At 44.7% G+C, this 62,316-nt stretch overlaps 2 protein-coding genes across 6 annotated transcripts; one reads left to right on the top strand and one right to left on the bottom strand.

Moving 5' to 3' along the window:
- Positions 1-11,127: 11,127 nt before the first annotated feature.
- LOC104027585 (beta-1,4-galactosyltransferase 3) lies at positions 11,128-24,776 on the top strand. Of its 3 annotated transcripts, none has more exons than XR_012830908.1 (6): positions 11,128-11,662; positions 18,524-18,759; positions 19,509-19,699; positions 20,287-20,409; positions 20,516-20,787; positions 23,270-23,303. XR_012830908.1 is itself a non-coding variant. In XM_075706862.1 (6 exons), exons 1-6 carry the CDS (start codon positions 11,425-11,427, stop codon positions 24,507-24,509), a joined length of 972 nt encoding a protein of 323 aa, XP_075562977.1. In that variant the 5' UTR covers positions 11,128-11,424; the 3' UTR covers positions 24,510-24,776. The 3 variants fall into 3 exon arrangements, 2 of the variants coding, with proteins under 2 accessions (XP_075562977.1, XP_009476649.2); XM_075706862.1 differs by lacking the exon at positions 20,516-20,787 and adding an exon at positions 24,368-24,776 and having other exon boundaries at positions 19,509-19,636; positions 23,270-23,374; XM_009478374.2 differs by lacking the exon at positions 20,516-20,787 and adding an exon at positions 24,368-24,776 and having other exon boundaries at positions 23,270-23,374.
- A 1,226-nt stretch (positions 24,777-26,002) lies between these two features.
- B4GALT4 (beta-1,4-galactosyltransferase 4) lies at positions 26,003-61,709 on the bottom strand. Of its 3 annotated transcripts, XM_075706343.1 has the most exons (9): positions 61,687-61,708; positions 45,545-45,770; positions 45,291-45,463; positions 39,051-39,283; positions 35,388-35,575; positions 35,228-35,275; positions 29,679-29,801; positions 27,224-27,328; positions 26,003-26,771 (listed from the first exon to the last, which is right to left on the bottom strand). In XM_075706343.1, exons 2-9 carry the CDS (start codon positions 45,556-45,558, stop codon positions 26,630-26,632), a joined length of 1,026 nt encoding a protein of 341 aa, XP_075562458.1. In that variant the 5' UTR covers positions 45,559-45,770; positions 61,687-61,708; the 3' UTR covers positions 26,003-26,629. The 3 variants fall into 3 exon arrangements, with proteins under 3 accessions (XP_075562458.1, XP_075562441.1, XP_075562450.1); XM_075706326.1 differs by having other exon boundaries at positions 45,291-45,770; positions 61,687-61,709; XM_075706335.1 differs by lacking the exon at positions 35,228-35,275 and having other exon boundaries at positions 45,291-45,770.
- Between the last annotated feature and the right edge of the window lie 607 nt (positions 61,710-62,316).

Raw genomic sequence — 62,316 nt, 5'->3', positions numbered from 1 at the left:
TTCCTAGCCCAAAAGTCCCAAAAGAATAAAGGTATCCAATTTGGGAGTACCCAGCTCTTTCTGGAATGACTCACATCTGTGGCAAGATACAGGATGCTGAATGACATACTCCTACTTCGGAAGATATTTCAGGGCTGCTTTCAGTTCTGACCCCAATATACACCTCAGCTCAGCTCTACCAGTGGAAATAAAACTGACAGCTTTTATGCAGGCAGTCATGAGTATGTCAACTTTTGCACTGATCTGCTGTGTGCATTACTAGTAGCTGCATACAGCATTTCCACATCATCTCATCATCTCTGAGTGACAGCTGTACAAAGTGCAAAGCAATCCCAGCAGCTGCACACCCAGCAGTAGATGGGAGGGACAGGAGTCAGTTGCCTAGACACCTGGTGCCGCCATAGGGACCCTGGGGTAGCCTACCTGGCCCTCCTGTAGGGCACAAACTCTGTACCATATCTCCCAGCTTTTCATTAATATGTCAGATATCCTAGCAATCTGTAAATGATGCTAGACACCTATGCTTAGGCAGCATTCCCTCTTTTAACCTGTGCTTCTGTGGAATCCACTAGCAGTAACAAGCTCATTTTACATACCCACCCATGCTGGGTCTGCGGTAGGCTAAAGCTACAATTGCCCAAACTCAGCTCATAAGGACTCAGAATCCAGTTAACTGGTGTGGAGGTACCACTTACTTTGTAAAGGATGAGCAGGCTTATAAAAACTCAAGACAGATTAGACCTGCCTTGCCTACTTGTCAGAGGAGGGGCTGACTGCTCCACTACAGATGCAGAGTGTTGATGCGACGTTTTCATAAATGTGCCATTTATGTATCTGCTCTTTTGTCCTCGCCCTCTCTCCCCGGCCAAACACTCAGCCATCCTCCATGAGAAATGCCACACACCTGCTGTGGGTTCTTATGGGAACGGCTCCCTGTAAGTCATTTATTGTGGGAAAGGGAAGCAACCAATCTGAGACATCAAGACACTGCCACCCATTCACCAGGAGGACTTGTCCACTCTTATCCAGAGCCATCCTCTCAGGGTGCTTTCAAGCCACAGTCTCAGCTGGGCCAGCTCTGTAGATTTTGAAGGAACTTTCCCACTTGCATTAGCAGAGAATTTGACCACTGTCTCTTCTGCACCAACGTCTGCCATGTGGGGCAGCTGCTCTGACCTGCCAAGTAGGCAGGTGGCATACACTCCAGGAGACACCTGCAAGGTAAATTGCTTGACTGGGTAGTCAAGCAAAATCATTAGATTCTCCCCCTTAAAGTTTTAAATTGAGACCTCTGGTGACGGCTATAGCATTTTGGAGGTCCTCGCTATCAATGCTGCTGAGCTTTAGAACCTTGACAGACATGATCTAGATAAGCCAGCGCTGAGAAAAAAAAAGAGGTAAAATTGCTCCCCTGAGGATGTTCTGTTCTTAGACACAATAGGGAGAATATTTCTGTCTTTCCTGTCTGGCAATTAGTTCTCATTGAGGATCAGATTGAGCCAGTCAAGTCCCAGACCTCCCAGAGGCCTCTTTCCCCTTTAACGCCTGCAGATGTGAGCCAGGCAGACACTGCTTGGTGTGGGATTTGGTGCTCTGCTAATCTCTAGTTGGACCACTGGCGTGGCTGCTTGGCGCATGTGCCTACTTGGTGGGTTGCTACAGATGCAGTGTAAAGGGACCTGCTGATCATGCGAACTGTGAAGATTGGGCTTCAATGGGTGCTGCATAAAAAAAAGCAGTTATTTTGTCCCAGCTGAAGTCCACTGTCTTCCTTGCCCACATTCCCACCACCCTTAGCTGTGTCCAGCTGAACCATGGCAGGTTTTTTGAGTCTGGGGGAGAAAACTCCGTGTGTCAAATCAGAGCAGATCTGCAAAGGGAGAGCAATAAGACACATCAGGGTTTTGCTTTTCACAAGAGACAACAAAAAGAAAAAGAAGAGCTCGACATTTAAAAAAAGGAAAGTGCTTTTCTTTTCTGCACTAGAAATTCTGCTTTTTTTGCTGCCTTGAGAACCATTAGGCAGGATGTGCTGGGATTGAGGATCAGGGGTGAGATCCTTAGCTACTTCCCCAGTTCCGTTGTGCAAAGTGGAGGAGCAGGAGGGACAAAAAGACGATCTCTGAGCCCATCTTCAGCTGGACAAAGGCTTTCACTGTGGAGGTATTGTGGAAAAAGGCCGTAAGCCTGGTCTCTGAGAGGCGATATGCAGGGTAGGAAGGGGAATGTGGAGGATGGGGGAAATCCTTGGGACTGTCTGTATTGCAACAGGGGCCACAGAGCAACCAAAAGCTATCACAGCATACGTCCCTGCTGACTGTATTGAAACCCCCTCGAAACACGGACTTTGGCTTCTGAGAGCAGCAGATGGAAATTAATTTTGCTTCATTTTTTTCTTTGTTAAGGCCCTGAAAACTATCACTCAAGACTGGTGTTATTATCTTATCCCAAGTAGCTAGCGATAGGACAAGAGGAAATGGGCTTAAGCTGCGCCAGGGGAGGTTTAGACTGGAAATTAGGAAAAATTTCTTTACGGAAAGGGTGGTCAGGCATTGGAACAGGCTGCCCAGAGAGGTGGTGGAGTCACCATCCCTGGAGGCGTTTAAAAAACGGGTAGATGTGGCACTTCGGGATATGGTTTAGTCTGGTCTACCCTTGATTAGTCTAGAGTGGGCTTGGTAGTGTAGGTTAATGGTTGGACTGGATGATCTTAAAGGTCTTTTCCAACCTAGATGATTCTATGATTCTATGATTCTATTAAAACTATCTATTCTTATTGCTAACATCTATTTACAGGCACCTGAGAGAGAAGAGTTTGCTTAGGTTAGCAGAGAACTCCTGCTGCCTTGTGATATTTGGAAACAGGGAAAGAAGTTTACTTGCATTTCAGAGCTTCCAGACAGACTGAACAGGGATCCTCAGATCTCATCCTCCTACTTTTTCTTTAAAAAAGTATCAGAGAGGTTAAAATAATGATTTTATGGGGAGAAAAAAAAAATCCTTCAAAAACTTTTTCTGACTCATAAATAAAGTATCCCAGCTAGGACTCTGTAGTGCGGATAGAACAGGCAGCTCTTCAGCCATATCCCCTGAAGCTGCATGTAGTGTGGTTGAGGAACCTGGTTACTGTTACCTACCTCGCATCTACCTGAACTAGGGGACAACCTTTGTTGGAAATGTGTGTCGTGCCCTGTTGTACTGGTTGCCCTGGTGTACTGTCAACAGCTCTGTCTCCTTCTTACCTCATCTTGTGTTTGTTTTGACAGAGGCAGTGACTGTTCCTGAAATTTGTCAGCAACTGCAGCAGCTGCGCGCACTGCCTGTTCTTCCCAGCCCTCTGCTCCAGCGCTGGAGGATGATCAACACCCCCAAACGTAGCCACGCTGATCAGCTCCCACTGCCTGAAAGGTGGTAACAAGCAGGGGCAGAGCTGATGGGGTGCCCTGCGATCCTACGGTTCTTCACCTTTGAATTCGTGCCCTGGCTCCCATTCCCCACCTGGGAGAGGAGTGCTTCCCTTCCCCTGTGGGCTCTGTGTTTTTAACCATTCGTTAAAATTATTAGATGCGATCTCCATTCTCGGCTGTGCCAGCACAGAGGCTGAAATCCAGGATGGGTGCGCGTGCCTCTGAAGATCCCTCCTAGCATATCGTCAAACCTGAGCTTCAGTACAGCAGCTGTGAGCTGCAGCGGTTCAAGGACAGGAGCTGTCACAAAAGCACAAACATGGATCTGTCAGCCTGAGATTGGTATGCTCTCAAAACAGCTTTAAAACAAAGCTAGCCTGAGAGAGGATCTCCCTCTGAAGGATGCACTCAGATACCTACACAGATGAGTCTTCAGTGCGGGGGAAGGAGCTGTGCTGAAGCGCCTCATTTTGGGTTTGGAAGTTCAGAAGGGATCTGGTGCTTATGCCTCAGCTGAGATCTTGAACTGACCTCGCTTAAGGTTGTTTTGGAAAATGTTGTCCCAGATCCCCAGGCCCAGAGCCCTCTGGATAAAGTTCCTCTCCCGCTCAGGGAGACCCAGCAGGTACTGTACCTCAAGCCATGCCTCCACGTCTCACTGCAGAGACCAGAAAGCAGGGGCAAAGATGGGTGGACTTGAAAGTGTTGTTCCTAGACTGGAACCCTGCTGCAGCACTGTCAGGCACTTCAGCAGCCTCGGATCACGCATACGGACTTGCTTCCTAGACCTCCAGAGAGGAAGACACCTCTCTGGGGTGGAGGTGGGTGAGAAGCGCTCAGAGAAGAGAAACCCTCAGCCTGCACTCATCTCCTGTGAGAACGTTGAGGAATGTGGAGAGACATCATCAGGAAACTATCTTGAGCACGAAGATGACAACTGAAATAGCAAATGTGACAAGGTTTTCAGTTGAACTTTGAAAGGCATGTGTGGCCCCGTGAAGAGAGAGGAGACAGTGTCATGTGGAAGGGTTTCCCTTTTCCTCAATAAAACAGGAAGACAGCCAGGTGGAAGGCAGCCCACAAAGGAGGAGGTGGCAAATGAGGACTGAAGGAAAGATGCACTGGATTAAAAGCACAAGTGTTGGTACCATGTGTGTGCGTGGGGAGTGGTGTCGCTGTGACTTTTCCAGGAAGATTCCTTGAATGACCCAGAAACCCCTCTGAGCACATCCTGAAAACCATCTTCACTCAGGCCATGAGAAACAAGGCTTTAGGCATTCAAAACACATTGAGGATTTCACAGCTGGGGGAAAGTTATGAGCAATTGAATCATCCCCCACCCAAGAAATTCTGGGCTGGCAGGAGACTTATTTATTTGTTGATTTATTTATACTAGAATTCTTCTCTGCCTATTCCTTGTTTAGGGGTTTTTTTAGCTTAGATCACCTGACATGTTCATGAAAACATTTTTCCCGCCTCGCTGCAGACTCTCACAGAACAGTAGAGCTTGGTGTTCACCGATGAATGTCATATGTTCTGCGCTCCCCGGGGTTTCTTTACAATGGTGTCTTAGACTGGCAAAATAATCAGAAACACAGCAAGGGGGGAGTACAGCGAAGGGAATTACAGTTCCTTTATGCAAGAGACGTGGGTGGCACTAAGTTTCTGGCTCCCGAGCAATCGTAGCGAGGTAAAAACATGTGCAAAGGAGTGCCTCACTCAGCAGATAGTCCCCATGGGATCTCAGGAAGCCTCCATGAAGGGGGCTCTTCAAAGGGTATCTGAGAGAGGGAGTCGGTCCATGTTCCCTCACATGGGGAACGAGCAGCCATGCAGCCTGCTATGGGAGGGTGGCTGAAGTACAGGGCGGGGCAAAGGGGGTGAGATGCCTCCTGTCAGAGAGGAAGGCGGGAGAAATCAAAGAACAAGCAGCAAACAGAGAAATGGAGGCTGCGTCTAGTGAGGCCTAGGCCAGGGTCTTTCTGGATGAACACACCCAGCACTACAAGGCCACCCTGCCAGCCATCTCAGCACGAAGGAATACTGAATGGGCCCTGAAAGCGGTGTCTTCTCTGGGTCCTAGAAAGGTCCTTACAGAGCAAGGGTCTGGCACTGGATAGCATGAAGGAAGCGTGGCGTCTACAAAGCACTTTTCATTCTCCGTTTGTCAGAGCTTTGTGTCCTGTCCGCTGCAGGAGGTAACAGGCTTTGCACTCCAGTGGGCTTTGCCGACCCATCCCTGCCACCAGGCAGGGGGGCTCAGTGCTTCCACCCAGCACTAAACCAAGATTAAGTCCACTTCTTTGTGGTTTCAATGAATGAGCAAGAGTGAGGGAATAAAGGATTTATGAGCCCCCATTTTCCCCTCTGAGATGGGCAAGGTTTCTGCCCGTATGAACAGGAGGGGATATGGTGATTAATTCCCTGGCTTTTAATCTCATGCAGGTCTTACATGGGGTTTTGGCACTGCTGGTGTGTGTTTGTAGCAAGGGTCTATTCCCGTTGCAAAGGATGCCCTCCACACACATGTGTTTTTAGAGAGTTTTTCTCTCTGCATCCCTATAAGAAAGCAAAATTATGATTCCTGTTTTTCCCACTGGCGACCTGGATTCCAGAGATGTGAGCTGCACTGTCAGTTCAGTGCTGGTCGGAGCCTGCTGTCACAACCAGCCCTATTGCACCATCTCCATTCTTGCCCCAGCCTGGCCCTGTGGAAGAGAGTTTCTGTGAATCAAGAAATTCTGTCAGTCAATAAATTGTGCAGGACCAAGACCTTGTATTGACACCATGGATGTACACAGCTGATATTCCAGGCTAGTAGACATGTGGACCTGTTCAGCACAAATACTGCTTTTCTCTGTAGAGCAGCCTAAGGACAGAAAGGCCTACTGCCGGCCAAGGCGTATCAGCTAAGGGTAGGTGTGTAAGAGACACCACAAGTTAAGATGGAAGTTTCTTAGCAGAGCTGCGTGGGAGACCCCAGGAGTGGAGCAGCGGTCAGAGTTACAGACTTCAGGGAAAGTGAATGCAATAAGGAGGGAAGCTGCAGATCAAGCCTGAAGCATTTAAAGAAGAGAAGGCATCCCAGCGCCTGTTTTTTACTAGCATATTAGTATCTGATATTCATGTTCTCTGAGATTCATCCAATTAACCAACCAATGAATATTACTAACATTTCCTGTTGCAGAAAATACTGTTGACAAAGGAAGGAGAATGTCAAGAAAGTAATTTTTAATGGTTATTTATTTATATTGAATGGTACTAGAGCGTTATTAAATATGATGTGAATAGTACGATATTGCACCATTGTCCTGTCTTGCAGCATAAGTGCTTACCTCTTTTCCAGGAAAACACAGCAGACTCTGTAATCAAGCATGTATGAGTTTTAGTTGTTGCCATTTCAAGGGTACTCCCTTCAGTCTTCATCTGCCCCAAATGCCCGAAGAGAAATTCCAGCAAAAACATTTCAGGTCCCTGAGACTGGTGCCTGCATTATGGAGATGAAGGAAAGAGACAGGAGACAGGAAAATGTAGCCTGAACTCCATAGTCTTGTGGCATCTCTAGCAGCAAGCTGTCATTTTGGTGACGAGGTGACAGTCCCTACTGAGATTGCCCTCTAAAGGTGCTGACCACAACTCTCAAGTGGGTGGTGGTCAAAACAGAGCAGGCAAGTCAGTACTCCATCACAGGGGAGAGGGGAAAGGTGCCACAAACGGTCTCAGTGCAAATGCAAGTTGTGCTGCACAGTCATGCCTAAACAAGGCTGCTGCTGGCAGTGAGCAAGCTGCCCGGGTTCTTTGGAGGTCTACTGGGCGACATTATGAGGTCTGCTCTACAGGGTGCATCGCATCCACTCCAGCTCTGTTGGGCCAGCCAGCTCCTGCACACTGTCCTCTCCCCTGGGAAGAGCCAGGACAAGCTCTCCTGGCAGCAGTATGGTGAAACACAAGGGATCTCCTGCAGGAATGCGGTGACACATCACGTCTCAGGTGTCAGCAAAAATTAATCCAAGGTCATATATCCATTTGGCCTGTCTGCTCTGTGAAAAGTCTCTCCCAAGTAGCTGTGGAGGCCATGAAACCTCTCAAGAGATGTTTCTCAACTTCCTTCTTCCTGGAGGAGGACCAGCTGCTCAGGTCAGGAAGCGATGGGAAGCAGGCGAGGGCAGTAGCATGTGGCCCTCTGCAATACAGCCCACTGCATCTCCTGGGGCAAGGGGGAGACAGCCAGGCGCGGCACCAGCAGAGTAAGGAAGCACAGGCTAAGGCATTACAAGGCTTGGTCCTCCTACCAACTGCACACTGTTTCAGTCCCTGGTTCTGCCAGTCTCTGTAAGCTACAACCCACTGGGGAAAATGTATGAACTCTCATTAGAGCACTAGATGTCGGTCCAGTGAGATCAGGTAGGGAAATGACTCTAGTCTCCTGGTTCCTCCTTCTCTCCAAACTGGAGGAGAATGGATGGGCCTATTTGACAGGAGCCCACTGTTAGCTAATCCACAAGCCTGGAAGAAGCTAATAGACCCGGGTCCTGTTTTTAATGTTCTCACTGATTTACTCTGTCATTTGGCCAAGGTACGTCACATCAGCTATCTGTAACTTTGGGTTTTTTTAACAACAAGGGACCCACCTCCCAGAAACATGGAAGCACTTTTAAGACTCTTTTGAGGAAGCATTGCTAAAAATTTACCATACTAGAGTACAAGTTCCTCCCCTCCTTGGGCCCTGTGTTACAAGGCCAAGCTTTCCAGCCACTCTGCTGCATTTTCAACAGGGATCTGGTGCAGGCCCCAGTAGACAAAGCAGGGGGGAGAAGGGGAAAGAGAAAGAGCAAGCAAGAATGAATCTTATTAAATGGAGCAAGGTACTTCTCTCAGTCTCTCATCACGTTCAGGGCTGATTGGAGGTGAAATTACACTTGGAGGAGGGGAAGCCCCCTCCCCTGGGACAATCCAGAGGCTCTTGCACAAACTTAATTTCAAGCTCTGTTGAAGATGGTGTTTGTCTTTTTTTTTTTTTTTGTATGCATTCAATTTAATTTCTCAGGCAGATGTGTGAAAATGAGAAAGGCAGACCTTTGACTGTGAAGAGAGCCCGGTGCCTGCTTCTTATAGATCCAGTCTCACATAGTTTTCCTCCATCACTGCCCTCAATAAATCTGTGTGCAGGGCTTGCTAAAATGCCCACCACCTCCCTTCCACGCTTCAGTGGAGACGGTGAAATTATTTTTTTTGCATTTAAGCGATCTGATTAATTTTTAATTCAAAACACCCCCCAGCTTTTGACAGCTCTGTTTAAAACAGGAGCACTGTGACCTTGAAGAGGCTCAGACCTGCTGGCACCATGAAGTTCTGATCTGTACTCTGCTCTCCAGTCTGTACTTGCTTGCTTTCTTGTGAGGACAAGGCTCGTGGTGATTTCTGATCCACCCATTTCGGTGATGATGGCTGAAGGGGAAGGAGAGGAGCTGCATTTGGTTTTGGAAGGCTCCTGTGGGAGACGTTCCTGGAGATTTAGCTCTCCCAGCCTGCACAGAAATGCGTGCTTCTCAGCTCCTCAGCAGACAGTTGGTCTGGCTAGTTGTTAGCTTTCCAGTCTTGAGAGCATATATATACACAGGTAAAAATACAGCTTAGGGAAGGTTGTTGCCTTCCCAGCTGACCTGCTTGTTGTGCCCAGGGACAGGCACAAGATGACGATTTTTACAGCTAAGCCCTGACTGCCAGGAAGTGATCAGAGCTGCTGGCGCAGGACAGTTCCAGCAGGTCCCACTTCTCCCTGCCTCCTAGACAGAAGGAGGCAGACAGGCCTTGCCCAATTTGTTCCTACATTGTGATTTCCTACTGTGACCCAAGGGAGGATCGCAAGAAAAGCATAAAGCATAAAGCAGTACCAGGCTCTGAAACAATTGCTGTCTGCAGCCCCAGGCAGATGGACTGACAGCACAATCTTGTATGCCCCATCTCATTAAGAAATCAGCCGCTAAAGAGACGGGTGTAAAAGCCAAAATTTGTATGGGCAATGAGGCCATAACAGGAGGTCCCTCGCTGTGGCGGCTACGCTGCTGTGGTCCCTCCAAGTGTAGGTGGAGAGTAGTGTATTCATAGAATCATAGAATCATAGAATCTCTCAAGCTGAAAGGGACCCATAAGGATCATCGAGTCCAACTCCCCGCTCCTCGCAGGACTACCTAAAACTAAACCATATGACTAAGAACGTCATCCAGATGTTCCTTGAATTCTGATGGTCTTGGTGCCCTGACCACTTCCCTGGGGAGCCTGTTCCAGTGACTGCCCACCATCTCAGTGAAGAACCTTTGCCGAATGTCCAGTCTGAACTTCCCCTGATGCAGCTTCATTTCATTGCCTTGTGTCCTATGGGTGGTCACCAGAGAGAGGAGATCAGCGCCTCCCACTCAAATTAGCAAGCCTATCGTCAGCTTTAGCATAGTATATAACCTAGGACAAAAGGACTGTACAGTTGTTTTGTAAATGTAGCAGAGTCTTTTGCTGTGAATTAACTCCAGAGCTATGGCAATGCAGTGTGAAGGTGAAACAGACATTGTCTGTACTTAGCTAGCTGAAGACAAAGCTATAACCTGGCCTTTTCCTCAGGAACAGATATACAAAGAGAAGGAAAAAAATCACCACTGCTGCACAGCCATGCAAAGAAGTCCCATAGCTCAGGAACACTGATGAAACAGAGAAAATTGAAAAATAAGACAGAACTTTGTTTTGCTGCACTGGAAATACCACAGAATTGGGAGGAAAGGAAAGTAAGAAGCAGCATCCTTCCCACCACACGCACATTAACAAGAACAAAGACAGTAACAAAAAAGCAAAGGAAAAGGATCTATTTTACAAAGCTGTAAAATCTCAATTTTCAGACGCTTCCACTGCTTTACATTCATAGTTTCAAGTTAAAAAAAAACCAACCCAACCCAAACTGTTTCATGGTCAGAGGTGCTAACTATAGACTTGTGGAGATACATGCCTATGATGATAACTGTCCAAAGACATCCCATAAGGGGACAGGTTCAAGAAGAGGCAGTTCGGTATTCAGTTTCTCTCTCCCTGCTCAGTTCGGTAAGCAAGTCAGAGCCGGGACAGCGGCCGGGGCTTGAAAGAGGGGACGAGCCCCGGCGCAGCCCCGCAGCCGCCCCCACCCCTCTCCCCTCCGCTCCACAGCGCCGCGACCCGGCCGTTACCCGGCGGCCACCCCGGCTGAGGGCCGCGGCAGCGCCGGGCACTGAGGGAGCCCGGGGACTACATCTCCCAGCATGCCGCGCGGCGCCGCAGCCCGGCCGGGCCCCGCCCCGCCCCGCTTTGCACGCCGGGAGCTGTAGTCTCGCCGGAAAGCGGGAGGGGTGCGCACGGGCTCCTCCGCATGCAAACGACGGGCGCGGGGCGTGGCCGCGGTGGCGGTTGCGTGACGGTTGGGCGGAAACGGCCGCGCCGCCGCCCGCGCTGTGGCGGGGTGAGGGCTCTGGCTTCCTCAGCCCGGGCTGGGGCGGAGCGGGGGAAGGTCGGGCTGCCGGGAGCCTCCGGGGGGCTTACAGGCGAGCCTACCCCCGCCGGCCGGGTGCCGCTCTGCCCCCGGGCGTGCGGTCCTCTCCCGGAGCCGTGCTTCCCGCGGTTGCCCCTGCCTCAGAGAGCCTGTCCGGCGGGGATAGGCGTAAGGGAGCGGGAGGGCGGCCGCTGTGCCTGTGCTGCCGCCTGCCCGGCTCCGGTGCCGCTGCCCCCGTGGCTCTTCTGCTCTGCGTGGGCTTGAACGGCTTTTTCTCGCCTTCAGTCCGGCTTGCAGAGCTTGTAGCGGGAAGGGCTGGTTTGGCTCGCAGTGTCCTGACGAAGCCGTGCTAGAAGAGCAGGCTCCCGCCTCAGAAAGTTTGAAGCGGAGGAGGAGGAGGAGGAGGAGGTCTTCCGTGTGCAGCGATGTAGCCCTGCGCATGAAACAGCAGCTCGTGGAAGGCAGTTAGAACTCCTCACCGGTCTGATTCCAGAGCATGGGCTAAAAGCTATGTCCCTCTCTCGTGTCGAAAACCCTTGTTTTCTGCTGTTTCTGTTTGTCTTCCAAGCAATATTTATCCTGATACTCTACCGGGGTGGACCTTCAAATGTGTTTCGTGGGTTTTTAGACTCGCATCAGATTGTGGATTACTCGAAAACTCATGATGTGTATACAAACCTCAGCTTGTTTACCCAAGCTCCTAATGAAGAAGCAATGCCGTATTGCTCAGTGCAGTCGCCAATATTTGGTAGGTATAAACTGGTAGCATTTGAAATAGCTGCTTTGGTACGTGATAACACTGAACACTTTGTAAATCTAAGTTGTGTATTTCTCAAACTTTTCCACTTTAAAAGTGGTATACTGATGTAGTACTTACCCTGGCAAAATTTTCTTGTGTTAACTCATTTTGTTAGTTATATGACAAAAAGTATTTTACTGATCCAAAAACTTCCAGTATTAAGGATTTGGCTACATGGAGTTTGTATAACAAGAGTGAAAACAGTGCATGGTGTTAACACCAAGTTAGTTTTTTCTTGGTGGGCCTGTATAAAATGTGCCAACGATTGGTAACTGCATAATTTTGATCTCTGACTCACTGTAACTCCTGGGTTCTTTGTCTCAGCCTTATATCAAGCCTGTAGTTCAATATACATTGATTAAGTTGGCTTTAAATATCGTTTGTATGAGAATGTAGCTTGGCACCTTGCTCTTCATGGTGATCTTTTTGGCCTATTATTGTTATGCGTCCTTTAGACGTAGAAACTTCTCCGTTAGACTTAGAAGTTTGGTCACAGGTTAATTTGTATTTACACTAGGTCCAAATTAGAGCTGAGCCTAAAGGCAGCATTAATCCAACAACTGCAGTGCTAAAACAGTTGAGAAACTTTAAGTAAATACAAAGTCAAAGCCATAAAACAAGTTTGTTGGTAGTGAAGTGGTACGTCTCTGGTAACAGTGAATTGGTTCCGCTCAGCTAGCTGAGAATGGATGAGTTCTGTAAGCATGCACTTACAGCTGGTTTGGGGATGCCTACTTCTTAGAGTACTGCGTAGTAAGTTATGCTCATCTGGTTTTCCGTACTGCACGGGTTTCTGCACATCTAAGTCTTGCATATAACTACTCTGGGAGTACTACTTAGTAGTTGCCCTGCTGTTCTAGGAAAGCTGATCACCGCACGTGGAGCACAGTAAGAGCAACTGGCTGACCTTGGTTCACAGGTGGAAGTATTGTTGAAAGCTAGTGCTGTGGTTACTCTTGTGTCAAGTTGCTTACTGAGGTTGGAGAACTCTGCAGGGACACTTTGGATGAGCCTTTTTAGACTGCAGTCTTCATAATGATGCTTGCTCTTTTGGGAAGTTTTCTTCCTTCCTCTGTTGCTGAAGTTAAATTAAATATATGCAGTATGTATGTTGAAATTGTATGTAACTTTTGGGTACATGCTTTGGCATTTCCCTTGGAAACAGCTCTACTAAGTAAATACTGAAATACTAATAGTACAGAGCCTTTTTGCACAGGTGCCAGTTGTAGTAGTCTTAGTGCAGTCTCTGTTCATCGCTAGCTACAGCATATCAGTTCTTTTGGGAAGCTACAATTCTATGTTTCCAACTTAATTGTTTTATTTGAAAAAGCACAGCAGAAACATGCCTGCACCCTGCTTGTCTCCACTACTGATGAGAATCTGCTGTCCTGAAAAGAGTTAAATGAGAAAACTTTGGTCTCAAAAGAAAATCAAACCAACCTAGGTGTGGTTCTGTGCAGCTTGCCTGCAAACCATCAGATAAGCAAGAGTGGTGATGTATATGGAGGCGGCAGACACAGAGTGAAATTATACTAATCAGTGCTCTTAGAGCTGTGAAATCTTTTTAACACCTTCTTCTGCCCAGTCCTGAGAGTGCTGAGAACAGAGGGGATTGGCCTGCATGTGGTACTTCAGAGCTAAAAAGAAAAACATGTTAATTACAGACAGAAACAAACAGTAAAGTTGACTGGAAGAAAAAAAAACACGAGGCAAAGTAATCATGGAAGTTTTGCTGCATAAAAGCTTGGAGTTGAGCATATGAAGCATTGTTGCTGTGAAACAAATCATTCGGAGCATTGATACAGATTCAGCTTAAGAAAAAGGAGTGCTCTGCTACAACTTAACTTGGTGATATTTCCCTTTAAATATTTAAAGTAGTAAATTATTTGTTCTGGTGTTCCTATATGCCAGCCTCTTCTGGGTGTTCTTGGTTTTGGTTTGTTTTTTTTTTTTTCCCCTTGAGAAATGCATGCTACTCTGCAAGGTACTTGCCCTTTGTTTTGCATGTAATGGGCACATATGAATAGATATATAAATACTTTATAAATGTCTTGATTGGTTGTTATCATCTTCTCTTATGGGACTGATCTCTCTTGGAAGTGTTATATCAGAGAGAATGATGCCTTTTAATATTAATTTCATAAACTCCATTAAATGAGATTTGAAATCAATTCTTGAGGACTCCAGTCTGCAATTCAGAGCTGGTAATAAGTCACTGTGTCCACTCCAAAGTGTGTTAAAGTAACTGGAAGAATGCCAAATGGCTTGAATGGTTTCTGCATCAGGGCTTTTATGAAGTGCAGCACTTTTTCCACTTATGTATATAGTAGATAATTTCAGTAACTGTTTAGAATGTAAGATCAGCTTGCAGCTTATCTTTTTCCTACCTCCTGGATCTACAGCATCTTGGTTCTTCCAGGGCTGTGGAGTAAGAATATAATTCCTAAACATCTCTGCCTTGGCGGAATTAGGCTCTTGCTGGCTAAAGTTACCTTTTTAGCGCTTAGAGCATCCATTGAACTTTTTGTGACTGACAACTTGAAAAATAGTGTACTAGATACTCAGTGTCTTCATTAATATTGTGAATAAATTACTCAAGTTCCCTTAAAGGTTAAAGTTTTTATGTAAATAACCAGTTGTCTGTTTCCTCCTTATTTGTTTTTGGAACAAGCAAAGTGTTTATATGCTAGACTTGTGCTTATTCAAACTTAATGAAGTAGCATTTAAATTCAAAATCTGACTTTCTCCCATTGCATGCAAAATGTGTTGTTTGTTTCAGTTCATCTTTTCCTCCTACAAGGAGGAAGCTGCTAGAAGACTCAGGTTTTTATTTTTGTTTAAAGAGGTACTTTACTTCATGCATGGTTTGTGCTGAATGAGTTGGTTTGGCCCTTGAGGACTTTAATAGTTGAAAGTTCTGTCTGTAACTGTGCTGTTTTAAATATGGTCATGCTATGGAAGATTTTTTTTTTTCCCCAAGCCTTTCTTATAGTTGTTACTCCCTTTCACTCCTGTCTGTCATAACCTTTTCATGAGTGTGACCATCTGTTGTGGTAATGAGTAGCTCCTGCTGCATTTTCTAATGGATGCTCTCCTACTAGAGTTTCTTCTCTTGGATTTAAAGAGAAGTTAAAAGATGGTAATGCTGAGATTTATTTTGAGCTGCAGTTGAGGCAGTTTTGTATTCTGTCATGAGAAACTGGTGCTTAAATTAAGGCTGTTGGTCTGTGGGATGTTTTTTTTTTTTTTCTCCTTTCATTCAAACAGTGGTAGAATTATACAAATATGACTCTATTAACGTAGTGTGTGGTGCTGCACTTTCTCAGTCAGGTATTCATCCATGCTACTGTTCCTGTTTGTTTAGCTTCTGTAAGTTCTGCTTATTCTGCTTGAACTCGGTAATTATAGCTGCTAACTCTAAATGCGTAGCAAGGAGCTTAGAGGTCATGTAGTTTCTTTCTTAAGATGGGATAGATCTGGTCAAAATCAATAGATCCCCTTGATAGTTGCCTAGAAAGTAAAGCAAGCAGGGAGTACGCTGTCACTGGTACCATCTAATACAGACAGGGAATTGTGAGTTTCAACTCTACATGGTAAAGTTTCATATTAATTAAACACACTCCATGTGATGGTACAGGCATGGAAAGAAATGAGGAACTGGGCTACAAAGAAATTGCTTGGACACTTCAAGGTGTTGATTCTGTACTTTGTCTGAATTGGGATCCTGTCCTTTTTAGCGTGTCTAAGATGGGCTTTTCCTCCTTTCCCAAAGCTGCGCTTTAGCAGTTTTATTTTTCCCTATTTGGTCCAGCCTGCAGCTGCTCTGTTCACATCTAGGATTTAATTGGATTACAGTGCATTACCCTTTTGTCAGTTGGGCAGGAAGGAGACCTGAGAGACAGAATTTAGCTTGTAGCCAAGGAGTGTTGGGCAGCCAGAGGTTTTGGGGATATAAGTCACAGACTAACTTATTTTTCTGTGTTCCCTTGGCATATACTAGATTGAGTTTCTGAGCTGAGTTGTTTGAGGTATGGAGCCAGGCAGCTCGGGAGAACATGACATCTTGAAAAACCTGAAAAATGCAGATATTACCCTCATGAATCATATGCTTGGGTATGGAAGGAGATAACAGGAGTGAAACTATTGCACATTATCTTACTCATACCCTTATGTTCAAATTTAGATTTGATTTTTTTTGAATTTGAGGATTATTGCTACAGAATCTTACTCTGCAATACAAAAAGCCACGATTATATTATAGAAAACAAAACCCTGCCTTTGTAGGAGAACAAAAGGGATTAATTCCCTTCCTTACATTTTCCATGGAGCAATGATCTGGAGTTGAAATCCAATCTGAATATAATATTTCTCTCGCAAGCTCCAGTTGTCATCAAATCGGTGGTTAATGGTGCTTTAGTTAAAAGATCTGATAATCAGGGAGTTCATAAATCTAAAAAGCGGTACAAATTTCAGGTTAAAAACAATGTGGGACTGAAATGTGGTGGTTTTAAAGGCAGAACAGGGAACTGTCTGCATAGAAGTAGGTAAAAACATCATAAAATCTTAACAATAAACGTGACCTAGATTCATGGGCCCACAGCGTGATTCTCGGAAGAACTACTCTTCTGTTTCAGGCACAAAGGTATGGCAATGTACTCCATACTGGGGGTAACACAGTCAAAATCAAATTCCCCCTGTGTTTTAGATACTTAGGGAAAGATTGAAAAGTGACTTGAGTCAGCTATTGCAAGATCTTGCTGACAAGCAAAATTCATGTTTTCCTTTTAAAAACAAAAAAAACAACTGGCACACAAAAACAAACCATGAAGTGGGATTCCCAGTGGCTAGACTTTTTTGATGGTGTGAGGAATGGGATCAATGGCTGTTCAGACCGACCTTCAGGAAAGCCATTATGCATGTTCCTCGAGGAGGAAAAGGAGACACTTACCGAGTATATAGGTTTGCCCATCAGAAATGTGCTGTATACCAATTTCCACATACTAGCAAAATGTTTCCCAGTTCTGAATGGACAGCTTGAATCTTATGCCAAATTTAGTCCCTAAGCCTTGTTAGTGCTCAAAAAAATGCAAACAAAACAGTGGAGGGCTGTTGCTCCCTTCTGTGTCAGTTAAACAGGATGTGGGGTAAACGCAGGCTCAATTTTTTTGTTTAGAATTGTAGCAGAGACTTGAATGTAGGATGGGCTATTAGAAGTATCTTCTGGACTCACCTGCTTAAATATTTAATTAGACTTAAGACACACCCATACCTTTCCCTGCTCAAATGAAAGCTACTGAACACCAGGCCTAAATATTTGCTCTTTCTCTCTCAGGCTTCACTATCAGAAATTTTTTGAGAGAATAATTTATTTTGGTGGTTTAAGAGGGAGTTTTACTTACAAGATACTGAAAATTTGCTTTAAGATAGCAATAGATTAACTGTGAGCTTGGAAGGAAAAGAAAAACTTATCTATAGCTATTTAAAAACCCAAACCAAACCAAAACCCAACAACTTGCCTCGCAGGCTTCTGGTGCAAAAAAATATTTTGTCTTTGGATAGCATGACCTGCAGAGAATTGTTGGTCCTGCTTAAATCCATCATTTGAAATTGTCAGCTTTTAATAGTGATTTAGGTAAAGGTTTCTTCCTTTTAAGTAATAGATTTTAATCTTGTTCTTATTTGTGCTTTATTTCCTTAGAGGTTGATAATGGTCGGAAACCATTTAGACACACTGATTTGTGTATAAATACAACTCTTCTGCTAGTTCTGGAGCCTTTTCTCACTACCCAGAAGGATAGGCATTTAAAGAATTGTAGAATTTGTTTGTTCATATTGTTACAATACGAGACTTGTGTTAAAATAGTGTTTGATGCTTTATACTGATTCTTTCTTACTTGTGACTTGTCAAGCTTTTTCCATCAGAAGAATGTAAGAACTCAGATAAAAATGCAGAATTTTTTTTTAATTAGGTAAAAACTGTTAAACATACTGGATATGTTTTGCATTTAAAATCAAGGTGCTGAGTAGAGGAACTATCATATGGTTTCTTTTGCTACCCCACACCTGTTCCTGAAAATATGTAACATCTCTCTTCTTCCTTCTCAGTTCTGTCATCTGCTTCTTCCAAAATTTTGAAGTACTGCCTGTTTATCACAGTGTATCATGTGCCCTGGTGCCATATGATTATAACATCAAATTGAACTTGAAACTTTTTTACGATAAAGCTAACATTTCCTACAGTGTTTGTATTCATCCATGCTATAAACTATTTCTCCCCCAACCTGCTGAATATCCTTTTGGACATCTTTGTTCTTGAATCTCCTCTAAAAGAGGCTTAGAGACTTTTTCCACATGGGTAGCAAAAGCAGATATGCCTGTTCATTTTGATTCATTTTCAGCACTATTCTTACAGTGAATGCAGTTATTCAAGGATCCCATCTAAGCAACGCAAGACAGACATTTGCTTGTGTAGTAGGGAGCCAATACCAGGAAAAAGCAAGCTGTGCAAGAGCCCGGTGAGGCTTGCTGGCTGTGCCAGGACTCGGGATGCCTCTCTGGCAGGCCACCTGCCAGCCTGGTGCTGAGCCTGGCACCCCTCAGTGTGGAGCTGTGGGGAGGTGACCAGCAGGCAGTGGTGGGATTCACCATGTGGGCACGTCACGTGGCATTGTTAACTGTTCTGTGCTAGGGTAGGGCTGGTGTCTTAAGTAGTAAACATACGTAACTAATCTGATAAGCTGGAATGAAGGTTGAGAAGCATCACTGATCTTACCTTTTTTTTTTTTCCTTTTTTCTGTCTCTCTTTTACAGTTGGTCCGTTAACTGTCACCTTCAGGGTGCTCCCTAGTGAGAGAATGATCATCAAAAAAAATCCTTTTGTTCAGTCTGGTGGCCGCTACAGACCACCTCACTGCTTGGCCCGCTACAAATCAGCCATCCTTGTAGCCTACAGGAACCAGAAGAAGTACCTTCACCATCTTCTCTACTATATTCATCCTTTCTTGCAGCGCCAGCAGCTCTGTTACAGTATTTACTTGATTCAGCAGGTAAATCTAACTCGGATGTGCCTGGTAGTGTAGCTGAGCTTCCCAGTTAAGGGTTAGGTTCTGACCAAGAAATGTGAATCTTCTCATGTGGAAGTACGGTTTTATGCATGGGTTCAGAGCAGGTCAGTTACATGCTGTCCTGTCTCCATGGGTCCTAATGATTGCAATATACCACTTGTCAAGATCATAATTCTGCTATTGATTGGTTCTGCTTTTTTTTCCTTCTAGAGGGATAAAGTTGTCATTAAGTGGTAACTTGTATTTCCAGCTGTTCGAGAGTTGAATGTGGTTTGTCTGTAGCTTGTCAGTGTGGCTGCTGAGTGAAACTGCTGAGACTAAATGGTAAGGTGAAGTTGGATATTTTTAGTCTGTATCAGATATAAACATCTGGCTTGACCCTGCTGTGGGGCAGCCTATGCAGGTCAAACAGCCATTTTTAACTAACATGGACAGGTGTTGCAAAAGATCAGTGGTGAGAGCAAGTTTTGGATTCATTAATTAAAACTGATAGTTGCTTGGGTAGGAGAAAAAGCTATTTTGTTCAACCAAGATCTTTTTTGCTCATTTCTAAGCTTTAATAAGCGGTAGTACGGGCAAAAGTGTTGATGTGCAGATGTACACCTGAGGATTGATCAACAGTGTTGATTCATTCCAGTGTTATTCAATTGAATAAGGTTTTTTTACTAGCATAAATTTTAATTGAGTTACTGTCTTTGTTTTGGTGAAGAAATGTAGGTTTTCTTTCACAGGTGGGGAATGGTACATTTAACCGAGCAAAGCTGCTTAACGTTGGTGTCCGGGAAGCCCTGAAGGATGAAGACTGGGACTGCCTTCTCCTGCATGATGTCGACCTAGTACCTGAGAATGATTATAATCTGTATGTTTGCGATGAATACTATCCCAAGCATATGGCTAGTGCCATGGATAAGTTTCAGTACGCGTAAGTGCCTCCATTAGCTTTGGATGTATATATTCTAATGGGTTCACTTTCTGCGCAGAAAGTATGAATGGGGACAGTGAAAGATACAACCTTTAAGAGGTTTTCTGTTTGTTAGTTTTGCAGTAGTGACTTCCCCAGAACAAGGTATTCTTGGCCTAAGCATGCAATCTTGAGCAGTTCCTTTCCTGCAGTTCCCTGTTCCACTGTTGGCTCAGTCTGGCAAATGACTGGCAGATTTCTGTTTGCCTTTCCTTCCAGAATGAAAGTATAGGGTGGGAATTACTGGATCATGTGGAAGATGTGTGATAGGATGCAGGTATTTTGAACTGACCCAAGATGTGAATTTCAAAACCAGCTTTACTTCGGTCTACTGGCGGGGCGGGAGAAATGAGGGGAACTATGCGGGGGATGGAACACGATAGGAATTACATGGGTTTTGGTATTTTGGGTTTTGGCTTTGTAATGACAGTGTCTGTATGGTATGCAATTAATGTATGTGTGACTTGGATCATGTTGTTAGTTTATAGAGGACTGGCATAAGCCTTCAATATTGATGCTTTTTTTTGTCTTTTTTTTTTTTCTTTTAGTCTGCCATATAAGTCCTTTTTTGGGGGTGTATCTGCTCTGACTCCAGAACATTACATGAAGATGAATGGGTTTCCAAACACATACTGGGGCAGTGGTGGTGAAAATGATGACATTGCCACAAGGTACTGATGCACGGGACAGGCTTAAAATAGAACTAAGCTGGCTAGCGAAACATGTAGCATTACACTAAGAAAGGAACTAAGATGTTGTTCCTTAATGTGCTTGCAGTATCATTATGATCCAAAATGTTGTTGGCATTGGGAATGGTTCTGTCAGAAGGTGCTCCGAATCTATGAATCCAGTCATTGTGTGCTGGGAGGACAATGGTTTCCTCAGACTCTGGAGGGCAGAATGTTACTTCACATCCTTGTGCCTTCAGTCGCTCTGGAGTGCATCCAAGGGGTTAGAACCACCAGTAGTTGACAAGTGACTCCATTGACATGAACAGCCCCAAGGGAAGGAAGGAATCTGCAAGCTTTACAAATAAGAAAACCAAGAAGGTACTTCTTATTTCTGAGACAGTTGGGAATTTAAGTTATGTTAAGTGCATCTAGGTTGCTCCAAGTATTACCCAATCACTAATACTTGGAATTAAGGAACACAAGGAATTCTAACTTCTGTCTTCAGTGCTGGGTGATGGAGAAGCCTGTGTACTATTGTGAGTCAGTGACAGCAAGATCTGATGTTTTTTTCTTGTACTTCAGTTGCCATGGCAGCAGCATGCTATAGAAGTGAATACAATGAGTTTAGTTCCAGGTGCGCTGCTTAATGTGAATTCTTCAAGTACAAAATCATGGCTGTAGCTTCCTTATGCAGCTTTGTAGCTGCACTGTGCGCCTTCATCATCCTGCACTGAGGCAAGCTCATGGGGACTTTATAAAACTAAACTGACAATAAAGGCCTTGTGTGTTTTTTGGTCTTGCACAGTGTGACAAGTTACACAGTTTTGGTGGAATGTTCTGTTCGAGGACTGTAGGAGTTTTTACAAAGCAATATTCTTCTGGGAATTCAAAGTCAGATTTTCTAACATAGAATTCCTCCTTTTCCTTTCAGAGAAAGCTAACAGAGTGTATGATTGTTTAGAGATTCAGCATTTACTAAAGGAATGGAGTGCTAGGAAAGTAGATCTTTAAATCAAACACTACAATGCCGGGTCTATTCAGCTGTTCTTAGGACAGCTTAGGCAATTAATGTGGTTTTCCGTACCAGTGGTAAAGAGTCATGCCAGCTATGCATAGGAGTGCACTTCCTTACAGAAATCTCTTAAGGCAAGTAGGTTTTGTAGATCCCAAAACAGCCCTTTCTTGAAGGGAAGTAAATCACGTGTTGTTTCTCTGAAAACTTATACTAATGATTAGCAGTGTTCTGGCCCATAGGTACATGGAGGCCATGACCAGGGCCTGTTAATGATTTATTTGCATACTGAAGTCTCAACCTGCAGAAGTTAGGAATGAGCTGGCTGTTTTTGAATGGCCAGCTTGATGCACCTACTGGGATTTGGATTTTAGGAAGTGCTCAAGCACTTCTTACCCTGTAGCAACAAAATTAATTAGCATTTGAAATTGGACATTGAAATGTGTGTCGTGTCTGTGTCGTTCCCCCCCCCCCCCCCCCCCCCCCAAAAAAAAAAAAGTCCTCTGTAAATAATTTTTTTGCTAGGATACTGCTTATTAAAGCAGAGTTAGTGAAAAAACTTGCTGGCTGCTACTTTTGAGTTGGCAGACTGCAGTACTCTATAATTTAGTCCTAGCAAACACCAAGATCTACCTTTTATTGGAAGAAAACACTACTGTAATTGGAACCACTTACGTGTTAACAGACTTTCCTGTAGTTAATAATGTTGGGTTCTTCTTAACAGTAAGTGAATGTATTAACTGTTTCATATGGTTTTAGTTTAATCTTGCAATGCAAAAACTGTAACAGCAAAGCTAGTTTAGTGTTCTTGCTTTTTCTTGTCTTTTTGATTGAATGTGCAATAAGCTTATGTTTAGAAAACAACAAACCTTGTCTAAAACTCAGTCTGAAGTAATAGTTAGTCGTGCTGTCAAAAAGTGTTGTAAATCATCTGATGGCTCTAGACTAATATTTTCAGTTCTGCAGCCTCTTTCAGCTTTATAGCATTCCTGCTTCAGTGCAGCTTGCTGCTGTACCAGATCTCAATAGAAGGGAATCAAATATTGCAAACATGCCAGTTAGATAACCTCAGTTGAGCAAACATTCATTCTTACATTCACAGGAATTTTCTCTGCATGTAAGAGCTGCCCTGTGATAACAGAGGTTTGCTAGCCCTAGCACTATTACAGGCACCTTTCATTGGTAAACTAACATGGATGCCGTCAGCAATGGGTTGCTTGAAAGTCACCCAAAATGCTGGTTTTAGGGGCTCTGTTCTGGAATTCTGAGCCTTCACTTCACTTTTCTTACGTAACTGTCCTACAGCTGAGCAGCTCATATTTTTTTGCCTAGTGCCTGAATTTATCATTAATCTTTTATGAAACCAGTCCTCTGAATGAATGGCACTTCTCAAAGAACAGAGAGAGGCTTAATCTGGATCTGAAACTCAGGACTGGCTTCCTTTCAGAAACTGCAAGTTTGTTTTGGTTTTGTTTTTTAAGTTTAGGTAATGGACCTCTAGGCAGTAAAAGCTCTGCTTTTACAAGGAAGTGAAAATAATGCTCAACTGTCAGATTCAACAGAATTGCTCTTGAATGCTCTGTATGCTGTCTTTCATTCCCTGCTTGTTATAATCCTCTCTGTACCCTGTTGAAGCGTGCTGCAGCTGGGCACTTTCTAGCCCAAGCCTGGTTAGAACCTGCTAAAGATAATGTGGCACTGTGGTGATAAACTCACTCCCTTCAGCATCTGCATTTTGCTTTGATTGCATTAACACTGAAAATCATCTCTGACTTTGAACTTCCCTATAACTGAGCCTAGAAATGGCATCTTTATGCCTAAGCAAACATTTTGTTTGTTGTTTTAAAGGATTCAGTTAGCAGGAATGAAAATAGTGCGGACATCACCTCACCTTGGACGCTACAAAGTGATGGACTACAATGAAGAGACAGAGACACAAGAGCCTTGGAGAAGGTAACTGTTCTAGAGGGGGGGCAGTAGGAGGCTACTCTTTGCCTTGTGGCAGGTTGACTTACCATCATTTTCCTCAACACAGGCAGTAAGTATACCTAATGCCACTGCTTGTTTTTCTGCTTTAATGTGGCTATTTAAAGAAGGCTCCTAGTCACTTTCAACTGAATCATTCTGCTCCTGTTTCTGCATTTAAAGGGTTTCTCCTACTTTCCTACTTTTTTTCCTATTGTTAAAGACATGTATTAGCTAGGAAGCTAACGCATTTCAGACTTAAGCATCAAATTATTCAGGGAATAAAACTTCTAAAAAAATACTGCCTGTCTTGTAAATAGGGAGATTTCAGTTTGCAGAGGCACTTTGTTACAACTTCCCTATAATAAAAACTTGTTCTTCAATCTGTGTGGATTTACAGTGTGCCATTAAAATAGCAGAAAGCAGCATTCTAGTTTGAAGACATGAGGAAGGTGCTATGACACCTTAGCAAAGCCCCAGTTTTACATAAAAGAGCTGGAGGAGGGTGTTTGGTCAAGTGTGGTGGAGGCTTCTTATACTGACAGTGCAGGCTTTCCCTCTGTTATCTCAAAACTCAGGTTTCCATAACAACCCTGTCTTAAAACCTACCTACAGCAGTCTATGTACACTGTTGCTGCAAGCCTGTGTTGCACTCCCAAGTCTCTCTAAGCTGCTGCCAGTTTCTTGGTTTTTTTTGCAGACTCTCATTGCCACCTCACTGGTCTCCCTGTCTGATTAGGTTCCAGTCCAAATTGTCCTTGTCTAGAATACTCAGCATGAACTTACTCTAATCTATTTAGTTTTATAAAATGCCTTCTCTCTAGTCTGTATTATGTGAGAAGAATTTTCTTTGGGCTTTCCTGCTAGCAGCTTTCATCTGCTCAGCCCTTGCCCCCTCTGGAAGTCTGTTTCTTCTGCAGCTTCAGCTGCAAACATCACCCTTGTTCTCCTGTCTAACTGCAGGTATTCTTCCTTCTTCAGGCCTGCTTCCCGACACAACACCAGAAAAACATGGAAGGATGATGGAATGAATTCATTAGAGTTCAAGCTCCTTTCCAGGACAAAGCATCCTCTTTATACCAACATCACTGTGGACATTGGATATGTTCCCCCATTTTCTTAAGGGAATGAAAACAAAAGCAGAGTTTAGGCCTCAGCCCAGCAGCATGCATCTGGGCATTCAGCCTCTACCTCCTGTTGTGGAGTCTGCACCACCTGAGACTAATCCTTTTGTCTGTCATGCATTTCACTTTTCTTCTGACTGTTTAAGATTTAGAAGAAAAGGCTTTAGGAATAGGGTATGATAGCTAATAAACAGGCTGTGGCTTACTGTAAAAGTTGTCAAAGCACTGTAAAACTAACTACTGAGCCAGACCCACCTCCCAGCCTCATGGTCAGCAAGCTGACCCAAGTTTTCTGGAACCCTTGTTCCATAGGTGGATAGCTCTGTCCTACTTAGTACTTAAGTGTTAACTGGGATGCAAGCCATTCTGTCAGACAGGCCTCTGGAGTGCTGCATTTTGAGAAAGTGTTGAAGCCAGTTACAGTTCTGTAAATATCTTTTGTGAATTTGAGTAAAATAAATTGAGTTATGTGTTTGCGTTAAGATTTTCTAGAATATTTAATAAGGTATAATAAAGGAGAAAGTTGCCCTGATACTGGACAAAACCCTGGGGTTTTTTTCTGGCCTGATCTATTGGTGTTTAGATGTTTTTATTGTAGCTGTAAGTAATTCAGGCTGAATGGGACCTGAGGCTGTCACCTAGTCTAACCTCCTGCTCAGAGTAGGAAAATAATCTAGTATTTCAGCTGATGCTCAAACATTAATTATCTTTCCAGGCTGATCTGTCTTCAACATATACTACTTCTGAGAAATGAATACTAAAGGAAAAACTAAGTCAAATGTGTCAACAGGGGAGCTGTGACCCTGGCAGGAATGCATTTGTACTTATCTGACTACGAGTCTGACACAGTCTGCCCGAGACCTTCCCTTTACAGAGAAAGAAAGATTACAGAAAAGTCAGTCAGTAGCACTGCCTACCAGGTCCAATTATTTTGCAAGGATGGCAGAGGGTATTTTTGCTTGTTACTGGTAGATACTAAAATTCCCTGTTCACTGAAAAGCTGCATCTATCCCACTAACACCTAAGAATTTATTTAAAGCTTCATCCTTCTCTACAGTTGGAATAATGTGTCAACCAGCTAGAGAACCATTCTTCAATATTATAGTAAGCAGAAGTTCCTTTTGTCTTGTAATTCTTCATGTATTGTGTCCTCAAAGAAACTCTCCGAACCCTGGCTTCACCTCTGCCTGCAAGGGATGCATATCCAACAAGCAGGTATAAGGACAGTTGGGTATAATGCAGAAAGGAAAGTGTTCTAATGAAGATTTCAGCAGAAATGCTGCAGCATACCAGAACAACTAGTTAACTACAGGCCTTGACCAATCTTCTAAAAAAACCCACAAATAATAATGGCCTGGGTATATATACAAATATGCAGTCTGCTAACACTATAGACAGTAATTTCTTTCCATCTGACATAGTTGGCCACTGCATTTCCTTCCAGATCTCTCCAGAATAACACACAGCCTCCTGCAGAACCGAGACTTTCATTTTGCCACAGGACGCTTCAGCAGTCCCACAGCAGGGTGAGCTGAGCTCATGAAGGACAAGAGAAGCTTCTGAATTCAGTGGAATGTATTTATTGAGAGATTTTTAACATCTCACCTATTACCCTTATTGCCCTTCCCTCACACATAAGCAGTTTTTCCTCAGGCTGGAAAAATTAGCTTTTCTCAGCAACTTTGTAGTTGGTGAAGAATTCTTGCGCTTGTAATGAGAAAAGACTGGCCTGTTCCTTTTGAAAGGAAGTCTTGGCAGTGCTAGGCTGCCTTTCCCCTACAACAAAAAAAGTAGTTTAGGAATAGTTGCAAGAACAAAATTTTTTTTTCAGGAGACTTAGTTCAAGTCCTTCCACTGGACCAGCCCAAACAAGGACACTTTTGCAAATGTCCCAGCAGGGAGTGCATAGAAGAACATGAGGACCTGTCCCTTAGGTCAGTTTGTATCTCCAGTCCTCACAAAAGGCAATTCTCAACCAACCAATTAGATGCTGTGAAGAAAAACTTTCTTCTGTGCTACTAAAGTACTCTATCAAGCAGAGTGCCAGGAGTCATCTGCTGTAAGAGCAACCACAAAGAGAAGGTGTTGCCATGTCCTATAACCCATGTGATGTTTGCCCTTAGGAGGTCTTCAGCTCCGTGCCAAAATCCACTGTGATGTTGATGTATAAAGGGTTATGTTCCACTGAGAGCAGTTTATATGAACAAGAGTTCAGCCCATCTGTTTTCCATGTTCTGGACACCTGACGCAGGAGCTTCATCCTGAGGACAAAGAGGAGAAAATCTTCACTGACACGCATAGGAGAGAAGTTTTGAGCTCTCTCCCACTACTAGTAAACTTAGAGGCAGAGTTACAGCTGTTCTGTATCTACTGGGAACATAAAAGTCATGCTTTTCCTGTCCTCAGCATGAACAATCAGACACGGGGAAAGGAGTCCTTTGATTTAATCTCTGAAATCATATGCTCAAATCACATCTATATAAACTATAACTTTGGAAGTTTCTAAGGCACACCACCCAGTCAATTCTAGGCTGATCTCATGTACAGAAAAACAGCTGCCAGCTGTGAACAGTGGTGTCACAGGGGTGTCCCCCAGAGCCTCTGGGCACCACAAAATGCCTGTTTGGCCTAGAGCAAAGAACTTGGCCCCCAGGTGCCTGGCTCCTAGCCACATACCAAGACAATGCAAGATGGAACACTGTTCTGGACTCACCTTTCTCCATTCTCCTCATTACCATGATCTCGTTTGTGGAAGATCATCGTGTATCTGGCTACATCAGCAGACGGCCTCACCACGCTCATCTTCTGCATCTCAACCCTGGAAGAAACAATAGTGCCATGAGCAAGACATCACCTATAAACAAGCTCTTAAGGAAAAAACCCAACATTTGGAGACTTCGTCTCTTCTAGATGCCATCAAAGCAAGCACAAAGAACTGTAGAAAACTCATCTTCATCTCTTCCACAACCCATTTTGCCAGAGAAATGGGGCTTAGAGTTGTGTTTCTGGAGAACAGGTCCAGTAGGGTGACAGATACCCATTTCTTTTGAACAGCAGCAGATAGCTACTACAGTAGAGATCATACAGAGCTTTAAGCACACGTTATATACAACAGATTACATTTAAATTAGTATTGTCTTGTCTAGTTTTTAGTGCTCTATATTAAACCTAGGAGGTCTATAGCAAAATTCCACATGTTTTGCAACAAGTTCATCTCAACTCCTGCAATAAAGCCCCTATACTTGATAGTTCTCCACTCGAAAAAAAGCTTGTTTTCTTTTTTAATAGTTGGCAGACAGCTGCAAAATTTTTATTTGTGGACGTGAAGAAAATTTGCTGAGAACAGTGCCAGAAACACTGAGCCCCATGCATGGATTTAAGTGTCTGACATCAGGCACTTGATTGGAGCTTTTGGCCTTAAATGTCTGCAGAGCACAACAATTTTGCTCTGTCAACAGAAAGGGTTAACTTCATGACAATGGAATTAAGGAATAGCCCAGGTCTTTGCTAGTCACAGCAGCTGAAAGAGCAATAGGAAACCAAGAATGGAAGAAATGGAGCCCTTCAGCTTTCCAGTGACTGTTTGTAGCCGTATATTATCAAACAAATACAACAAACGATCTGAAAAGTTTCTTTGTGATGCGCACCTTAGGAAGGGGCCCAAAAGAGACCATCACATTTAGCATAGAGGCAAAACAGTAGGACCCAAGAGCGCTCCAGCCCAAAGTTCTTGAAGATACCGAAGGGGTTGCTGCCATCTGCTGTCTTTGCACGGGAAGGCTGCGAAGATCTCTCCGTACAACCACCCACCGAGACAGCACACTTCCAATTACCTACCCACCACAAACTCTGTAACCAGCGCGGTCGGAGATCTGCCCAGGGGGACAGGCATGAGCCAAGTCCAGTTGCAGTGTGCACTCTGGGTCACACGAATTGGTTTCCACACCAAGACCACAAAAGCTACAAAGTTATAAGGTGCCACACACAAGCAAGCATCACTTTTGATTACAGCCACTTGCAAACATTGCAGAGACCCTCGGTAAATCCTGCTGATCTGCTGCCCACAGGAACATTTGAAAGAACACCACTATCACCTTTGTTCGCTCATTAACTGTGACACTTCCCAGGAAGCTGGGGAATAAGGTGGTACCAAGCCACCCCCTAGCACTATAAAAGCCAGCTCCCAAGAGGTCACAGAGAAGTTGGTGTCTCTAGCTAGGGGTAGGGAGAAAGTAAAAAAATTGTGATTAACAAGGGACAGAAGTCCATGTCACCGGTAGACCTTTCAGATTTCTTGAGATACAGCTGACCAATCTGCTGAACTGACACAGAGGAAAACTTTCATTTCCTAACTTTATCAAACTTGATTTCAGCAATGTAATTATTTAGTATCACCAGGGGTATGAATTTTATGTCCCCCAAATGTTTGTTGGCACATTTAAGCAATTGAAAAGGATAAACACTTAAGAATGACAGAGTATACCCAAGTTACAAATCGACAGGCTCTGCCAGCAGAGCTGGTGGGGTGGTCATGGAGTTTTTTGTTGTTGGTTTTCTTCCTTCCTTCACTAACAGCAATGCAGGACTAGAGGTCTCCTAGGCAAAGGGCAGAAGATCAACATAGAGTTTTGTTGACTTCTTTGTCTCGCTAAACCTCTCAAACTAACAAGTTTCTCCTACTTTGAAAGGCATGTCTGCAAAACTAGTTTTAGCAAGAGGCATATGCACATACATGCAGTCTTTCCAAAATTCAAGTTACTCACTATCTTTTAACTATCATCACCACCACCCACATACAAACTAAGCCCTGCTTGGAGTAAATCTCAGTAGTCAATGAATGCAAAAAAACCCCATCCCACCAAAACCAAAACACTCCCACTCTCTTGCAAAGTACTGGAACTCATACATGTGTGTCTCTTTAGCAAATCACGCTCTAGACTTCAATCTTATTATTTCATTTATAACCAATTTCCAAGCGAGAATACAAATACTGTGTGGCTGAGACAAAACCAAAACAAACCAACAAAAAAAACCCACACCCAAACAACAATGCTGTCAGGAGGGGGACCAGGTCTCAGGCATGCCTAACCTTTCCAAAGAGGAAACTGTTCATAGAACTGCATCTCACGCTCCAAATCCCCACTGCAATACTGTTTTGAATTTATTACCTGATTCGAAGGTCGTCATCTTCTCCACCCCAACCCCAGTAGCTGTTAGAGAATCCATTCACCCTGGAAAACTGATCTCTTGTTAGAGCAGTTACACCTCCAAAATATCCCTTGTACCGTAACCTAGAAGTACACAAGAAGAGAGAACGAAGAATTAAAAGTCAAGTTCTATCAACAATGAAAATACCACCCTGAAACTCTGGATCTAAACCTGTCTTTCACAGAGTTAAGGGTGCACAAATCCACGAGGTAGGTCCTGTTCTCTTCCTCTTTTCAGAAGATGATGGTGATTTGCTTTAGGGCAGAACTCTCCAACTGAGACAACATAGCCACCTTCAGCAGTTTCCCTCTCTCTTTACACGACTCCCCTTGCCAGCCAAAAGGGCACTTCACCTCAGTGACTCTGATGAGTTGAAAAGGAGTAGAGCCATGCACTAATATAGCGGAAGCTTTGCAATAATGATTGCAAGCCATCGACTATTTTAGAGCTGAATCTGAAAAACTTGGAATGAAATCAGATCACAGCAAGGGGGCATGTGCTATGGGATATTGCAGGGCCAATTCCAAGGTAAGGTACAGTGCAAGTTACTTAGTAATCTAAGGTAATGGAGCTCAGCTAACTTCTACCTTCCGTCTCCTGGAAACTGCATCTACTTTAAAGAGCTATTTACATACCATGCTTATTTATCTTCTTATACCATTTTGCTAATTGCTTTTTATGATACCTTCCTCTTTCCTGGCCCTTAAGGTAAGCATTACAACACAGCCTCTACTACACTGCCACTGCCAACTTCAGAGGTGATGTGCGCATGGCTGCAGTTTGCATTTTGAATTCTAGATGTATGTGAATCTAAACAGATGAACAAATTGCCAGGACTAGAAAGCATCCATTATGGCAATTTATATGCCAGACAAGTAGAGGTGCAAGGCTTATTATTATTTCTGGTTTACCATGAATCTAATTTAAAAACACCAAAAAAAACCCCAGAAACCACCACGCACAACCTGCCTCAGACTATTTTTCCTGACTGATTTTTGCTCCTGTCACAGCATCACAGGAGAATTGCAGAGGTTGGAAGGGGCGTCTGGAGACCAGCCAGTCCAACCCTCTGCTCAGAGCAGGGTCTGCTAGAGCAAGTTGCTGAGGACTGTTCCCATTCAGGTTCTGAGCATCTCCCAGGATGGAAGACTCCACAACCTCTCTGGGCAGCCCTTTCCAGTATTTCACCACCCTCACATTAAAAAAAAAAAAAAAAAAAAAAAGCAGCTTCTTCGTACGTTTAAATGGAATTATGGAATTTCCTGTATTTCAGTTTGTGCCCATTGCCTCTTGCTTTTCACTGAGGATGGTCTGGCTCCACCTTCTTTACTCCCTTCCATCAGGTATGTATGCACATTGACAAGAACTGGACACAGCACTCCAGGTATCGTCTCAATGGTGCGGGTAGAAGGGAACAATCGCCTCCCTCCACCTGCTGACAACATCCCTCCTAATGCAGCCCAAGACATTACTTGCCTTTGTCATGAGGGTGCATTGCTGGCCCAGGTCCTTTTCTGTCAAGCTGCTTTCCAGACAGTTGGCGTCCAGCACCTACTGGTGCATGGAGTTGCTCCTCTCCAGGTGCAGGACTCTGCACTTCCCTTTGTTGAACTACTTTAGATTCCTGTTGGCCACATTCTCCAGCCTGACAAAGCCCCTGGTACATCAACCACCCCTCCAAGATTTCGATCTTCTGAAAACTTGCTGAGGGTGCAATCTGCCTTATCGTCCAGGTTACTAATAAAGATACTAACCAGTACCAGCTCCAGTATCAAACTCTGGAGTAAACCACTAGTGACTATCCTCCAGCTGGACTTTGCTCCAGTGATCAGAACCCTTGGAGCCCAGTAGTTCTGCCAGTTTTCAGTCCATCTCACTGTCTACTTACTAGGCTGTACTTCATCACTTTGTCAGTGGGGATGTTATGGGAGACAGTGTTAAAAGCCACCTTAAGTCAAGATAAACATTATCCACTAACTCCTCCCCTGTCCACCAACCTAGTCACTGCAGAGAAGGCTATCAGGTTGGTCAGGCGTGACTTGTGAACAGATTCGCTTCATCACCTTCCTAGGGATTAAAAGGTGAGGTTGACCAGCCTGTAGGTTCCTCAAATCCTCCTTCTTGCCTGTCCTGAAGATAGAAGTGACATTTGTTTTCTTCCAGTCCTCAGGAACCTCCCCTAATCATCACAACCCTTCAAAGATAACAGAATGATCTCACAGTGACAGCAAACAGTTCCCTTAGCACTCATGGATACATCCCATCAGGTCACTTGGTTTTATGGTGTATGCCCAGTTTGTTTTGAGTATTCCTTAACTTGATCCTCCTCCACCAAGGGTAAGTCTTCGTATGTCCAGACTTCCACTGGTATCAGAAGCCTGGGAACCCTGAAGGCAGAGGAGGCATTGAGTAAGTATCCTGGCCTTTTTCTTGTCTTTTGTCACCAGGTCCCCTGCCACACAGCAGGTACACATTTTCCCTACTCTTCCCAGCCACTGATGTACCTGTAGAAGCCCTTCACATTGCCCTTCATGTTGCTTGTGAGATTCAGCTCCAGAAGGACTTTGGTTTTGCTAACCCCATCCCTGCATGCTTAGACAGCATCTTGTGTGTCCTCGCAAGTCGCCCGACTGTGCTTCCACTTCTTTCATGCTTCTTTTTTCTGTTCCAAGTTTTCTCAGGAGCTCCTTGTCATCCGTGCAGGCCTCTGTCCACCTTTGCTTGACTTCCTGCACATAGGAATGGACCATTCTTGAGCATGAAGGAGGCAACCCCTGAAGATCTACCAGCTCTCCTGAACCCCTCTTCTCTCCAGGGTCAAGTGATTCTTGATTCTTCCCAAGTGATTCTTCCAAGCAGATCCCTGAACAGGAACTCTAGGGTTGTGATCCTGCTATTTGCCTCATTCCCTCCTTGTTTCTGACCATCACATCCCCGACTAGTTCTTCCTTGTTTTTAAGTATAAAGTTCAGCAGAACACCCGCCTTTATCAGCTCTGATCATCTGTGTCAGGAAGTTATCATCAATTCACTTCAGAAATCTCCTGGATTACTGGTGCCCTGTTGTGTTGCACTTCCAGCAGACACCAGGATGATTACGGTCTTCCACAAGGACTAGGGCCTGTATACATGAGGCTTCTTCCAGTTGTCTGAAAAAAGCTTCAACTGTCATTTGCTGGGACTGTGATACATTTCCCCAAAAGATGATGTTATTTATATAAACATACAAAAAGGATTGTTCTAGGCAGATGCAGTCTTTTGTGTGCTCTACCTGCGTTTTTTTCTACTTTTGGAATTTTCACTATTCCTTGCTCTCTCCCCTTTATCTTCTTTCCTAGAGGGGACAAACCACAAGGTAGCAGAGGCCCTATCAAGTTTTAATTATGCATCACCACCTTAAAACTTCTGCTACAGGTACTCTAGAAAAATAGAGTGAAAAGGTGGAATGCACAGCAAGGAGGTCCCATAAGCAGCAACAGCAGGGAAGAGCCCTGCCCAGCCATGCTTTCAGGCTGCACTGCCAGTCACCAACAATCCCACATCCCCCCGTTCCAGCAGCCTGGTAGGGTTTGGGAACTGACTGCCCACCCACACATCCATACATGCACCCCGTAATTCCCCTGTGCCACTGGAGAGGCAGACACTGAAGGAGCCCAAGCTGTAGCCAGGACAGTGCTGTCCACTCAACCCTCCTCAGGCAGAGCAGAGCTGGCAGGGCCCAGGCATGTCTTGCTCCTAGATGACATCGTTTGCAAAAATGCACCGCTCTAACAGTGTTCAACCACCTCTTCCCTGAGGACAAGAGAACATCAGCTCCTTTGGGATTTGTAAAATTGGACTGAAGAAACCATACAATAGAAATGGTCATTAGGAAAGGATGTTGTGCTGGTCTCAAGGAAATAGCTTAGCTATGCTAGAAAAGTTTTTCCCACCATCACCTTCAAAGTTTGAATATATAAACCTTTTCCTAAAGAATCTAAACCCAAATTGTAGTTTATGTAACTAAACATAGGGTACTTGCTCTCCAGAGGAGCACAGCTGCTAAGATTAGCATAGAGGATATCCCCCTGGAAGAAAAACAAACAAAAAAACCTCAAGAAACCCACAGAAAACCCACATTCCTACCCAGGATATTTTGTGTTAATGCAGACCACGTATGACTTCAGCTTTCTCAATCCCATCGGAGGGACATGTCTCAGTATGCTCACCTCAGCCTAAGAAAAACACTGAGGTCACCCAACTGGGATTTCAACCCATGGTCTCAGCTCAGTTTAGGTATTATTCTTGAGCTCAGGATCTGAATTCCTTCAGACATACCCAGGAATTCCCTTGGAAGTAGAGCATTATTATCTGCACTTCAGAGATGTATAAACAGAGGCAGTGACATAGAAAAGAAAGTATGAACCTAATTCAAACCACCAGTATCCTAGTGAATACTGGTGCAGGGTATTCACAACAAAAGCATTTTGTCAGTGCAAGACTCTTTAAAGCCAAAGCTTAAAGCTGACCCATAACTAACAGCTCATTTCCACAAACAGGAGAACCCTGAGGAAATTAATAGTAAGACGACACCTTAGTAAAAGAAGAAAAAAAAAAAAAATCCATCTGCATGCTTAGCTAAACTAAACACTTGCAGTAACTAAGGCACAGGAGATTAAGTAAAGCACCTCAAGCTTTGTGCCATGTTATTAGCCTGGATTCTACATGCCTGTCAATTAACCAAAGCAATGTTTCTGTTGCTTTGGTGCACAACCATCGTGTAGCCTTTAGCATTCTCTCTGCAAGGCACAGTGCTCCAAAAACTTGTCACAAGCTTAGTTCTTTTGTGCTTCTTCCCATTTTCACTGAATAACTGGGAAGTGAATATTATTCTGCACAAGAATTTGCACATCCCACCTCTTTCTCATGTATTTAACAAAGGACACCCAGAAGTAAAGCAGAGCTTTACTTCAAAGTACTCAGATCAGCTTTTGAAAAGCCCACTTCTAATTAATATTTAGAGTAACATGACATAAGAGGTGACTCTTGAAAGAAACACATTCAGTGAAACCACTCTAGTCATTAAATTCACCAAGCACCAGAGCCTTTTTTCTCTGAGGTGGACTGAACCTGACTTTTCACTTTAAATTATTTATATCACACTATCACTTAGGGGACCCATTTAAAAATCCAAACAATCCTGTATTAGATGCTGTACAGCCAAATACTTAAAGGACAATCCTATCCCTTGGCAGATTCTCACACGAGCTCTCAATATCAGAAGTTACCTCTTCAACAGCAAAAGCTAAGCGGCAAGTTCTGTTAGCACAACAGTAAGATCACGCTGTCAAATCACAGTACCAGGACACTGCAAATGTATTTCTAGCTTTGACAGAAGGTGTCCACACCACCTCTGTCACATTGCTTTCCTCTCAAAATGCCCTTTACCTCACCCCAGCAACCAGAATGATGACAATGATCATTCGTACAGGTGACCACAGAGCTGACTTCAGAGATGTCCATACAGTTACCTTTTGTCAAAAGGTGCTCCAGACAGGCAGAACGTTACCACCAGAAACCTGGTGTCAGAAGGAAGGGTAGATACCAGCATACAGCCCCATCAGAAGAGGAACATTATCAGTAACTTGGCATTTCCCACTTGGTATTCTTTCCATATTCCTGGTTTCCTACCTGTATCCAGTATTGTTCCTGCCAACTACAAGGTGCTTTGGTTGTCTGTCACACATGTAAATGTTAAAGTCATTTTCTGGCACCAGATCCACATCATGGAAAATGAAACAGTCCCAGTTCGCTTCTTTTAGGGCCTCTAGGTATCCTACATTCAGCAGTTTAGCTCGATTAAATTTGGTGCTGCCAGCCTGTGGAAGAGAATGGAAAAAAACCTCTGAAGAAGGCGTCAAACCTTTTGAACCAGAACTGCTCCCGGGCATTTGTTCTAATTGTGGTTCTCAACCACATTTGTGTGTCACAGCCTTTACAGTAGTAACTACAGAAAGAGCTACCCTGTAACATTAGATACAGCACCAGAGTGGCCAACGATGCAAAGTGTTTCTTCAGTCTCTATTTGTCATGAACACACACAGCCAGGGTCAGGAGAGCCTATGGTTATCTGGGCACTGGAAATATGCATGCTGCATGATGCCATTTCACTGCTATTGCTGCTCCTGTCCTGGAGTTCCCATCAGGCTATGTAACAAAAGAGGTATCAGTAAACAGTTTAGAAACTGGCGCTCCACAAAACTGTGTCAGTAAAGCTTATGGAAGTTGTTTAACAAAACAAAACATGAAAACATTACACCCATACTGATTGGTTTATAGCTGTCAGAACACCTGCCACGGATGGTTTATGCTTGTCCACTCAGTTTAGAGGATAGCAATGCTTAAAGAGTCCACTGTATTTCCTTAGGTCACACAGTAGGTGGCAGAATGGGAAATAAAAAGAAGGTCTCTTAATTTTTAACTCCTGTCTATAATGTAATATGCTGCACAGGGACTCCCCCTAGCACAGGGCTTCACTTGACTTTTACTAGCCTTCGTCATTTGCTTTTCCTATAAGTTAGTGCATCTTCGCTTTTCAAAAATATCACTTTTCACCGCTGAGGTATATGTATACACACACACACCTGGCAGTTTTGTAAGCTTATCATGTCACCATTCACTGTGGAGCAACAGGTGTGCTTATCTTGCTATTTATTTTTCACTGGGCTGTGCACACATGCCAGCCTGTAGAAGGCTTTCTGCTCCTGAGGACAAGGTGGTGAGCTGCCTCCCGTTTCCATGTGGGAGTCAGAGGGCCAAGCCCTGTGCTCCCAGAAACTGACAGGACAGTCATTTTCCAGAGCTAGGAACCTTATGTACTTGAAAGAATAAAAAAGCAATTTGCAACAGAAAGGGGTCATTTGCTAGAAGGTGCCTGGACTGAAAGAGGCTCCATGGAAGATGAGAAAGAAGCTGGCCTCCCCAGACTGACAGAAAGTTCGCTGTAGGGGAAAGCAGTTGTATACAAAGCATGTTTTATCATTCTAAAAAGTAACACTTAATTTGTTCACCATCACTAACAGCCATCTGCTCCTGCACAAAGATTTATGGGATTTATGGATCCATACCTGCAGTTAGGGGAAATACAGCCCAGCGCCCGCTCTGAGAAATTAAGAGAGGGATAATCAATTGTTTCCATTCTCAGTAAGGGAAGGAACGCTCTTTCCAAGCAAAACTCAGATACAATTCACCCAAAATCTGTGATGTCAAATTCCTGACTTTTTTTTTTTTTAATGTTTCCTGTATATGAAAATATATGTCAGAAAATCTTCTCCTGATGATGAAAACATTGGTTACTGACTGAACAGAACAATTCAGATGACTGGCAAAGAACATACGGAGTATTGGGTATCAAACCCAGCCTAGTTCAGCAGCAACATTTACCATCTGCTGCTGTTCTGTCTCCCCCATCAGTACGGTCAGCCACCACAGCCCACTTTCTGCACAGAAGGTAGCCAAACAACAGCTAGAATTGCTTTCCAAGAAGGGCAGTTTTCAACGTTCGACCACATGCTGAACAAATCACAAAGTTTACTCTCATCATTTATCGAGGAGAGAATTGTCTTACTTTGTTTCTATGGAAGAAGAACACTGACCACAAGACAAACTTACATTGGGAAAGAAATTATTCACCCTTTAGGGATTACAAACTCCCTTCTTTTTCAGCACTGCATTCATGTATCCACACAGTTGTGCAAAGAAACACAATTTTCAAGATGTTACAAGTAGCCTGTAAAGAAGAGATCTGGCGTATGCCCTTCAATGGCTCAGAGAGAAAAATATGAAAGTCCCATTTCTTAATCTTCCTCCAAAGTAAATGCTGTGTATTTTAATAGTTAAATCCTGTTCTTAACTATTTCTTTCCTCAAAATATACTTAAAACAACTAATGGCATCACAAACAGGGAGTGAAAATGGATTTGCCATAAAAGAGAGTTTTCTTAGACTCACTTTCCAGTCTTTGCATACGCCTATCTACATGGAAAGCCTAAGCAAAAGCTTCCAAGTAAAAACTCGGATAGAAGAAGTCCAGACTCAACATTGCTGCTCACATCAGACAAAAATTTTGTACTTCTATATTACTTTTTGCTAACATGACAACAGCCGTTCTCTACCTCACATATTTCAATAAAGAACGTATGCCCATTCTCCCAATGATTTACTGCTAACCACTGCTTGTTAGCTGGAGTGAGCCATTATATGTACGATTATAGTACATACTAATGCAGAAAGAAAGCCTCAGTTTTTCCACTCTATGGGCCACATGACTCTAAACAATGAAAGAACATTCAGCCTATTCCAACTGAAAGTGAATATCCTGCCATGACTTTTCTTGCTGTTCTGCTGTGCCATTGAGCAAAAGTATAAACTTTCACCTAGAATGCACTGCCTCATACTGGTTAATTGACTCTAGCCTCTTTAAACAGAAGGGAGGAGAAACTATATTATCACCTTTTTCTCCTGCTGTCTGAAAAATCTGTTTAGAGTCAAAGCAGAACACCTAAGTAAAAAATAGTAAAAGAAAGGAAACACAAAGAAGATCAAGAAAAAGACAACATATTACAAATGAGAAATATATACTGCTTTTAGCTCATGTGACCAGAACATAAGCACCTTAGATGAAAGACAATGTGGCACAAGTCTATATGCTCATATTTTAGCCGCTGACTCAGCAGAGCTACAAAGAAGGCAAATAAAGAAATTAATAAATCTTTCAGGAACCAAATGCTCTGCCATGACTACTACTTCCCACAGCCTGTGCTGGGCAAGTAAAGCACCTACACACAGTAGCTGGCATATTTAGTTTGAGACAGCAGAAGTAAATACAACCACATGATACACACAGCTTACCAAGCACAACAGCCAGCAAGCAGATGGGAGAGAAGAGCTAGATACAAACTGAGGCCTTCGATCCAAACAACTCCAAATTTAAAGACAGAAAACACATCAGCCTAGTTACGTATGTGTATACTGCAAGAGAAGTGAGTTGCATTAGTAATGCAAAAGATGCTTACCTTGAACGCTAACTCAGAAATAGTAAGTTACTTAGACTGAGAAATGGACACCAGTTAAAGACACTGTTTGTTAATGCTTCCCAGCTTTGCCACAGCAGCAGAGATCCTGTAGTGCTACCAGCAATGGCTGCAGGCACCGTTGCATCCCTCAACTGGTAGAAGTGTTCGAAGTAGGCTTGGAGGGCTGATGTTAGACAGCAGAGGCAGCAGCATGCCTCTCCTCGGACTGCAGAGCACTGACGTCACCCCCACCCGAACACATCTCTGCACAGTTGCCTCACCTGGTGAATAACGTAGATGCCGTAGTCCAGCTGCTGCCTCTGTAAGAAGGGGTGGAGGTGCTCCAGGAGGTACAGCAGATGCTTCTCTCGATTGCGGTGCGGGATGAGGATGGCCACACGCTGCAATGCTGAGCACTCCGTAGGGTGATAGCGGCCCTTGGTTACCTGAGGGTTCTCCTTTTGCACTTCTTCTAGTGTGAGAGATGCTTTGAAGGTGAGTTTGCTGGCACCTCCTGTAGAAGAAGCACGAGAAGCTTTCCTGAGCCATTTCTGGTTGTGGCTAGTGCCTAATGAGGCACTCCGTAACCAGCATAAGAAACCCAGGTTCAAGCCACAACTGGCTTCCCTACCTTTCCAAGAGAAAAGTAGCGCTACAAGGACATTACACAGGCAGTGGAAGGGAAGAGTATCAAGCATTTAGTTGCTTAAACTGATTATAAAGGAATGATGATAAAAAATATGTTAAAAAAATAAAAATCAAGAGAAGTTCTACCCTACTGCAGGTCGATTGGCCAGAAACAGCTGCCAGGGCAAAGCAGAGGAAAGGGAAGTGGAAAGGGACATAGGACTGTGACTGTGAAAAGTCATCTCTACTTGATGAACAAAAGCTATAAATCTGTAAGATAAAAATGTACCAAGGCCCTCTGTAGCCAAATGAAATTTCCATCACTTCTCTTGCACTGAGCTATCACTCTAGCCCCTCTGGACTCAGCAAACCCATGAAAGAGAACAATGTAGGCAATTGTGATGGCTACAGCCACAGTGCATTTACTTAAGCAAATATGTCCGGGGCGCAGAGGTGGGGGTGTGCAGCTAGACAGCAGCTTTTTGGACTACATCGGGGAGGATGGAAGAATCCAGCTTCCCAAACAAATCCCTAATCCAGTTCACAGAAAGGAAGATGACAGTGACATGGTACTACAAAGCAGAAGCCTGGTGCTGCTAGCAATACCAAGACAAAAAAACCCCAGTAGACTAATAAAAATGGCCAAACCAAGGAAACAGTCACCTATTCGAACTTTCACCATACGTAGTGCTAACACCAACACAGCTGTGAAGTCCTTCAATTGTCAAGATAGAGACAAAAGTACATCTAATAACAAAAAGGCAAAAAATTGAGGGAAGGTGAAAAGACTTGTGGCTGAAATAAAGACAGTTAATAAAAAAAAGCAAAAGCTGCATGCGTGAGCAAGGCAGAAAAAGAAATTCATTCATTGCTTCATAGAATCATAGAATCGTTTAGGTTGGAAAAGACCTTTAAGATCATTGAGTCCAACCATTAACCTAGCACTACCAAGTCCACCACTAAACCATGTCCCTAAGCACCACATCTACATGTCTTTTAAATACCTTCAGGGATGGGGACTCAACCACTTCCCTGGGAAGCCTGTTCCAATGCTTCACCTTTCTGGTGAAGAAATTTTTCCTAGTATCTAATCTAAATCTCCCCTCGTGCATTTCCTGTTGTCCTATTGCTTGTTACTGGGGAGAAGAAACCAACACCCACCTCACTACAACCTCCTTTCGGGTAGTTGTAGAGAGTGATAAGGTCTCCCCTCAGCCTCCTCTTCTCCAGACTAAACAACCCCAGTTCCCTCAGCCGCTCCCCATAAGGCCTGTGCTCCAGACCCTTCACCAGCTTTGTTGCCCTTCTCTGGACACGCTCCAGCACCTCAAAGTCTTTCCTGTATTGAGGGGCCCAAAACTGGACACAGTATTCCAGGTGCGGCCTCACTAGCACTGAGTACAGGGGGACCATTGCTTCCCTAGCTCCTGCTGGCCACACTATTCCTCATACAAGCCAGGATGCTGTTGGCCTTCTTGGCCACCTGAGCTCACTGCTGGCTCATGTTCAGCTGTCCATCGACCAACACCCCCAGGTCCTTTTCTGACAGGCAGCCTTCCAGTCACTCTTCCCCAAGCCTGTAGCATTGCATGGGGTTGTTGTGATCCAAGTGCAGGACCCAGCACTTGGCCTTGTTAAACCTCATACAGCTGGCCTCGGCCCATCAATCCAGCCTGTCCAGGACCCTCTGCAGGGCCATCCTACCCTTGAGCAGATCAACACTCCGGTCCAACTTGGTGTTGCCTGCAAACTTACTGAGGGCGCACTCAATCTCCTCATCCAGATCATTGATAAAGAGATTAAACAGAAATGGCCCCAGTACTGAGCCCTGTGGAACATCACTTGTGACCGGCCACCAACTGGATTTAACTCCATTCACCACAACTCTTTGGGCCTTGCCATCCAGCCAGTTTTTTTACCCAGCAAAGAGTACACCCATCCAAGCCATGAGCAGCCAGTTTCTCCAGGAGAGTGCTATGGGAAATGGTGCCCAAGGCTTTACTAAATTCCAGGTAGACAACATCCACAGCCTTTCGCTTGTCCACTAAGAGGGTCACCTTGTCATAGAAGGAGATCAGGTTGGTCAAGCAGGACCTGCCTTTCATAAACCCATGCTGGCTGGGCCTGATCACCTGGTTGTCCTGTACTTGCCATGTGATGGCACTCAAGATGATCTGCTCCATAACCTTCCCTGGCACTGAGGTCAGACTGACAGGCCTGTAGTTCCCCGGATCCTCCTTCCGGCCCTTCTTGTAGATGGGAGTCACATTTGCTAACCTCCACTCAACTGGCACCTCCCCAGTTAGCCAGGACAGCTGGTAAAGGATTGAAAGTGGCTTGGTGAGCACTTCTGCCAGCTCCCTCACTACCCTTGGGTGGATCCCATCCAGCCCCATAGCCTTGTGTGTGTGTAGGTGGTGTAGCAGGTCACTAAGTATTTCCCCTTGGATTATGGGGGCTTCATTCGGCTCCCTGTCCTTGTCTCCCAGCTCAGGGGGCCGGGTACCTGGAGAACAACTGGTCATACCATTAAAGACTGAGGCAAAGAAGGCATTAAGTACCTCAGCCTTTTCCTCATCCTTTGTCACTATGCTTCCCCCTGCATGTAATAAAGGATGGAGATTCTCCTTAGCCCTCCTTCTGTTGCCAGTGTATTTATAGAAACATTTTTTATTGTCTTTTATGGCAGTGGCCAGATTAAGTTCTAGTTGGGATTTGGCCCTTCTGATTTTCTCCCTGCATAACCTCACGACATCCTTGCCACCCTTCTGAGTTGCCTGCCCCTTCTTCCAAAGGCCATAAACTCTCCTTTTTTTCCTGAGTTCCAGCCCAGGCTGTCTGCTCAGCCAGCCCAGCTTTCTTCCCTGCTGGCTCGTCTTTCGGCACATGGGGATGGCCTGCTCTTGTGCCTTTAAGATTTCCTTCTTGGAGAATGTCCAGCCTTCCTGGAGTCCTTTGCCCTTCAGGACTGCCTCCCAAGGGACTCTGTCAGCCAGGCTCCTAAACAGGCCAAAGTCTGCCCTCTGGAAGCCCAAGGAAGCAGTTCTGCTGACCCCCCTCCTTACTTCTCCAAGAACCAAAAACTCTGTCATTTCATGATCACTGTGCCCAAGACAGCCTCCAACCATCACATCACCCACAAGTCCTTCTCTGTTCGCAAACAACAGGTCCAGCAGGGTGCCATCTCTAGTTGCCTTGCTTACCAGCTGTGTCAGGCAGTTGTCTTCCACACACTCCAGGAACCTCCTAGAATTTTTCCTCTCTGCTGTATTGTATTTCCAGCAGACATACGGTAAGTTGAAGTCCCCCACGAGAAAAAGGGCTAGTGATTGTGAGACTTCTCCCAGCTGCTTACAGAATATTTCGTCTGCCTCTTCATCCTGGTTGGGTGGTCTACAACAGACTCCCACCATGATATCTGCCTTGCTGGCCTTCCCCCTCATTCTTACACTCAACCCTATCATCACTGTCATTAAGCTCTAGACAATCAAAACACTCCCTAACACACAGGGCTACCCCACCGCCTCTCCTTCCTTGCCTATCCTTCCCGAAGAGTTTCTAGCCATCCATTGCAGCACTCCAGTTGTGCAAGTCATCCCACCATATTTCCACAATGGCAACTATATCGTAGCTTTTCTGCTGCACAATGGCCTTCAACTCCTTGTGTTTGCTGCCCATGCTGTGTGCATAGATGCGCTTCAGTTGGGCTCTTGATCCCGCCACCTTTCTGCAGGGAGAAGCCCTAATTCCTATGTGATCATTCTCAGGCGCTTCTGTGGTTTCTAACACATCCATAACCCTTGTGTCTTTGCTGCCGCATGGATCTCCATTCCCTACCTCTACTGAGATGGAAGACCAAAGACCCTTGCTAGCACACTGTCCCTCAAACGTTGGTGTGCCACCCCCAGGCTTACCTCTAGCGAGCCTAGTTTTATCCCTTTCCCCCTTCAAATCTAGTTTAAAGCTCTTTCAACGAGCCCTGCTAAATCCTATACAAAGGTCCTTTTCCCCCTTTGAGACAGCTGTACCCCATCTGTCACCAGCAGGCCTGGTGTCATGTAGACCACCCGTGATCAAAAAAACCAAAATTCTGCTGGTGACACCAGGCTCAGAGCCAGATATTGATCTGCTGGCTCTTCCTGTGCCTTTCCTGCAACTGGAAGGACATAGGAGAACACTACTTGTGCTCCTGATCCCTTAACCAGTCGTCCCAAGGCCCTGAAGTCTCTCTGGATTGCTGTCAGGCTCCTTGTTGCAACTTCATCCCTGCCTACCTGAAAAAATCAACAATGAATAGTAACCCGATGGCCGTACAAGGGTAGGAAGCTTTCTCTTTACATCTTTAACCTGGTCCCCAGGGAGGCAGCAGACTTCCCTAAGAAGTGGATCCCGTCTGCATATTGGGCCTTCTGTTCCCTTCAGAAGGGAGTTCCTATGACAATGACCTGTCTTTTTTTGTTTATGGAAGCAGTTTTGACACAGGGTGTAGGCCAACTTAACCTCAGCGACACCTCCAAGCTAGATGAACTATCATCCTCATTATTGTTTGGCTCCACTTGCAGAGCCTCGTACCTGTTATGCAAGGGCACCTGGGAAGGTGGGGCAGTCACAGAGGAGATGTACCTGCTGCGCCGGGCAGGAACTTGTCACCATTGCCCCTATATCCCTTAAGCCACTGTGTTCAGCCAAGCGGGGAGAGGATAGGGAATCCTTCACATCATGTGTCCTGTCTGCCTGTTGGGCCTGTCCCACGGAAGGTAGGGTGCAATTCCAGTAGTCTACCTCTCTCTCCCTGATACTCCTCAACCTACTCACCTCCTCCCGGAGCTCTGTCACCAAGCAGAGGAGTTCCTCTCCCTACCTGGGCGCACCTCCCACAGGTTGCTCACTGCTGCCATCCAGTGCTGGTGTAAGAGTAGGGCACGTCCTGCAGCCTGACACCTGGGTGGCAGCGTGTTCCCGCCAGAGCTCCGTCTGGGAAGCTGCATCAGTCATGGTGGGTGCAGAGCTTAGAGAGGCGGTGGCTTTCTGCTGGGTGGATACCATTGCTCTCTGGTCAAGCTGGCAGAGCTTCAGCACCCTTCCTGCACGCCCTTCTGCACCCTTGCTGATGCGCCACACCCTGTTTGCCTGCCCCACTGGCAGCACTCCTGGCCACTAGCGCTCCCCAAGGGCTTCTTTCTTATGTGGGAGGCTTGGCCGCCATTGCTCCTGGCCCTGGACAGGTCTTGTCAGCCGCTGTAGTGCAAGCTGCAGACTCCTGGCAGCGCTCTCGGCTCTCCCCAAGGCTCCTCTGGTGCAGGAAACCCCCCTGTGCACCATGCTGCAGCGCTCCACTGCAACTGAGCAAGCAGATGTCCAGCCACATCCTGGGAGGCAGGGCTTCAGCATGTATAGCAGTTGTTGGGAACACAAACACCGTAACCACCAACAGCCCCCCTTCCTCCTTTCCCTGAGCTTTTATTGCTGAGCATGATAAACGGTATGGTCATATGGTATTGAATATCCCTTCAGTCAGTTGGGGTCAACTGTCCCAGCTGTGTCCACTCCCAACCTCTTGCCCACCCCCAGCCTACCAAATTTTAGGGGGCCAGGGAACAAACACAGAGACAAAGCTTCAACAGTGTGCAAACACTGTTCAGCAGCAGCCGAGTCACTGGTGAACTACCACAGCTGTTTTAGCCACAAAGGCAAAGCACAGCACTACACAGGCTGCTATATCCCAACCAGAACCTGCACAGGGACTCTGTGACACAAGTCACTTCCTCACACTGCAACTGGTTGTATTTGTTTCACAGGAAAAGTGTCTAACTGTAAAACAACTAGGAAGAAAACTAAGCAGTACTAAAGCAGATGTAACTTCTTAGAAAGGAGAGGAAAGCACCATCACTTACGTAGGTACGGAGACAGAGCTGGGCAGTGACCCTGAAATGACTTCACCACGGGAGCTTTCACAATTGATTCGATCTTCTCCTCCTTTTGGCTGTCCTCCAGGCTAGTTACCTTTCTGAAATTCTCCACCATGTTCTTAGGTTTAGAAATTTCCTGTCTGGAGTCCACAAAGTAACTGAATGTGGCCCATAGCACCATCAAACACAAAGTGACAAGCACCAATATTTTGAACTTATAGAAGAGGTGAAAGACATACAAGCTCAAGGCCATGGCTCTCCCTTATCCACAAACTGCTTCCTCTGCTCTGATGCCGAGGCAGGCCACTGCGCACCCAGTGGGGATGAAACCAAACGTCCTGAGAAGAACGTCACAGTAAGGAAGGAAAGCTGGAAGTAGGGAGGGCTGCCACACTTCCTGCAGTTTCGCAATTCATGGAGCCATGGTGCTGCTTGCTCTTCCAATGTCAGAAAATAGGACTTAACCTGGACAAAGCAGGGCGGGGGGGAGAGAGGAAAGGAGACAGTTAGTTTCTACGGCCCTCCACTGCTGTACCTTCACAGATTTCATGAAAAGAGCTTATAACAAAACAAGAAAGAAACAGCAAATATGAACTACTGGTCAGAAGCTAAGACACTGAACTTTGGTCCTAGCTTAGCCACAAACCAGCTGCATGATTTTAGGCAAATCACTTTCCTGTTTTGTTCTCTACTCCAGGTTTTTTTTTTTTGGCCCCCAGATCAGAAAGTGCAACCACTACCCCATGTTATGTCTGTGTTGTACAGTGCCTGGCAATACACATGCTTTACTACTTCTGTACCTACCAAAATTAACAAGAGCTGCAAGGCAAGGGATTCTCCTGGCTATGAGTAAAGTCAGCTCCCCCCACCAAAATGAAAACTGCACGAATATCTGCAGAATTAAACTGTTTTCTTCTGAAAGACAGTATTATTGATGCTATGTTGCCCTGCACAACACAGTGTGAACCCTGCAATACTGGACTGGCATCAGAAATCATTCTTCTGTATCTGCTGCCTGCCAGTACCACCTTGCGGGTCTTTGTCCAGTATTCCCCTCTCACATGCTGCTGCAGGAGGCAAATCTTGTTTTTCAAGGGAAAGGTTCAGTTTTTCAGTGTTAGGTCTGTGAGGATCCAATCCTTTGTTCTGTCACCTGCCCTCTTTCAAGAGCTCCATTTTCATACAGCCTTCCACTGCCATTGTGCTATAAAGTTACCATGCTAATACTTTTGTCTGTTATTATCATCTCATAGCAGAGAAAGAATGAAATTTTAATGAAAGAGAGCTTTGATATGGAAAACACACAAGAAAATTGCCACCTGTGAGAAGAACAAGGTCTGAGGCTAAGTGAAGCAAAGGCAGCGATTAAAGACAATGCACACGAAACAGGCTGGATCAAAGGGAGGAAACACAAAAACATGGAAGGTTATTTTATACCAGATTTCAAAATATACATGAGACCTGGAGAGATATCGCAGGCAGGAATACAGTAACTCTACATTACCACTAGTTTAGCCCAGGTGTCTTCTAGAAAAGTTTGCTGATTCACAGGGATGTATGGGGGAGCCAGACCCAGGACTGACAAGATTAACTACTTGATGTACTGCCCGAGCTTCTCGGGGTTCACTGGGAATGACCAGCTGCTGTCCCTCTCGGCAGGCACTACACAGAATGACTAACCTGCTCTCTCCATCCACGCGCACTGCACAGTGCTGCCCTAAGGAACCAACAGAAGAAGAGGTTTCAGTGACCTTACTGCTAATGGTGAAGGATCTCCACATCCACTTCAATCACAGAGGGATGTGGGGAAGAAGAGAGGCTACATGAGAGAAAAGAATATTACTTACAAGGAAAGGAAGGGAAAAACAAAAAAAAAAAAAAGAAAGAAAGAAAAAGGAGGGAAGAGACGAAGAGGTTCTCAAGAAGGGTACGGAGGGGAGCGCCATGCAGTCATACAAATAACCACAGGTTTTTGGGGGGGGATTCCTGGTTTGGTTTTTTTTTTCCCCCCTGGCTGGTCTTCAAGAACACAAGGACAGAATCACCAAAACAAACAAGAAAAGCCCGAGTTCCTCTTAGTCCTCCCCTCCTTGTCTCCTGACCCTCGAGACCATATTTTCCAACTACTTCTTTCTGTTCTTAGGTAAATTACTCTGGAGACCAACTGGGTCTCTGCCTCGTTGTTTTAAAAGACACAGAAAAATTAGCTTAGTGCTCTCATTTACATCCCTTCCCCTGATTTTCCACATGGGAAATCATCAGAACAGCCTGTAAGGTATTGACAGCATGGGTCTCTACTACTCTCCAAAGGAAACCTGAGAATGAACAGAACTAGTTTTCCTTCTGTTGATACCCATTAGCTCTGTCATCAGAACAGGAAAGAAAACACCTGCCACAGAGCAGCACCTAACATTCAGCTGACCTGCAGAATAAGGAAATCTATACGGTACTGGACAGCTATATACATTAAAAAAAAAAAAAGTAGCCAAGAGGATCAGCAAATCTAAGCTACATGCTGATAGCACACTAATTTCTACTGTCAACTTGTAATAAACAACTGGAAAGCAACTTTGTGGGGCAGTCAGTAACACATTTCACAGATACAGTAAGCTTGACTACTTGTTTCTGAAGGTAATTCATTTTATAATGCTAAGCAGAGTAAAATAGTATCCAGCTTCTGCACTATCCAACAGAACGAACACAGACTTCAGACCCAAGTGCAAACAGATCCCAGGCATCAGTTATAAAAACCTTCACACTCACTTAGCACATCCCTGTGGTGTATTTACATACTGTGGTAAAACCATACCTCCATCACTTCTCTCTCCTATATAGCCAACACTGACAACAGAAGAGCAAACTAGAAGCTTGGTATTTTGATGTTTTCTTTGGAGAATAAAGTATGTATTTCAGAATGTGGAAAGCATGGAGATATTTTGGGTATTTTAAACAGAAAGACATACCTGGATCAATTTACCCATCAATTTACCTTACATATGTAAGGTTGAGGGAGGTGAACCTTCCCTTCTACTCAGCACTGGTGAGGCCACACCTGGAGTCCTATGTCCATTTCTCATCTCCCCAGTACAAGAGAGACGTGGACATACTCAAGAGAGCCCAACGAAGGGCCATGAAGATGATGAAGGCACTGGAGCATCTTTCCTGAGAGGAAAGGCTGAGAGAGCAGGGACTGTTCAGCCTGGAGCTTACTTCACAGGTTAAAAGGTATTAGCTTTTTTCCCCTGAGACAAGAACGGCATGTGCACAGAAAGGCATGTCTGATTCTACTAACAAACAATGAAGAACTGTACCCTTATGAATGAAGGCAACTGAGAAACAGTGAAGAGCTGGCACTTTTATGACTCCCACCAAAGACGGAGAACTCGTGAACTTAAGAGGTCAGTAACTGGAAATAAAAGGACAAGCAAGAGGTTAAGCCTCAGTAAAAACTTGGCTGTCAGAGAAACGAAAGGAAAATTTCATCATTGCCCCTCTGGGCAATACCTGGAGGATATTGCTTTACTATTTCACACTAAGGACTCTTCATTTGAAAAAGTGATCTTTGACCAGCAAGCTTAAAATACCTGGGTTCCTAAGTCACACTGCTAACCCAGAGTCAAGAACACCAGAGTTTGAGCCTTGTTAAAGGGAAAAAAAGAAAAACACAGTTAGACCCAGGGCCTGCTGTTAAAAAGCCACACTTGGAGAAGTAATATAAAAGCCAGAGTCGTAACACATCCATAAAATCATTATTAATGGAATAGCCTTAATAAAATACTGACTAGAATAGTCCTGTAGCATCTACTCCAACCTTAATAAAGCCCAACAGTCATTCTGCAATTCACATGAAATAAAAGACCAGATGCTTTGCACTTCACAACTTTGAATTAGATAAAATTAAACCCTTACCAATGAAGTACAGGTTGAGGATACACAAATCACGATCACAGGATGGTTGAGGTTGGAAGGGACCTCTAGAGGTCATCTGGTCCAACCCCCCTGCTCAAGCAGGGCCACCTAGAGCCAGTTGCCGAGGACTGTGTCCAGATGGCCTCTCGATATCTCCAGAGATGGAGACTCCACAGCCTCCCCGGTCAATCTGTGCCAGGGCTCAGTGATCCTCACAGTAAAATAAGTGTTTCCTGATGTTCAGATGGAACCTCCTGTGTTTCAGTTGTGCCTATTGCTTCCAGTTCTGTTATTGGGCTGAGAACCACCATCTTCCTTGCTCCCTCCCTTCAGGTATTTATACACATTGGGAAGTTCCTCCCTGAGCCTTCTCTTCTCCAGGCTGAACAGTCCCTGCTCTCTCAGCCTTTCCTCTCAGGAAAGATGCTCCAGTGCCTTCATCATCTTCATGGCCCTTCGTTGGGCTCTCTTGAGTATGTCCACGTCTCTCTTGTACTGGGGAGATGAGAAATGGACATAGGACTCCAGGTGTGGCCTCACCAGTGCTGAGTAGAAGGGAAGGATCACATCCCTCAACCTGCTGGCAATAGTTTGCCTAATGTAGCCCAGGATACCATGTGCCACCTTTGCCACAAGGGCACGTTGCTGGCTCACATTCAGCTTGGTGCCACCAACCCTAGGTCCTCTTCCACCAAGCTGCTTTAGCTGCTTTCCACCTGGGTGGTCCCCAGCATGTAATGGTATATGGGGTTGTTCCTTCCTCTGGATGGCAGCATGACCCTCTGGCATATCTGCCACTGTTCACAATTTGGTGTAGTCTGCAAACTTGCTGAGGGCACAGTCTGCCCCATCATCTAGATGATTAATGAAGATGTTAAACAGGACTGGACCTGGTATTGACCCCTGGGGTACACCACTAGCTATTGACCTCCAGCTAGACTTCACGTTGCTGATAACCACCCTCTGGGCCCAGCTGTTAAGCCAGTTTTCAATCCACTTCACTGCCTATCCAGCCCATATGTCAACAGCTTCTCTATGAGGGCCCTATGGGAGACAATGTCAAAGGCCTTCCTGAAGTCCAGGCAGACAACATCCACTGCTCTCCTCATCTACCGGGCCAGTCATTTCATTGTAGAGCATTATTAAGTTGGTCAAGCATGACTTCCCCTTGGTGAATCCATGCTGACTACTCCTGATGATTTTCTTGTCCTTCATATGCCTGGAAATAGTTAGCTGCTCCATCACCTTCTGAGGTATCGAGGTGAGGCTGACCAGCCTATAGTTCCCTGGGTCATACTTCTTGCCCTTCCTGAAGGCAGTAGTGCCATTTGCTTTTCTCCGGTCTTTGGGCACTTCTCCCCATCGCCATGATCGATCAAAGATTAACAAGAGTGGCCTCACAATGACATCAGCCAGCTCCCTCAGCACCAGATGGGTGCATCCTATCATGGTCCATGGACATGGTCCATGTCCAGTTTGCTTAAGTATTCCCTGACTTCTTAAGTAATCCTCTTCCACCAAGGGTACATATTCCTTGCTCCAGCCTTTCCTCCTGGTCTCTGGGACCTGGGATTCCCGAATCCCAGTCTTGCTGGTAAAGAGTGAGGCAAAGAAGGCATTCAGTAGCTCAGCCTTTCCTTGTCCTGCGCAACCAAGTCCCCCATCCCATTGAGCAATGGGCCCACATTTTCCCTTGTCTTCCTTTTGTTACCTATGTACTTATAGAAGCCCTTCTTGTCATCTTTGATATCCCTAAACCATAGCTGATTATTGGTTGGGAGGTGAAAAAGACCACCCAGTCAGACATGAAAACATGTGCAAACAATAATTCAATCAAAAATTCAATACTAAACAAATCTTGTTATAAACAATAACCCCCAAGATGCTGGCAATATGGTTCCTTCCTCCTCCTTCTATACTTTGTAACTTAGAGTGACTAACCCTCAAATATGGGTGGGAAAACATCTGTGGTGCAACTAAACTCTTCTCATAGCTCTCAAACCTGTCTCTAGCTAGACCTGACCTTCATTAAAGGTACCAAGAAACTTTCATAGAAACATAAAGTGCAACTCTTCTTGTGAAATAAATTCTCAGTGAAGCATAACCAAACCTAGTTTAGAAAGTTACAGCTGACTACAAGGGCACACCACTTCAGGCCACAAGGTTAAAAACACCACAGTACCCATTTCAAAATCCATGAAAAAAATTAAACAGAAAAAAACCCCACAGTTATCCAAATATGACATCATCCAGAATTCCAAAATCCATGAAAAATGAGAAAGGTCTCCATATATATGTAGACATACTCATATCTAGACAGACACTACAAACATGCTTCTAAATATATCCATGATCATACTGAGGCACATAAATACTGCATGATCTGCATTCCCCAACATCATATCTGGACTGATAACTGTTCTTGTGCTCTGCAGCTTGTCTGCCAACTCAAGTTCTGTAGCCTGCTAAGTTTTTTGAAACATATGCCAAACCCTACTTGCTTGCTCCAAGGTTCCTAGCACCATTTAGAATAGGCTACCTCTAGGAACTGATCAGAAGTGCAGCGCTGTATGACTCACCCCATGAACAGGGGGGTTCAGTTCTGATCCTTGAGCTTGTTGGCATGAACACGAAGCCCTAACTTGCTCTCCATCCAGGCAGCCCAAATAGCAAGCAAGGTTCCAGCATGGACAAGACTTCTTCCTAAGCAAACTAGAAAGATCAGAGCCATCCATTTTCATTCAGGGTTTTTCCCAACAGAAATATACATGCACTGGAGTCTGACAGGCTGTGCAAGCACAGAGCAAGCGAGCAACATATGTGCAAGCTGGTTCCCCATGCATCAAGAAAGTTACATTTAACAGTATAAATAATCAGCAAGAACATACTTTCTGCCTAAATTTTATTTTTCATGTGTTTATATCTAAAGTAAATCACCTGGTCTGGAACATCTGCAGAACAGCTCCAGAGACATACTTTCATCTGATGCATGGAAAATTAATTTTTAATTTACACAAACTAACTTTCTGACCCTACCTGTTTCACACTGCCCAGTAAGGACAGGTTTCCTATCATGCAGGATTTTCCAGAAGCCCCTGCAACTTCCTCAAGCTCACGCACAAATTCACAGACAGCAGAACAGGTTCAGCAGCAAAAAGGATTCATTTCAATCTAACTTTAAAAACCCTCATAAGTTCAAGCAGGAAATGAAGCATGAAAGAGTTCCCTGGGACTGCATTTATGAACTCTGTACTATGCAGACTATTACTTAGTATTGTATCTAGGCCAAAGTCAAAAGCAGCAATAGGTTAGCTCTGGGACTATCATGAAGCAGTACAGCAGCCGTCTTCATTAAACCCTCCAAGAAAGAATTAAATTCTTTACAGTTGACAAGGTAGAAAGATCACTGTACAGCATCAGCTTTTCTATGCAGGACAGTTCAAGTCCTCCAGTTTTACAAGAGTCTAAACCTGCTCCTTTCATAGGCATTTCCTTTTCAGCAGATTAGTTTTTTAGTAGGGCATTAAGCTAATAGTTTTTAACACCTCTTTTTTACAACAGTTTTATAATCCTATTACCTCTTCCTACTAAAAAAACCACCAACTGCACTGAGAAATGGTGAAGTCATGGGCTATTTAAAAAACCAAACAAAAAAAGCAAACAAAAGAAACCTAATCCTCAGACAAACACCCTTTCCACTTCTCAGGATTTCAAGCCAAATGAAGCAAGCACATTAAACTACTCACTGCAGCTGCCACATCCCTCCTTCCTGTAGAGCAGTCACTCCAAGAAGTACAGAGCACGCTACGCAAGCAGCAGACACTTTTCATCCAGGAAACCCCACACCATAAAGAGAACTCTGTTACCTCTCACATGCTGCAGGAAAGAGTCAGCTCAAAACTCGCAGGATGACTAGACCAAAAAAAGAAAAAAAAAAAGCCAACACATCCCGATTTTCTGCAGCCCTAAGAGGCTCCCAAGTGCCATCCCACATGCCCCTCCCTCAGGTCATGTCCCAGACCGGGATGTCAGACAGCCTCTCTCATTTCCTCATAGCACAGCAGAACCAGCACGGGGGCACTCACACTTATCATGGCAGAGCACTGTGCCAGAAGCAATACTGCATACAAATAATTACTGTAAGAAACCATCCAATTAGAAACAAAGGCTCAAGCCTTTGCTCCTAAAAGCAAACCACAATTTCTATTGGAGCCTTTTGGTATCTACTCCATTTGGAGATTTTTAACATTAGAGATGCCATTCTTCTTATGTAGATCCAGCTGCCCACCCTCTCTTGCCCATACCTGTGTAGAAGTCCAAACACTCCCACTGCACTGCTCTCCATTATCACCCAGACATCCTTGCCAATGACTCTGCCACCACAGACAGAAGCGTACACTTTATGCGAGGGTCTTTCAAGCAGCCTGGCTTACTGACCAGTCTTTTCACAAAAGGTAACTTATTATTACAAGGCTGTCCCTCACTGGTGCTTTTTCCACCGCGTTGCCCCATAGCACTCCTCTAGCAACCTCGCAGAATCAGCAGCATGGAAACAACAAAGTATCTCTTTGCCATCTTGCACATCTGGGGCTCTCCCAGGCTACCAGGGCAGCAGCACCGCAATGTTAGCCGTGCTGGCCGAGCTCCGATCTGGCACACAGCTGCCAGGAGGAGTTTTACTGCCAACCTACTTAAGCCTCCTCCCTAGCTGCTACATATTAAGCTGGAAAACACACTTCCTTCGGTAGAGTTGCACCTACATTAGACAATTTATGAGCACACCTATGTCAGGAAACTGGTGGGATTTCCTCACACTTCCAGTCAACGTAAAGATAATGACAAAACATATAGAAAGGATGAGGCCTGAGCACACACAGGGTATACAGCTAAGACAGATTGTACTAGAGGTGGGGAGGGAAAGGATAGCTACAGCCTCATGACAAGCATTAATCTCCTGTAACTCAAACCTGTTTGAACTCTTTGTGCAATATGTACATTCCAAGCAGGTAAATATTTCAAAGCTCCCCAGTAAGCCTCCTCTATGCCACAAAGGTCTTATTATTAGGACTGCACATGAGTTTTGGGGGAAAACTTCCTTGTTTCAGACACTTAGTAGGGTCTGAAAAAAAACTTTAGGACTACTGTGTGTTTTCACTGGTCAGCCACAAAGTCAGACCAGCCTGGATCTCAACTGTCATTGTCTCACCTTCCTCTCCACTTCCACCCACAAACTATACTTTCTCTGCACTGGCATCAGCTCTCATGCAAATGTGGGGTTAGCCAGATCAGGAGGCAAGCAGTATTTCTAGCAACCTTCTGTGATCCTGTCTACCCTTCCCACTGAAGAATGTCAGAAGGCGTGGTACACCTACCAGCAGAAAAACAGTAGCTCCGCTTTCAGTTGAATAGGAACAGTTATTTTAGGAGGATGACAATATACACTTCCAGGCAATAACTGGTAACATTCTACAAACTGCCTCAAACCAGACGATTTTAAACAGGAAACGTAAAAGTTAAAAAGAAACAGACCAAGGTGCATTTGTGGGGCCTGGTTAGAATAACAGGCACTGCCAGCTAAAACATTCCAGTTGTGTGAAGAATACAAACAGATGTGCTGGCTCCATGCTCTTTCCTTTCTATTTATTACTTGATAACTGCTTGATACTCAATGCAAAAGAACAAAAGTACTGGCAGCTCCAACTCCCTGAATTACAGATAAAGAATACATAACACACCAGGAAATAACGTAGATATTTAGCCTACATAACTTATTGTCTCCATGCATGTGGGCATCACGGAAGAAGCAACTGCAACAGATATAAATGAGGAAAGGCTTGACGGGCAAATACAATAAATCCATTTCATACAAAAGAAACATCCTAGTAGAAAAGCACTGAAAGAGGATTCTCCATACATCTTCAACTCTGACATGCAGGACAGAGAAGAAAATAGGAGTGTCTCAGTATCTCACCTATCCCTAACAGGGATGCTATTGTTCTTCCACCGTACGTTACCCCAAACAAGGAGTGCTATTCCCGTGTTCCAGCCTGTATTATCAGAGCTGAACAACTTGCTCCACAGTGAATGCACTGGACGAAAGAAGCAGTCCCTGAGCACTGGTATGCGTGAAGTCCACAGTCCTTTGAATGTGTGCTACTGATTTTCTGGCTGCCAGACACCCACCTAGCCGCTCCCTCATGTCCCCCCTCCCCAGCAGGACAGGAGGAGACAATAAGATGAAAGAGCTCATGGGTCAAGATAAAGACAGGGCGATCACTTATCAACTACTGTCAAAGGCAAGACAGACTCACCTTGGGGAAAATTAATTTCTTGGCAATTAAACATAGAGTAGGATGGCAAGAGACAAAAACTACAGTGCTTTCCCCCCACTCCTCTCAGGCTCAACTTCACTGCTTCACTCTCACCTCCTCTACTCCCCACCCCACAACAGTGCAGGAGGATGGGGAACAGGGGTCAGTCCAGAACAGCTCCTCTCTGCCACTCCTTCCTCCTCACATTTTTCCCCTGCTCCAGTGTGCATCCTTCCCACAGGGTATGGTCCTTCACAAACTGCTCCAGCATGGGTCCCTTCCATGGGCCCACAGTTCCTGCCAGAAAATCTGCTCCTGCGTGGGCTCCCCTCCACAGGCTGCAGGGTAGATATCTATTCCACTTCAGGAGTGCCTCCTCCCCTCCTCCTTCTTTGACCTTGGTGTTCACAGAGCCGTTTCTCACTTCCTCCCCGCCCCCCTCTCTCACTGCTGCTACATAGCATTGTGCCCTTTCTTAAACAGATTTTCCCTGAGGCACCACCAGCCTGGCTGGTAGGCTCAGCCCTGGCCAGTGGTGGGTCTGTTTTGGGGCTGGCTAGAGCCGGCTGTGCTCTACACAAGTGCAGCCCCTGGCCTCTTCTCACAGAGGCCACCCCTGCACCACCCCCCCGCTGCCAACACCTTGCCACCTGCACCCGATACAGCACACTGAAGTGAAATACTGACTTAAAAGTGGTTTAAAAGACCCAGTGCATTGCTTGAGGTGTATGGCTTCTTAAGATTTCTCATACCTATTTATTCAGAATGTGCATCATTTTCTGACTACTAGTACACCCAAGTGAGAGTCCTCTCCACCCTGTACCTCCAGCCACAGCACCCACCTGTGAGCTTCATTGTCCTCTACTGATGTCCAGAATAGTAACCACACACTTCTGCCACCTCAGATTAACTGACTGACACTTTTTGACTGCTCATCTGGACAGTCATTGCTACATGGCATAACTATTCTGACATAGCTATGCAAATCTATCTTCAGGTAGACAAACTTGAGGCAACAATTTCACCAATGCAGAAGAAATTTCGGTTAACATTTTCACTTAATACAGGGCCCTAAGGGAATCTTGGCTTTAGCATTACTCTTGTTCCAGTGCTTTACATCTATCTCAAATATTAGGTAGTGGGTATACAGCTACTTTCAACATTTCCAGACAATTTGGTGAGCAAGCAGCAGACATTTTTATATAGTCACATTTCACTTCTAAAACAGAGGCCCAACTCTTTGCAAATACTCAGCACCTAAAACATCACATTAAGATTTCTCAGATTACCAAAGGAAAAGCTTATGCTTTCTTTACTAAGCAAGTACTTTGTTGCAAATGACCCAACAACATTATCAAGCACAGGCCAATTAAGCGGGTGCTACTCCAATACTCCAGTACAGTTTTTACTTTCCTAAGATATAATGAACTCTAATTTTATGCTAGGAAATGCAATCTAATATCTCCAGGCCAAGAACACATTTATGAATGGCCTCCCTTGTTACACAACTACAGCTGAGCCACTGACCTCACAGCACTGTCAGACCGAGTCCAAACCAAAAGATGGAGTAAGGCATACAGCAAACAGTACTGGCACAGCCTGTAACTACCTAACTGCTTACCACAGGAGTATCTTTTAAAAAATACAGCACAATTTAAAAACACCTTCCCCCCAAGGTCAGTGGAATATTCTGAAAAAGCACATCGTAAAACAGATTTCTGTGAACACAGGAATCTCATGTATAATGGAAAGTTAATGTTGTGACTCGACTCAGCAATACCCTATCTTTTTCTGGCAGCTGCTGCCTTGCTGGAGTGGATGCCAGATGTCAGAGACCTTGCCACTTTACAGAAGGAAAAAAAAAAAAAACCCAAACCCTCAACACATTTCTGGCCAAAGTCCTCACTCACCTCTCTCCTGCACAAAAAAATAACATCTAAGAAAAAATCTGGTTTAATATAAACAGTACACATTCTTATTTTAGCTTTAAGTACTTCACAATGAATTTTTTAAACCAAAGTGTCATCCTCAGATAGCTGAAGCAATACAGTACAGAAGTTGAGGTACAAAGTACAGACCTGTGGCTACCTAACACATTTATAATTTTTAGTTTACAAGTATCTAAGAACAAATTTGTATAAAAAAATGAACACTAATGAAGTTGTATATGTATTACAAATGCATAACTAAGAATAGAATCCCACTATTTGTTTCTCATGGAGGTACTTCAGCATGAGAACTGCACCAAAGACATTCCAGTTGAAGCTTCCTTAGGCATGAGCACATTTACTTTTTTTTTTTTAATTTTTGCAGTCTTATCTCAGTAAGGATTACAAGTTGTCAAGTGCCTACTGCAAAGACATCTAGCAGAAAACTGTAAATGGCATGACTTTGTTAAGCTATTAAATATACAGGACCTTTTCCATGTTAGAACACAACTTACATCTATGCTGATTTTCAACCCATCTGCAGACGGATTTTTATGCAGAGGAAAAGTTTTAAACATACAATTTAAGAGTTCTAACTCACATCCTTTGAAAATGTTATGGCCTAGAACAGTGTTTGACAGAATTCAAAACTGTTCTAACAAATCTAGTTCAACCTAGCAACAAGCAATTTTAATCAAATGCTTGTGGAAGTAATTCTAAAAATATAACCCCCCCAAGAATCAGGATACTATTAAACCTTTTGGACAAGCAGCTCAGTAAAATTTCAGGCAGTGGGAAATTGCATTATCACTCTTCCTCCCACTCGGTTACTAATCTCTTTTCCCCATCTCACTGGATCTTGCTGGGGAGTCTGGAGAACTAAAGGTGAGATGTGATGCGGATGACTCCTCTCCTGCTCCCTCAGGGTTAGGGAGCTCCTGTCCCTCTACAACCCTCCTCCTCACCCAAGCAGCAGCCAGGCTCTAGCTCTTTCCAGGAACAAGAGAGGAGGTGGAGGGGGATGACACTAAACTCAGAAGCAGAGTAGGAGAAACTGGTTCCTTTCCAACCCTTTACTTCTCATTACTGTGCAGATACTAACCCTCCCCATCTCGCTGCTGAACTCTTGCAGCTAATCTTAACAATAAATCAGCTACAGGACTGAAGACTGAGGGGGACACAAGATTAGTGCTGCAGATACCCCAGCAACAGCAGATCCCAAAACTCTGCTATTATTTATAATTGCATACATTTAGAATCATCACAGTATCAGTGTAAAAGGATTATCTAAGTTATAATGCATGATAACTTTATCCCACAATTCACTGGCTGACAAATAAACATTACCCAATTATTGCTCTCAGCAGCAGTATCGCATATATGCTAAAAAAATATTTAAGGACACCAAGATGACACACTCATAGCTGTAAGGGATGTTACTTGTACATATGCCAAAGCATTTCCAACGGAAAAAAAAAAAGCATAGAGACACAATACTTATTAAAAAAAAAAACCTAAATGTGTTAAAACCTATAAAGAAAAATGTGATGAAAGGTCTCTCCCATTGTTTTACAAAATTCTCAAGGCCCTATTTTGTCATGGTTTAACCCCAGATGGCAACCAAGCACCACACAGCCACTCGCTCACCCTGCCCACCCCCCAGTGGGATAGTGGAGAGAATTGGAAGGGCAAAAGTAAGACAACTTGTGGGTTGAGATAAGAACAGTTTAATAATTGAAAGAAAATAATAATAATAATAATAATAATAATAATAATAATAATAATGAAAAGGAGAACAATGAGCGAGAGAAACAAAACCCGGGGAAAAAAAAACAAATGACACAACCGCTCACCATCCACCAACCAACGCCCAGCCAGTCCCTGAGCAGTGATCACTGCCCCCAGCCAACTCCCTGCAGTTTATATACTGAGCATGACATCATATGGTATGGAACATCCCTTTGGTGAGTTTGGGTCAGCTGTCCTGGCTTTGCCCCCTCCCAGCTTCTTGTGCACCTCCTTGCTGGCAGGGCATGGGAAGCTGAAAAGTCCTTGACTAGTGTAAGCACCGCTTCGCAACAACTAAAACATCAGTGCGTTATCACATTATTCTCATCCTAAATCCAAACCACAGCACTATGCCAGCTACTAGGAGGAAAATTAACTCTATCCCAGCTGAAACCCGGACACATTTATACACAGTGCAAGAAACACAGCCTCTGAAGCAAAAAACAGCTAGCCCAGTTGCACACCTGCTGGCTGACTCTTGGACTACATATTTGCCTGTTCAAGCAGGTTTTTAACTGAACTTCTGCATCAAAGCAGGCAGTTATTTGACCAGGTTTCAGAATGTCCAGGCATACCACCTTTGAACTAGCAAAAGCCAAGTTCACCAAACTCATTCAGGCAGCTTAGATTTAGGATCGTATAATAAAAAATAGAAATCAAGCACCCCTCAACTTCTGTGTTTTCCTACATATTATTTAAAAGAGAAGAATGTGGCAACTCAAACCAGAGAGAAAAAGAAAAACGCAAGCCTTCCAAAGCTGAAGGAAAAATTTTCTTACTTCTAACTGAAAAGTGTTTGTGAAAATGAGATACACCTGTTACATAAATGACAAGGAAATACCTACATAAATCAAAACCAAGATCAATCATACTTAAAGAAAGTGTTTTCTTGATAAACACATTTACAGTAGCAGTATCTTGGATGAAAGGTGATATACTTCACAGTGTTAAAGAAAGGTTCTTGAAACATTATCTAAGTTGAATAGTGACAGAGAATAATACAAAACTCCAAAGCCGTGCTTTTCAGTATTCTAAATTTAATCAGAATATTTGTAATTAACAACAGAAGACTTACAGAATCATCACTGAGTTGCAGAGGAAAAAAAAAATCTTTAGAGAAAGAGCATCTCACATAACTACCAACATTACTGATAAAAAGTGTAAATATTTAGGATCTGTTCACATTCTTTAAAGTTTTTTGGGTTTTTTTTTTTTTAATGTTAGCCATCTCAATGACATCAAACTTTCACCCTCCTCTTCTGCAATCCTCTTTGTTGAAAACTGACCCAGCTGTCCCTTGGGAACTTCCACAGCCATTAAGTGACAGGGTGGAAGGAATGTTAAGTCAACAAGAGATCTTCATTGTTAAAGCTTTGAGATGAGCAGGTATTAGTAAGAAACTGAATATATGTATTCTCCTTTTTGACTATTACTACCATAGTGCTGTGAAAATCTTAACTCTACAAGGTTTCTAATCATATCAGAGCTATACTTCAAAAGCATTTTTACTATGCCTTGGAAACCAGACCTTCTCAAATACTCCTGCTAGTAGCCCCACTTCTGCTTTCCCTCAAGACCTACAAACACATTTCCATCATCACTAGTCCACCTGGGGCATTCTCATCAAATGAGGGTTCCCATGAACCTGTGCAAGCCTCCTCTCAAGCCCTCTGATCACTGTTCTGGTTCCTCCATAATAACATCTAGAGCAACAAGTGAAGAAGTTTATGTCTCATTAGCGAGAAAATTTTAGTGAACAGCATCACCTGCCTGTGCTTCAGTTTCTCCATGTGTGAAATAGAGAAAATAATACCAAGTATTGAATTTACTTTACCACAAAGCCGTTCAAAAGCCTTAGTTAAAACAAAAAGACCAGCACGCTACATCTGTCCTCCTGACTTACCTCTCTGAGCCCAATAAAGTAAGTACTTCCACCTGGTATGTAATTTTTAGATACGTAACTGTTCCTAATTATATCAGAAACACTACACTGCAATGAAATTATGTACCGGCTTATGTATTTGCAGGATCACGTCCCTAGGTCCTGCCTTTGATGTTCGTGAGGGATCACTGCAGAGGGACTCCCTGCAGAGGCAGGGGACAGCCTAGAAGCGATGAGCCGCAGCAGGCGAACCAAAGTTTCCTCTACGTACCAGACGCTCCAAGTACGAGGCACAGTTAAGCAAACCCCCCTCCGCTCTTTCGCTAAGATTTTAAAACTGAAACACCATCCGGAAATCAGTGCTCCCCACCACTCATTTCCACCTCTTTACCCCTCAATGTAACCCAGTCCCAACACCCCGCTCCCTCCCGTACCCCCGCTCTCGCCGCCGCGCCCCTCTCCGCCCGCCCGCCCGCCGCTCTCTGGGGCAGGCCGGCCCGCCCTCACGGCAGAGGCCGCTCCCCACCGCGCTCCCCCGCTTTCTGGCCGACACTCGTACGTACCGGGCCCGCGCCTGAGGGCGCCCAGGGGCCGCAGGGACACGCAGGCCCGCTCCCGCCGCGGCCGCGCGCCCCCGACCAACCGCCGCCCCCGCGCGCAGGCGCCCGCGCCTCTTCCCCTCGCCGCTCAGCGCCGCGCGCGCCCAACGGCTGCCGGGGGATCCGCGGCGGCTGGGGCGGGGCGGGGGCAAGGGGCGGAATGGAGGTGAGGCGGCGGGGCCGGGGCCGGGGCGGCGGGTCCTTCCTTTCTTCCTTCCTTCCTTCCCTCCCTCCCGACGGGAACGCGGAAAAGGAGGTGACGGGCCGCGGGCCGGCCCTTACCTGCCGGCCGCGCTCCACACCGCGGCGGCACCGCCGCCGACCCCCGCCCCCGCTGCCAACCATAGAGTGCGGGGACAGAGCGGCCGCCTCCCGCCACAGAGACAGACAGACAGACACACACACACACACCCGCCGGAGGGACAGAGCGACCCCGCCGTGGCGGTCGCTGTACCCCCACTCCCCCCCTCGCCCTGGCAGCTCCTCGGCGGTGTGGGGGGGGACCGGCTAGGAGGAGCGGGCCAGCCAGCCTTATCCGCGTGTTTGCTTTACGATTTCAGAGCAAACTCGGGAGGCGAAACTTTATCGGCACAG

Source organism: Pelecanus crispus, chromosome 1, assembly GCF_030463565.1.
Source record: "Pelecanus crispus isolate bPelCri1 chromosome 1, bPelCri1.pri, whole genome shotgun sequence".
Lineage (NCBI taxonomy): Eukaryota > Metazoa > Chordata > Aves > Pelecaniformes > Pelecanidae > Pelecanus > Pelecanus crispus.
Note: the sequence above shows the minus strand (reverse complement) of the source record. Positions and strands in the feature narration are given on the sequence as shown.

Excerpts from the sequence above, each read along its gene's own strand:
- LOC104027585 (XM_009478374.2), top strand. The coding sequence starts at position 11,425 with ATGTCCCTCTCTCGTGTCGAAAACCCTTGTTTTCTGCTGTTTCTGTTT. Across the intron at positions 11,663-18,523 it reads AGTGCAGTCGCCAATATTTG|TTGGTCCGTTAACTGTCACC; the intron begins GTAGGTATAAAC and ends TCTCTTTTACAG. Across the intron at positions 18,760-19,508 it reads GTATTTACTTGATTCAGCAG|GTGGGGAATGGTACATTTAA; the intron begins GTAAATCTAACT and ends TTTCTTTCACAG.
- B4GALT4 (XM_075706326.1), bottom strand. The coding sequence starts at position 45,558 with ATGGCCTTGAGCTTGTATGTCTTTCACCTCTTCTATAAGTTCAAAATA. Across the intron at positions 35,276-35,387 it reads AGGAACAATACTGGATACAG|GTTTCTGGTGGTAACGTTCT; the intron begins GTAGGAAACCAG and ends TTCTGACACCAG. Across the intron at positions 29,802-35,227 it reads GGAGCACCTTTTGACAAAAG|GTTACGGTACAAGGGATATT; the intron begins GTAACTGTATGG and ends GTGTACTTCTAG.